This window comes from Piliocolobus tephrosceles, chromosome 5 (assembly GCF_002776525.5).
Source record: "Piliocolobus tephrosceles isolate RC106 chromosome 5, ASM277652v3, whole genome shotgun sequence".
In the NCBI taxonomy this organism is placed as follows: domain Eukaryota; kingdom Metazoa; phylum Chordata; class Mammalia; order Primates; family Cercopithecidae; genus Piliocolobus; species Piliocolobus tephrosceles.
The window spans coordinates 128,736,376-128,808,464 of record NC_045438.1 but is presented as its reverse complement, the minus strand read 5'-3'; the positions used below and the strand labels follow the sequence as shown (position 1 = coordinate 128,808,464).

Here is a 72,089-nt window from a genome sequence, read left to right as displayed (position 1 = left end):
AATAATCACACAAAGAAGGGTAATAGTTATAAATAGTTCACGTCACATGGCCATGTTTTGTTGACAGATGAAGTATGGAAAAATTTTCAGATTACAGAAGTAGTTTAATTTTGGAATTACACATAAGGGATAATAGACTTGAGGTAATATAGAATTGGGACAAGGGTAATCAAGATAAACTCTGTTTCATTAGTGAGAAGATTACCCACTTCCCTTTTCTAGTTCTAGTTACCTCTCCAGGAAGGAGAACCAAATTTTACAGCTTTACAAAGAGATTGTTTCCCCGCTTGAAGTTTGGTAGATTGGAACAGTCCCTACTAGCCACATCAAGCCATGAAACACTGATCCTAAGAAAGTAATCAGAGATTTTGCTTTTGACATGGGGATGTCTTCAGTTCGCACCACCGGGACTCCCCTCCATCTTCTGCATCTTGCTCTGGCGTCAGAAGACTGACCTGCAGGATGACCCTCCCCATCTGGTTCTGCTGGGGCCTGTCCAGTGGGGAGCCCTGGCAGGAGACCAGAGAGAGGGAGAAGAGTGTGTGAGGGCACCAGGCCCTTGGCAGCTGCCTTGGGGCAGGTGTGTTCCTCAACTGCAGTTACAGCTTCTGTGAGTGATCCTCCCCATGTAGTTCTCTCTTCCTCATGCTTCTTTAGGCCTAGGAGTGGGACACCCTCCAGCACTCCCCTCAAGACACACCCAAACCCACACCACTAGCTCCAGAATACCACACTTTCTCTCAAGGTTTCCTTGCACCCAGCCCAGACCTTTATAAATATTACTTTACTAAACTCCCAACTTGAGTGTGGTCCTGACAGCACATTGACTGGTACCAAAGCCAAGATCAATTAAAAAATAAGAAGAGTCAGACCAATCTGTGCCTATGATTAAATTTATTTAAATATTGCTTCCAAGTGGTAATTTAGTAGACAGTTAATATGGAAATAGCATTTTGCAAAACTTTTTATTAAAGAGTATTTTATGGAAAAATTATAAACTCAACTTTGTGAGTGTGAGTAAACTTATTCCATGCGTGGTCTGTTTTAAATCCTTTCTAGGACAAGGTCAAATACAGGCATGGTGCACAGTGAGCCTGGGGGCTTGCTGTCATGACTCTAGAAAACATCTGGACAACTGACTCTTGGCCTGCATCAACAGCTCTGAGTGTTAGAAAGTTGCATTGGACCAAGAGGTACTATGGGGGTGGTGTCCTACCTGTGCAGAGCCCCTCAGCAATTACACTGTGTACTTGAGCATCGCAAGCAAGACAAGACATGCCTAGCCCAGGGAAGGAGTTCTGCAGCACATACATAGGTTACAGGAGTACAAAGACTGGCCCGGCCTGACATGGTATAAGATGGGGCCATAGAAGGAAATGACTTGGGCTTTCAGAAGGCCTGAGAGGCCTCTGACTCCTGGTTAAGTCTTGTGGGCCAGGGAGCCCACAGACCTCTCAAGATGGAAGGGGAGTATAGTCCAGTGGTTATGAGCATGGGCTCTGTGGCCAGGATGCCTGGGGTTAGATCCTGTCTCCAGCACTTACCAGCTGTGTGACCTTAGCAAGTTGTGGCCCCCTGTGCCTCAGTTTCTTTGTAATTAGAAGGGGACAATAGTATCAACTTTCTACGGGTACATGAAGGTCAGGTAAGTCAGTGTTTAGGCTCAGAGCTACGTTGGAATGCTTAGTGTTGTCACCTACTGCTGTGGTGGGAATGTTTGTGTTTCCTCAAATTTCGCATGTTGAAATGAAATCCCCAGTTCAGTGGCAGAGGGGAGGCATCTGGGAAAGGACTGAGCCACGAAGCCTCCTCTCTTATGAATGGAATTAGCATTTTATAAAAGAGGATGGAGATGCCCTTTTGCTTTTCCTTCATTTGAGCTCTGAGGAACAGGCACTCAGACACCGGATCTAGTGGCAGCTTGATCTTGGGCATCTTAGCCTTCACAATTGTGAGCCATAACCTTCTATTGTTAATAAATTACCCATGAGGGTTTTTTTTGTTGGTTTGTTTGTTTTTAAATAGCAGCCTGAATGCACCAAGGTGTTTATTGGAGCTCGCTGCTGACCTTGTTGCTGTATCCTGGCCACTGGCTTCTTTCTGTATTCTCTAAGTACGTACATCTGGGCCTGGCCTTTCAGTCGCTCCATCCTACCTCTGACATGGGTCTGTCTGCTATCAGTCTTTCGGGCTTTCATTAACATCCCTGTTGGGTACCACCAGGCCCCTTAGTGACAACCCTATAACACAGTCAGCACCTAGGGAGGGCCAGGTGGCCTCTAGGGGAAGAACTCTGCAATTTCATGCCTGAGAGTTATAAAAATGGACATTTCCTATATGGGAATCAGAAACCAGAGAGAATATAAGAAGTAAGAGAGGTCTCGAACCAATAGAGAGGGTAAAACTGTTCTCCATCTCTGAGGAGTGAAAGAGCAGGGATAAATAACAATTTGTTTCTCTCAATAACATTTTGCACATTCCCATCTCATGTTGCTAATCAATCAAGGATAATTTCCTAGAGCTGCAGTTCAGCTTTCTTCATGAAGACAGGCAGGGGACTTAGAAAACTAGGAGCGGAACAAGTAAGCCTAGGGAGAAGCTAGGTAAAGACACAAAGGCAACACCTGAACAAAGGCTATATGATAGCTCCTTGGAGAAAGAAAGATAAACAGGAGGAGGGGCTTCCATTGGAGAATTAAGGAAGGAGAGATACATGACTGAATGGTGAGTGGTATACCATCTCGGTCATGAATGTGACAGTTTGACAGTAACTAAAATGTTTGCTCCAACTCTCATCACAGATCTTAGGCCTGATAAAACCTTCCATTCCATTTCTAAAACAGATTACAGTCACTTCCCCCTAAATGCATTTAATTCTCCTTTGTTTCCCAGGATTTGAAACGTCATATGTATGCATGCTTCTCCACATGTTGTTACTAATGCAGAACTTTTCTCTTTTTCAGACACAAGGAGGGCTCTTAGAAACGTGTGAGGAGACTGGCGATCAGGCAAGGATATCAAAGGTGAGGTCAAACCCAGGATCACAGGTGTGCAATTGTTCAGCTGGCTTGGCACAGTCGGCCACCATTGGGATCACTCTTCCTAAGAGTCGACCCCTAGGTTGCCCAGCTCTCCCAGTTTTTGCTGTTCTTCCTCCCCCAGAGTGTGTATTCAGAAAGTGCCTGGCTGAGATGTGTTCTCCCTGTTCTGCCTCTGCATTACAAAAGAAGGAAGACCTCATAGTGCAGCTGGAGACTGTGCTCAGGAGATCCACAATGCTACCAACCTTCAGCTCAGTGTTTAGTACTGCCAGCCTCTTCCAGTGCTGTTTCACTCTTTCCCCAGCCACACCTTGTTTTTCTTCTACCTTTGACCTCTGGAGAAAGGAATGGGAGTGGGGGGGAGCAGGGAGTAGTTCTTGCCTGCTGTTTCCATGCTCATTTCAGGACGGCGAGGCTGCACTCCTATACAATAGCCACCATTTTCTGACTGGGTCTAAGGTTCATTGTTCACCTTTAGGGCAAATGTTTTCTTCAGCTCCTGATGTATGGTGCATGATCAATAAACGTTGAGGAACAATGATGAGCAACAGGTATTAGGTTGCTACAAAAGTAATTGTGGCTTTTTGCCACTTTCAATGACAAGAACTGCAATTAATTCTGCACCAACCTAATATATGCAAGAAAAGAAAAGTCACTGGGTTCTCTATTTTAACAGAATGTACAGGGTGCAGTTGTGGAAAGGAACGAAACTTGACCTAACTAGGCGCTGGCAACATACCTTCTTATGCTTCCGAAACAAAGGGTCAAAGGGTGGAGTACGGTGATAACATCTGCACCTCTGCCTGCTCCTGCCCTTAATTCTAGCTCCCATTTCAGGAAGAGAATGTGGGGCTGAGAAAAGTTATCTATTGCTCAACTGGACCTCTCCAATCTCTGTGAGACTTAACCTCCTGTGAGTACACCGCATTGTCATCTGCTCGTTATGCTAAAGTCTCTGTCATGCCTGCCTTGAGTTACATTTCGAAAGGTCCGCTGCTGTGACCTTAGCCATGTGACTTGGTGAGGTAGTTAAGGGGTCCTGCCTGTGGCAGACACCAGGCTGATGCCCTACCCCACAGTTCCTGAGCTTTCCAGAGTTCAAGGCAGTTGCATCGATAGCTCCAGCACATGGAACTCTTCCCACCTGCACCGAGGGTGTTCTCAGAGGCACAGGAGCTTGCTGGGCAAACTGCGAGGGGGTGAGTGTTGTTGGGAAGGACGCTCCAGCCACAGCCATCTATCAACAAGGCACAGGAGTCAGTGAATATGTGGTCCATGGGAACTATTCTGAGTCCTGGTTCACACAGTTTCCTGGGAGCCCCAGAAGGACTGTGCCTCAGTTGTTTGTGCACATGAGTCTTGCCCATAAGTGCCCTGTTTCACTGCCTTTTCTTTCTTCCTATCTCTCTTACCCTACACTTCACTTGGAATTTTGGGGTTTACTTGCCAATTAAATTAGCTGTACCCAAGTACTGGTCTAGGGTCTGCTTTTGGAGAAAAATCTAAACGAAGATAGTTGGAAAAGAAGAAAAAGTCTACAGTGGCTCTCACCTCTTCTTTCTTAGCTTGAATTTACTCTCCTACCCACTGAAAGTTAGCTTCTGGCCCTGTCACCCTGAATTCCCCATACTGTCAAATCCAGTGATTTTGCCCAAACATGCTTGAGCTCTAGGTAGCAGTTCACCAACCATTGCCTCCTTGGAGCACACTTCTCTTTGCTCCCAGGACAATTTTTCTCCTAGATTTTCCCATTCCATTAAGCTTTCTGCCATTCAGAGATGCCTTTTTTCACTTCTCCCTTAAGTGTCCCATGTGCCCCAAAGCTCCACCTGAGCCCCCTTCTATTCACACTCCCCACACTCGCTAGGCAGCCTCAACTTTAGTGGCTTCCATGATAACAAATGCCTGTGATACACCAATCTGTCTTCTACCCAGGCTTCTGTTTTGAGCTCCCCCTTCTATGTTCAACTGCCTACTAGGTTGAGACCCTGAACACTCCGTGGATCCTTCCCCAAGCATGCCCCTTAAAGTTTCTGTAGTAGAACACCTTTTCCCAAGAAATTTGGCAGGGAAGAATAGAAGAGAGGCAAGAAAATGAGGTGGTGAGGTTGAGAACAGTTATGGACTGTTCCATAAGAACAGTAAGGGGCTGGGCATGGTGGCTCACACCTATAATTCCAGCACTTTGGGAGGCCAAGGTGGGTAGATCACCTGAGGTCAAGAGTTTGAGACCAGCCTGGCCAACATGGTAAAACCCTATCCCTACTAAAAACTTAGCTGGGCATGGTGGCAGGTGCCTGAAGTCCCAGCTACTCAGGAGGCTGAGGCATAAAAATAACTTGAACCCGGGAGGCAGAGGTTGCAGTGAGCTGAGACAGCGCCATTGCACTCCAGCCCCAGCAACAGAGCGAGACTTTGCCTCAAAACAAAACAACGGTAAGAAGGCAGAAAGGCAGAGACACACAAGAAGCCAAGTTTCTGAGAAGGTAGAGGGGAAAGACTTTAAGGAAGGAGGAAGACAGGTTCAGATTCAGAAGTACTTAACAGTATCAGAGAAGCAGGTGATAGAGTTCTTACCCGATGACTTTCATTTATTCCCTGAACTGGGAGGCAAAATCATTTGCTGTAGCAAAATAGAAGATTTGAGGGTAAGAGGTAAAATTTTGGAAGGGGGCATCAGTGAGGATGCAAGCATGGAAAGTTCAACAGAAACTGGTTTAAAAAGCAGTAAGATTTATTGACTGGTACTCTTGAAAGTCTAAAGGCAGACCAGGGTGTAGGCACAGTTTTATCCAGAGGTTCAAGATATCAGGACTCTAGCTCCCGTGATCATCTTGCCCCTGTTCTGCCTTATGAGCTCTAGCAGTAAGACATTACACCCACGTTGCAACACCCAGAGAGTCTCCTCTGGGGCTCCAGAAGAAGAGAGGGGAAGTATATTTCTCAGAAGCCCTTATGGTCATCTCCTCTTGTCTCATCAGCCCATCTGGGTGGTGTGCTCATCTGTGATGCACCCATCAGGTGATCACAGAAATGGGAGAGCTGATTTGCTGAAGCCCATCAGTGCCTACTCCTGGAGATGGAATGAGGTCAAGCCCACCCAAACAGCATGATTGAGAATGGGAGAGGTACACTTCCTCGAGGGAAAATCTGGGTGCTATTGGGAAGAAAAGGGGAGAATGAATACTGGGAAGTCGACCAATAAATGTCCATCCATAGTTAGTTTCTGAGGAAATGGTGAGAAGCAGCTGTTGAAAGATTTGTTAAGGTGCGATAATGCTGAAGTGGAGGTTCTGACGAGTGTGCAGGAGAGAGATTTGTAGTGGCTCCCACCCTCCTTGCTCTATGATTGTCCCAGCAGCCTGAGTAGGGGGGTTGTAGGAATGGAGAAGGTAAACGATTTGATTGATCCAAAGATGGAGGTTTGCCAGGTGTATGGTATATAAGGAGAACTGAGCACAGGGTGTGTTGAGGGTAATAGAGTGCTTGAAGTGATGGATGGGGGAAGAATGGAATTTGGAAGAGAGTCGATAGATTAGGATAAAAGGGACTGTGTTCAAGGACTGAACTTTCTGATGAACTCAGAAGGCTGGCTTGAGCGGAGGGAGAAAGGATGAATGCATACACATAAGACAGCCAGTGAGATACTGCGAGCTAGGGAGCGTGTGAGTGAGAGAAAACACGTGAGAAAGGGTAAGATGTTTCCATTTAACATTCAGAGGGAGTCAGTGACGGCAAGGGCTTCCTGGGTTCTATTTTCTAAATGAAGACATCATGACACATGTAGCAAGTTACCATGGGCTTGATAGCAACACAACAGGTGTCTTCAAGCCTAAACCAGCCTCAGAAATCGGAGCCATATCCCCGCTGTTTCTCCTGCCTGGGTGTCATTCCCACAAACATCAGTCCAGCTGGGTTCCTTGGGACAAAGAGGCTGGAGGCTACTGGCAATCCCTTTGCCTTCAAAATGGAGTCCTTAGGACTCTGAGACCTCATCTCACTTTTCCTTTGTCTAAGGGCTCTGCAAAAAGGTTTGGTTGTTATCTTGTCTTTTTCTTCCAAAGATGTGTCAGGCCACTTAGGTTCTTGGAACAGAAAAGAATGGAAAGGGAAGATGCTAGGGACAGGTATGTTCTAACCACTTTTTATTATATTGTAATCAGATTCTTATTCTGGGTTAAGGAGATACACATGATTGAATGGGTCTAAATTTGGAGGCTTAGCCAGGTATACATTCTGTAAGGAGAAAGGCAATGTCTTACCCTTACCTACTCTGAGTTTTCTTGCTCACGCTCTCTCTAGCTGGCTGTCAGGTGCATGGACTCATGCTTCCCCACTTCCCAGAAGCCAAACTTCTGAGTTCATGTGAACATCTAGTCCCTGAACCCATTCCATTTTATCTTAATCCATTGACTCCTTTCCAGATTCCCTTCTTCCTCCATCCATCACTTTAAGCACTCTATTACCCTCAACTCAAATCGTGCCCAGAATTTCTATACAATGAGCAGGCAAAGAAGTTGGAGAAGGAATCTACAGGCCTAGGCTGAATGATTGGCTTGACTACTAACATACTCCGTGAATTGAATTCAGTGATCTAAATCACCAGAGCTGCAGTTTATACATACATACAATGAGTATAACAGTCTCTATACCAGGGATTAGCAAACTTTTTCTGTGAAGGGCCCAGAGAGAAAATATCTTAGGCTTGGCAAGCCATCTGGCCTCTGTTGCAACTACTGATTCTGTGGTTGGAGTGAGAAAGCAGCCAAAGACAATCCCTAACCAAATGAGCATGGCTGTGTTCCCATAAAACTGTACTTGCAAAAATAGATGGCAGGAAGGATTTGACCCCCTGAAGCAAGGAGCTGTGGGGAGGATCATGTAGCCTGTGTTCATGGAGTCCTTTTGCCATAGCTTTGGTCACTAATGAGAGTAATCACCCCTGTGCCCTAAGCTGACCTCTCACCTACGTATTTGAGAGGACCAGTAGATGTTTCAAAGATGATAATAATGCCAGTAAATACAACAGATACTAGCTAGGGAGCATGTGAGTGAGAGAAAACAACTGAGAAAGGGTAAGATGTTGCCATTTAATTTTCAGAGGTAGTCAGTGATGGCAAGGACTTCCTGGGTTCTATTTTCTAAATGTGTTTTCCTTGCTCATCTTCCAGCCTCTCACCTTCACACGATGTTAGTGGCCATGACCTACTCTGCCAAGTGGAAGACCCTTAGCCCTGCTTCCACCTTCCAGAGTTAGTTGCTACCCCAGTGCTGCTGTGCACCACTGGGTGGTGGCATCTTGAACTGCCAAAAATCATACAAATTACACCATATTCATAGCAAATGGAGTTGAAAGTCTCATTTGTGTTGTTAACATCTAACAAAGCTACAAAGAACAAGCATAAATGAGGTCAAATGTAATAGGGAGAGCTGTTTAAGCTTGGGGTGGAATAGCAGTAAGGCTGATGTATTAGACTACATAATGCTAGATACTATAATTGATAAACTTTTATCCTTAGGCCACTAAAAGTTGATTTTTTAAAATTTACATCACAGTTCTATGCACCTTGGGGGAAGAAAGAGTCACTGCTCCATGCAATCATTCAAAGACCCAATTTTCTTCCATCACATGATTCTACCATCTTTTAGGAATTGTCTTTTTTATTTTGCATTTAACCAGAGCAGGAAAAGGATGAGAGGAGACAAGACAGAGAGCATTGTGTGGGGGATATTTTATAGGCCAGGCCTGGAGATGACAGCATCACTTCCATCTATGTTTTGTTGGCCAACTGAGCCATGTGGCCATACTTAACTGCAAAAGAGTTTGGGAAATGTGGTCTAACTGCAGACCTAGATAAAGAAGAAACATTTATTGAACATGTGGGCAGACTGCCACAACTGGGGACAAACTGAGCGACAGGCATGCCCTACTCAGAATTACTTTTCCCAGTTGACCATAGAGGCTATGTTACTGTTGGAAAAATACAAAACAAACACCCTGTGGATAGCATCTTCTTAGAAGAGGCACTGACAACACTCTGGGCTATCTTTTCATGGATGTTTGTATTATAAACGGTATTGGAAGATGGAAATAGTGTCTCCCGTTGGAGCACCGGGCAGTTTGACGTCCAGGATAATAAAGATATTATCTCTCTGTGGGAAAAAGTTTAGACAAGTTTGCTTACAAACCTTGTTTAGATTGAAGTTTCCTAAGTTTGAGGTTTCTTAAGTGTGACCCCAAACTGTAATATGCTCAACATCCATCTGCGCCCAGCCCTTGCCCACAATCCTTGGTAGGCAAGAAGAACCAACACACACACAAAACCTGTGCTGCCTGCTGCGCTACCAGTCACAAAATCCTCTTCTTTTACCTAGACATTCTGTCTTCTGAAAGTGGCCATGAAACAGTGCCAGGCTAACCTGTTAGCTTGCAAGTAAAGCCTCAGACCCACTACAGTTTGAGAGTTACCAGTTCAAGTTTATTATGGTCGGCATTTAGTAAATGTCTCCAGCTAGCCAACCATTTTTAGCTTTCCAGGATCCCAAGTAGCAGGCTTAAACTGATATTTCATCTTTGGTTAAATGAAGTAAGTGATAACAGTGTAAATTATGAAGCCCCCAGGCACGTGCAACATAATATCAAGGCCTCCACATTGTACAACTCCAGGTGCTCTGTTCATATCACAGTCTATGAATATGAAATGAAGCTGCTCTATTACAAGATTTCATCGTTATCTAACACCCTCAGTAGTAAAACACACTATTACTTTAGGTATAACTGAGAAATAAAGAAGCTTCCAATTAAACTATGACAAAATGCTCTTATGTTATTTTGATTTTTTTATTATATATTGAAAGAGCTCTTTTATGCTTTTTATTTTATTTTATTTTTTTTAGAGACAGGGTCTCAGCTCTGTCACCCAGGCCGGAGTGCAGTGGCGCAATAATGGCTCATTGCAGCTTTGACCTCCAGGGCTCAAGCAATCCTCCTGCCCTAACTTCCAGAGTAGCTAGGACTACAGGCATGTGCTATCATGCCTGGATATTTTTTAAAAAAACTATTTGTAGAGAATAGGTCTTACTATGTCACCCAGGCTGATCTTGAATTACTAGGCTCAAATGATCCTCCTACCTCAGCCTCCCAAAGTGCTGGGATTATAGGCATGAGCCACCTTGGCCAGCTTTTTATGCCTATTTAGACAGATTTATCATATATCAATCATGCACACACATAACAGAAATACCTATTTTTACTCAAAATTATACTGGGGAGTCTAGCCAGCACAATAAGGCAAGAAAAACAAATAAAAGTCATATGACTTAGAAAGGAATAAATAAAACTAGTTGCAGACAATATTATTATTTACATAGGAAGTCCTAAAAAATATAAAAGGTACTGTTGAGCTTATCCTGGTTGCAGAATACAAGGTGAATGAACAAAAGTCAATTTTATTCCTGCATACTATATATATAATTGTTCTGCAATGAACAATTATAAATTTAAATTTAAAGAGAAATGCCATGTATACTAGCACCAAAAAAACTCACACGATATTTAGATATAAATCAAAATATGTGCCAGGCTTATGCTAAAAATTATTAAAACGTCAGTGAGAGAAATCAAAGACCTAAATAAATGGACATACTGTCTTCATAGAATGGAAGACTCAATATTGTTAAGATGTCAGTTCTCAAAGGAACACTTATACACTGTTGGTGGGAGTGAAACTTAGTTGAACCATTGTGGAAGACAGTGTGGTGATTCTTCAGAGACCTAAAGACAGAAATGCCATTCAACCCAGCAGTCTCATTATGGAGTATATACCCAAAGGAATATAAATTGTTCTATTTTCAAGATCTGTGCACATGTATGTTCATTGTTGGACTATTCACAATAGCAAAGACATGGAATCAACCCAAATGCCTATCAACGATAGACTGGGTAAAGAAAATATGGTACAAATACTCCATGGAATACTATGCAACCCCCAAAAAGAATGAGATCATGTCCTTTGCAGGGACATGGATGGGGCTGGAGGCTATTATCCTTAGCAAACTAATGCAGGAACAGAAAACCAAATATCACATGTTCTCACTTATAAATAGGAGCTAAATGATGAAAACACATGGACACATAGAGGGGAATGACACACATTGGAGCCTCTCAGAGGGTGGAGGGTGGGAGGAGGGGGAAGATCAAGAAAAATAGCTAGTGGATACTAGACTTAATACCTGGGTGATGAAATAATCTGTACGACAAACCCCCATGACACGTTTACATAGGTAACAAACCTGTACACCCTGCACATGTACACCTGAAGTTAAAAAAGCAAACAAAAAACCAAACCCTCCCAACCTCAAAAAACGCCCAAAACAAACCAATTTGGGGAGAATCGGCATCTTTTTACAAGTTTAATATAATCCCCAGATCCTAGAAAGGTTTTTGTAGAAACGGAAAAGCTGATTCTAAAATTTATAAGGAAAAGCAGTGACAGGAATAGTCAAAACAATTTTGAGAAATGAGAAAGTTGGAGGACTTATACCACTTGATTTCCAAGTTTGCTATGAAGCCATGGTAATGAAGACAACGTGAAACTGGCAAAAGGACAGAGAAATAGATCAGAGGAACAGAATAGAATAAACCCAAACTTACATGGTCAACTGATTTTCAATAAAGGTTGAATTCAACAGAGAAAGAATAGTCTTTTGAACAAATGGTAATGAAATAACAAATGTTAACCCATCCCTTGTACCATATGCACAAATGAACTTGAAATGGATTATTGACCCAACTGTAAAAGTCTAAAAATCATAAAATTTCTACAAGAAAATATAGGAGATGATATTTGCGACCTTGGGCTTGGCAAAGATTTCTAACATAGAACATAAAAAACATGAGCCATAGAAGAAACTTGACAAGTTGTACTTTAAACATTTAACTATTTTGCTCTTTGAAAAATACCATAAAAATTAAAAAACAGATTGAGAGAATATTTGCAAAACATATACCTGATCAGGAATACCCAGAATATATAAAGAACTCTCATAACTAATAGAAACACAAGCAATCCAATTATGAATGATTTGAAGAGCTATTTCAAAGACATGGGTACCAAATAAGCCCACGAAAAGATGCCCAACATAATTTGTCAATGGGAAAATGCAAATTAAAGCCACAATAAGAGACCACTACAAACTAGACAATGACAGTTTTTAAAAGCTGATCATACTAAGTGCTGGTGATGTAGAGTAACTGGAACTTTCATTTATTGCTGGTGGGAATGTAAAATGGTATGGACTCATTGGAGAACAGTTCAGCAGTTTCTTAAAAAGCTAAATCTACATTTACCATGTGACCCAGTAATCCTTTCGCTAAGTGTATACCCATGAGAAATGAAACTGTATATTCATACAAAAACCTATACAGGAGTCCCTTCTTATCCATGGTCTTGCTTCCCATGGTTTCAGTTACCTACAGTTAACCATAGTCTGAAAATAAATGGAAAATGCCAGAAATAATTCATAAGTTTTAAGTTTCATGCAGTTGACTAGCATGATGAAATCTCTTGCTGTCCTGCTCAGTCCTGCCTGGGATGTGAATCATCCCCTCATCCAATGTATTCACACTGTCTGTGCTACCTCCTCATTAGTTACATAGTAGTCATCTTCATTATCAGATCAAAAAACAATAGCATATGGCATAGGATTTGATACTATCTGTGGTTTTGGGCATCCACTGGGAATCTCGGAATGTACCCCCTGTGAAAAAAGTGGGACTACTGTACGCAAACATTTACAGCTTTATTCATAATTGCCCAAAACTGGAAACAATTCAAATATTGTTCTACTATGAATGGATAAACAAGTCATGGCATATTGGCACAATGGAATACTACTCAACAATAAAAAGGAATGAACTTGTCATAAATGCAGAAGTATTATGCTAAGTGAAAGAAGCCAGATTTAAAATGCAGCATGATTTTACAGAAAAGGCAAAACAGTAGAGATAGAAAACAGATCAGTGGTTGCCAGAGGCTGGTAGTATGGGTATGAGATTGACTATAAAGGGCATTAGAAAACTTAAAAAAATACTCTTCATTTCAGTGATACACAACTTCATACATTTTTAATAATTTGTAGAACTTTGTACCTAAGAAGTATATCTCCCCCTACTCCCCCAAACGCCCTTCCAAAAGAGTCATCTCTTGCTGGCTGTATCTCTTGACTTGAAGGTCACCCTTCTCAAGGTAGTCTGCTGTACTTGTCTGTCTTCTTACCAGTTCAGGTTTAGAGATAACAGCTCAGCTGACTCTAATATTGTGTTCTTATGCTGTTCATGATTTTCTTATATTCTGCCCACATTTGTCAGTAGTCCCATACATAAAACCATCATAAGTTTTACTAAGTTCAGCGTGCCATCTGTTTCCTAACTGGGACCCTGAAGACACAAGGCACAGGTCAGTTGAGTCAGTCCCTTTTAGGGCTTCCTGAAAGCTCTGCCCACCATTTTTTACTCATAGTTAGAAGTTAGTCAGATGGCCATCCTGAATAAGGGAGGTGGAGATAATGCAGGTGGTATATTATTGTTGTTGGCTTTTTTGGGGACTGGCAATTAGTAATTATGAAGGAATACTGGATGCTAGATAGGCAACTAGATGTCTGTGTCACAGAGGGAAAGACAAAGACAGCCTATGAGGGAAGAAACAATATTAATGTGTAACTAAGTAGACTGAGGAGAAAGGGAATATACATCAATGATCATTGAACTCTCAACAACACTCAACATTTTAAAGGTCACTGGCAAATCCATAGGCCCCTGCCTTTGAAGTTCCCCACCTTAAGGCCTTTTTAAGTGTGCTTTTCTCTCTTGTACAGGCCCATGAATCCAATTAATATAACTTTCACCCTGAAAGACAAACTATATGCACAACTGTTTAACTTAATATTCTTTCTGTACAAAGAATGTGAATTTTCAATGCAACAAAATCTTATTTAACAACAAAAAAGCATGACATAGTTGTTAAGAAGCCAAAGCCAAAGTGCCCAGAGCCAAAGTGCCCAAGCTGTGTGTTCTTAAGCATGTTGGTCAGCCTCTTTGTGTTTGTTTACTCATGCATAGAGCAGGTGTGGTGGCATGAAAATGCATCTGGCAGACCTTCCGGTACAGAGCACATACCTAGCCGAGGGTCCCAGTTGCTGCAGTTTGGAATCCATCATAGCATGTGTGCCAGGGCCACATCTCTTTTGGGCTGCTCCCCACTAATGACTGAAAATGGCAGGGATACTAAGGTACATCTATTCCCAAGAGATGCGGGACTCCTTCCTTAACCAACTGTGGCTCAAAGACTCTCCAAAGGCTCTGCTGAACATTTCTGAAACTGCTGTGTAGTCTAAGAAATTTCTACCCAATCTTTTCTCCCTTTCTCCTTCACTCAATCTTGGGTTATAATGATTCTCCCAGCCTTTGCCCTCTTTCCCCCATTTCTTTTTCAAAGGCATTTCCCTTAACATACTTGCACATTTTTTCTGGTCTTGTCACCTTTGTCTTGGAGGACCCAGACTAACACAGTGGAGACAGTAGTACCTACACCTCAGAGTTGAGAAGATGAGTTAATTCATTTAATATGGTAATAGTCATACTTGAGAAATAGTAATAACTCAGTCCATTTTGGTTATTATTAAGGATAGACCCCATCTTACATTTCTAGTATTATAGAAATGCTGTAGTATTATAGCAGATTAGATAATCCAAAAATCTTTCATTATAAAATACCATGAAAGTATGATTAAATATAGAAAATAGTCTTCTAAATGCATAGCTGAGCTTACAAGAATATAAATCCTAGGAGCAAAAATGAATAGAGAATTGAAAACCGGAAGTATTCTTCAGTTCACATTGTGGCTGTCCTTAGGTTTGTCTTCCTCAGAGACCATGATGGAGGCTTTGCACATAAATCCAAAAACTATCAAAGAATGATTATATTTTCAGAAGAAGGGTAGCAACTAAAAACAAGATCAACCCTTTAGCAAAGAGGGATATCAAGGAAGCTTGTCTGTTTTTACTTGTATTTGAATAAAGGGATAGGATTCCCCCAGACACCTGCTCTCCCTGAAGGCAGAGTTTCACATTTATATTTCTTATGTGGCTGAGAATTCCCAAGCTGGTAATATCTGTAGCAAAGTGAATGTAGGTCCTCTCTGGAGGGACAAAACCTTATCTATCAAAGGGTGGAGTGTGGGAGGAGAGAGAAGATCAGGAAAAAATGATTAATAGGTACTAGGCCTCATACCTGGGTGAAATCATCTGTGCAAAAGATCCCGTGACACAAGTTTACCTATGTAACAAATCTGCCTATGTACCCCTTAACTTAAAAGTTTAAAAAATGCTTAAAATTACTACCTTTTAAATTTGAGACTCTAATCTCACTTTTAATATTGACAACTCTCACTCATGGTGAATTCTTATGTGTTTTGTGATCTTGGATTTTGAGTTCAACTTTAGCAGGGCTGTACTGAAGGGAAGTCAGAAACCTTGGAAATTACAAGCCCAGTGACATGAATGTGAGGGAGAAAAGGGGGAAGTGGGGCAAAGAAAGATGTGAAGCAATGTGATATGATGCATTACTGCACTAGCCACTGGTTCTTGAGAAGCCATGAAGGAACACAGCTGGTCACATAGAAGGTATATTTTCTTAGCACACAGTACCTTTCTGGAAAGTTTTAAAATAGAAACACCACCTCTGTTTAGAAGGGAGAAAAGAAGGAATTTCTCTGCCCAGCTCCTTCCTGTTTCTCATTTCCCATTGCTCAAATTTCACACCATGGAGACCTAACTTGTAATTATTACACTATTCATCCTTTGATGTCACTCAGGAAACCAGATCCTATGTCCATAAGTGGAGGAGCAACTTGTTGCAGACAGGCATGGCATGTGAGATGTGAGGTCTGTGCAATCTCAGGCCCCCAGCCAGTCTCGGAAGCTGAGTAGAGGCAGCAGTGCACCTGTTTACTCCAGTGAGTTATCGCAAATAGGAGGAATTTTGAGAACAAGGGAGGCAGTTTGGCTCTGAGAAACTACACAAGGTTTGTGTCTGATGTGAAATGAGAAATAGAGCCATTGAAATTAAGGAAAAATTCCCAGTGGAAAGATTAATCAGATGAAGACAGAATTGGGAACTGGAGGAGAAGTGATTTCTCTGTGCTACATTTTGGGTAAGGAAACATTAAAAAATGAGAGGCATGAGAGATAGAGTGAAAAGGTTCAATTTATACTCAGTACAAATTTCAGAAGGTGAGATTAGAGAGAATCAGCAAGAGACTACATCGGTAAAGAATATGAATCCTTAGATTCAGTTTTTATGTGAGAATTTTTTTTAAGTCCAAGGGCAGCTTTTGTGTACAAAGATTAAAAATCAAACCCAGATAAATAAAAGTTTTGTTTACTAAAATTATAAATGTAAACAGTTTTCCCTAAACCTCTAAATTTATCTTATAAATTTTATTATACTGTTTTAAACCCAGTAAGTTTTATATAAAATAATTAATTTCAGGGAGCCTTATTAAATTAGACTGATTACTTAAGGGAATTTGATTTTGATTAATGTTAAGTAAACTTGAATTGGACAGACTAGTTTTCTGTAAGCACTTTAACATTTATAAACTTAATATATTCCATTTTGTTTAAGAAATTAGAAGTCTAACCTCAACAAACTCATGACCTAACAAACAAATCCTTCCCTCATTATTAAGCAGCTACAGTTCTTTTAACTATCCTAACACTCTTTATAAGTTAAGTCACTTCCTCTTATACCATCCAACCTCAAATCAAATGCATGTGTAATTTGGAATGACAGGTCAATTTGTCATTTACTTTAATATGCCACATTCGATTATATTTTACCAGCATTTTAGATACCCAACACTCAGATTATCTTGACTGTAACATAATGTCATAGGTTTGATGCACTTCATAATTTCTATATTTCTGGGGTTACAAGACACTTAGCCCACTAAACTTCAGTGTTATTTTAGGTTACTGAGACAATTCATGATATGATTGTCACCCAAGGCAAGTTGGAGTTGCAATTGGACAGAGACATAGAGACTTATGGCACAGGGATACCAGACTTGGAACTGCCTGTGTCAATGTGGCTTCATGCATCACAGACTTATGTACTGAGTTCAGTTTTACTAATCTCTAGATTGTTAGGGACTAGGTAGGGTTGGTACCTACTGTTTTAGCTATACACCATCACTCAATACTTTTTGTAATCTTTCAGTTTGATTACTTGATTCTAATCATCTGAATTCTATAATCTCCAACCAAATTTCAGCTGATTTTGTTCACTCATGTCATCACTACCTGACTAAACAATGTATTTTTCATGGCTACCAAGAGTCTGGTATTGGCAGACTATGCTTCTCTCTTAACTAGCTCTATGGTCACAACACCACTGAATGGTATAAATAAAAGTAGATACACATTAGACACATTGAAGTGGAATCAGAAGCAATGGCTACCAAGATGTGGAAGTGGCCCAGTCAAAGCAAAAGCAGACCAGTGAAGAGCAAAGATCGTGGCAAAAGTTTCTTGGATTGCTCAAAGCATTTTTCTTGTTTACTTTCTGGAGGGCTGAAGAATGATATCATCTGTTTATTATGAGTGTTTTGAGAAAGTTAGCCAAAGCTTTATCACAAAAATACTCAGGAAGACTGCTAGGGAGTCTTACACTATGACAATGCTTATTCCTCTTAAACAAGGGCAATTTCATGAGATTCGATGGAAAATTAGGCATCCACCTTACAGTTATGATTTGGCTCCTTCTGACTACTTTTTGTTTCCTCATCTTACAAAATCTTTAAAGGGCACGCATTTTTCTTCACCTAATAATGTAAAAAAGGTTGCACTGACATGGTTAAATTCCCAGGATCCTCAGTTCTTTATGGATGGACTAAATGGCTGGTATCATTGCTTTCAAAAGTGTCTTGAACTGATAGCGTTTATGTTGAGGAAAAAAATGTTTTATTTTTATCTTTTAATTCCAGTTTCCATGAACTTTTTGAGGTCCCCTAGTATCTTTTAAGTGCTGAGGGAAGGTAAGAATGAACCTACAATTTTATACCCAGTCAAACTATCATTCAGGACTGAGGGAAAAAGTCATTTTCACAAAGACAAAGACTAAATTCCATAACAGACTGTTTCTGGGGAAAAAAAAAAACTACATAAATTCCACTCTATAAAAACACTTGCTATTTGCTATCTAAAATGCAGGAATGAAATAGACTTGCATAACATGATATACTTTACAGTTTCAGTATCCAAATTCAATATCCAAACCTAGGAACCAGAAAGTTCAGATGGTGAGGAAAACATAACTAAAGGAAGAAAAATTAAACCCACAAAAAAAAGTGAGATTCTCAAGAAGGTGAGCAAGGAAAATGATTAACATATGGGTAAAGCTGAATGACCATTGTTTAAAATAATACAAATAATCATTGTTTTAGGAGGTGTACAAAGAAGTAGAGATAATATATATACTAATTAATATATGAAGTGGAATTGGTAATTGAAATGAAAAGTTCAAGGTTTTGGCAATAGGCAGGAGGAGATTAGAAATATACTAATCATAGCAGGCACTGTTGATACCGGTTTCTACAGTATCCTTTCTGCCAACCCAAGTTCATTTGCAACTGTGGTAGACAGTTTAACAGGCTGACAGCTCCTGCTCAAGCACACGTCTCTCTCCTATGCCCAATGTCTTTCTCCTGAACCATAGAAACGTGCTCTGCCTTAAGCACCTGTAACCCAGAAATTTAGGGATGACGTTCAACCAATAGAGGACTCAGATAAATGTCCTGACCTCCTCATCCCCTGGTGGGAAAATTGTCAGACACATTCCATTTGCTTATTCAGAGGGTTTGAGCACTTCATTCACAACAGCTACCTGCTCATGAGGGCTTCCTATATTGGCTTCTCTCTCTTCCCCATCTCACTGCCCCATTCATTCACTTGTGCTTCCTGATTTTACTTCCAAATGCCTGTACCCAAGTTCTTGTCTCAAGGGCAGCTTCTGGAAGAATCTGAGTAAGATACCGATTAGCTTTAGAATTTAAAGCATGCTTGGTACAATTTTAAGAGTAATCACTAAAATGATACAGACAGAATGTGAAAATTCCAAGTATAAGGGAAAAAAGGAAATTGAAAACCTTAAGTCAATAAAGATAAAAGAGGTGGAAGGGGAAGAGAAAGTTAAGAAAATCTGAGTAAATATTGTATTTCTTAGAATCTAAGAAATCTAGGATGACATCAGTTGTAAAATGTACTTAAATTTTACATGCTACTAAGAAATAAAAGCTGCTAACTACAACATGAATGGTAAGAAACACTTTAATTTCAAAGATATTACAACATGGGGAAAATGTCTTTTAGCAGCACCAGAAAGATTCTAGAAATATATAAGTATACAATAATCATTACATAAAGGGGCTAAGTCATTTGAAAGATCAGATTGTCCAATTGGATATTTTTAAAATTAGCTCTATGCCATCATTAAGAGATACTTCAAACATGAAAGAACATAAAGGTCACACGTAGAAGAATGGAAAAAAGATAATATCAGGCAAATATTAACCGAAAAGCTGGTGTAGGTATCTCAAAATACCTCCAGAAATGCTTTTTGGCTTTAAGGAGAGCTTCTCCATATTTGTAAAATTTCAGTTCCTAAGGAAGATGTGACATTTCTAAATATTATATGCCTAAAACAGCCTAAAAACATAGAAAGCAAAAAGTTGAGAGAAGTACAAGGAAAAGGTCAACTCCAAAACAATCTAACATTGACAGATCAATAAAAAATTAATAAATGTTTGGCAGATGTTAACATAATGACTGACATAATGAACATATAATGAACCCTATATCACAAATTAAAAAAATATAAAATTTACTCTTACACACATGGAACATTTATGAAAATTAGCCACATATTAAGACATAAAGCAAACCTTACAAATACTGAAAGAATCAATATCACACAGATTGTATTATCTGATCACAGTATAATTAACTTAGAAAGCAGTAACCAAAAAATTATAAAAATACATTTGGAAATTTTCAAACATGTAGTTTTTGGGTCAAAGACAATATTGTAAGAGATATAAAGAAGCATTTCAACTAAATAATAAAAATCTAGATTTCAAAATTCATGGGGCACAGTTAAAGCTACCTTTAGAGAAATTTACAGCCTCATATGCTCAAAGAAGTCTGAAAATTTGTGAGTTTATCATCCAACTCAAGAAATTAGAAAAAGAACAGAGTCCACAGTAATTAAATGGAGGACAATAGAGATCAGCAATTAATTGTAATATATTGCGTGTTGGACTCAGTTTTTTTTTTTTTTTTTTTTTTTTTTTACTCTCCTATAATAGAATTATACATCCACATCCTCTATGTACAATGGAAAGATACTGTAAAGTTTCTGGGCAGAATATAGTTCCCTGCCCCACTGAAAAAGGGTTTCATTATCAAGGCCAAGTCTTCCCACTTGGCCTCTGCTGGCCTCAGGACCACCAAAACTCAGCATTTAAATAGCAAGCATTGATTTCTTACTGCAGGGTATATGAGTCAGCTGGGATAGGCTAAAATCTGGGTTTCAGCCTTCAAGTTGCAGGTTGTGTTCAGGTCCTTAAACCTGGAGCACGCTCTTCCTTTAGTGAATGGCAGGCAAGCAACAGATTAAACTAGGCCGGGCACGGTGGTTCATGCCTGTAAATCCCAGTACTTTGAGGGGCCGATGCAGGCGGATCACCTGAGATCAGGAGTTTGAGACCAGCCTGGTCAAAATGACAAAACTCCATCTCTACTAAAAAAAATACAAAAACAGTTGGTGTAGTGGCATATGCCTGTAATCCCAGGTACTAGGGAGGCTGAGGCAGTAGAATCGCTTGAACCTGGGAGGCGGAGGTTGCATTGAGCACAGATTGTCCCACTGCACTTCAGCCTGTGTGACAGCAAGACTCCATCTCAAATAATAATAATAACACAAAAAAGATTAAACGAAACTGCGCTAACATATTTGAGTCTCCTGCTCCTATCAAATTTACCCACATTGCATTGGCTAAAGCAGAGTTTTGGTGGTCCCCAGGCCAGCAGAGGCCAAGTGGGGAGCCTTGGCCAGACTGTAAGGAAGCACCAAAATCTCCTCTCCTCCAAAAACTGGTATCAAGGCCAAGTGCAAACATTCATCCCGCCTGGCAGGACCACGCACCCTCCACTCATGTGGGAGCCTCAATTTCCGTGGCCTCTTGGCAGTAATAAGACATTTCTCCCCTCCTGCTGGAGGGTGGGGGTCAGGAAGCCTACGGAGAGAGTTGGGCCTTTCGCCACCACCCAGCCATAATGAGGCTACCCTCCACTCCTATGGTGTCAGTGGAGGCTATTTGGAGAACACTCATGAGAAACTTCTACCCCTCCCTTAACCAGGGAGGCCTACTTGGGAGCTGGAACTTTCACCTCTGCCCAGCAGTAACAAGGAGTTCTCTCTCTCTCAGGTGTTAATAAAGGCCAAGTGGGAAACCTGGACTTCCAGCCCCACCTGTCAATGGAACCCCCTTTCCCCTATCAGTGCAGTGTCAGAGGAAGCCAGTTAGAACAGAAAGTTTAAATAAGATCAGACTCTCATGACATGATACCCCACATTTCCAAGGTTCAATCACAAATCACTCATCATACCAACCACAAAGATCTCAAACTGAGTGAAAAGAGGTAATAAGTGCTCATACCAATATGACAGAGACATTAGAATGATCTGACAAATAGTTTAAGATAGTCATCATAAAAATCAGTGAAAAACACCAGACTTTAAAAGATAGGCAAAAGACTTGAATAGACATTTCGCCAAAGAAGAGATACAAATGGCCTGTAAGCACCCAAAGAGATGATCAGCATCACTAAACATTAGGGAAATGAAAATTAAAACCACAATGAGATACTACCTTATACCCATTAGGATGGCTACTGCCAAAAAAAAAAAAAAAAAAAAAAAAACAGCATTGGTGAGGATGTGGAGAAATTGGAATCTTCATGCACTGTTGGTGGGAGTATAAAGTAGTACTACTACTGTGAAAGCCAGTAGGGTGGTTCCTCAAAAAGTTGAAGATATAATTACCATATGATGTAGCAATTCCACTTTCACCTAAAAACTGAAAGCAGGATCTAAGAGAGATATCTGTACACCCATATTCACAGAAGCATTATTCACAATAACTAAAATGTGGATGCAACCCAAACAGCCATCAACAGATGAAAAAGCAAAATGTGGCATATCATATAATGGAATATTATTCTTCCTCCAAAGAGAAGGAAATTCTAACACATGCTACAATGTGCATGAACATTTAGGACATTTTGCTACAGACACAAAAATATCAAATTCTATGTAATTCCATGTATGAGGTAGAGTAGTCAAAACTAGGGAGACAAAGTAGAATGGTGGTTGCCAAGGGCTGGGAGGAGAGAGAATGGGATGTTATTGTTTAATGGGAATAGACAGTTTGAATTTGAAAAGAGATGGATAGTGATGAAGTTGTGTAACAATATGAATGTACTTAATACCACTGAACTATATGCACTTAATGATTAAGATGATAAATTTTACACTATGGGTATTTTAGTACAATAAAAAATAGAAAAGGCTGGGCACAGTGGCTCATGCCTGTAATTTCAGCACTTTAGGGGGCCGAGGTGGGTGGATCACCTGAGGTCAGGAGTTTGAGACCAGCTTGACCAACATGGCGAATTCCCATCTCTACTAAAAATACAAAAATTAGTGGGGCATGGTGGCGTGCACCTGTAATCCCAGCTACTCAGGAGGCCGAGGCAGGAGAATCGCTTGAACCCGGGAGGCAGAGGTTGCAGTGAGCCAAGATCGCGCCACTGCACTCCAATCTGGGCAACAGAGTGAGACTCTGTCTCAAAAAAAATAAAAGAAAAAAAAATCAAGGTACAATTATGACCATATTTGAAACAAATAAAGTCTCAAAGACATAGAAGATATGAGAATCGACAATTTTAGAAGTAAAAATACAATTAGTTAAATTTTTTTTTAAAACTTTCTTCTGGGTCTTTGTAGTCAGAAAAAAACCCTTAAGGGATGTTACTGAATATTGCTTCTAGAATGTGAAGTCTGAATTATTTCTTGCAAAATTGAAGAAATAATCAGTGAACTTTAAGATGGAATATAAGAAATTATGCAGTGTGAACAGAAAGTAGACCAAAAATAATTAACAGAACCTCAGGGATTTGTGGAAGTATATATATAAAATATAACATTTACATCACTGGTGTCCCAAATAGAGAGGAGAAGGAAGGTGAGTCTGATAATGTTCTTGAAGACATAGTGGCTAAAAACTCCCCGCATTTGGCAAAATACATAAAACTACAGATTCAAGCAGCTAAGAGAACTCCAAATAGGGGAAACCCAAAGAAATCAACACCAAGTCGTACATACTCTAACTTCTAAAAACTATAGAGGAAAAAAAAAACCCAAAAAACCCTTGAAAACAGCAGGAGAAATGATACATTAACTATGAGAAAAACAACTTCTATGGCAATTATTTCCCATGAGAAACTCTGGAGGCCAGAAGGAAATGGCACATTTTTCAAGTATGAAAGAAGAGAACTGTCTGGCACAATATTTTTCAAGTAGGAAAGAAAAGAATTGTCAGCCAAGAATTCTACATTCAGTCAATATATTCTTCAAGAATGAAGGGTAAATCAAGACATTCTCAGAAGGTAATGAAATAGTATTCAACAAAGCCTATACATTTTCTATGCTGAAAACAAACACTGATTAAAGAAATCAAAGAAATGAATTGAGATACACTGTTCATGCATTAGAAGATGTCAATAGTTATTATATAAATTTGCCCCAGGTTTAAACGAATTTCTATCAAAGTTTTTCCAAAATTTAGACAGGAAAGCAAAGTAATTGGTATGATTTGATTTTATATAAAAAAAGAAATGGAAGGAATCTGTCTATCCAACTTTAAGACCTTACATAGTTTTAGTAATCAAGTCTGTGATATTGGCAGAGATAAGGAGATAAATGATATATCTCAATGGATGCCATTCTATGAAATTCTCAACTAACAAGGAATACAAGGCAACTGCTTAATCCAACAAAGTGTATCTTCCAAAAACCTATAGGAAGTAACATACTTCATAATGAGTATTCTTTTAAAATCAGGAACAAGGATGCCCATTACCACCATTACTATTTAACCCTGAACTGGCAATCCTAGGCAGTACAATAAGAAAAAATAAAATAACATTGGAAAGATAAAAGCAAAGTTTTCACTAATTGTATATGTTATGACTGTCCTCATTAAAAAACTCAAGAGAAGCTAAAGAAATAGATTTTTACATGCAAAAATTAATGGTTACTTGTAGAAAAAATTCTTCAATCCCTGATTTCTCCACTGGTAAGTAGCCAGCCTTCCCTTTTAGAGATAAGGGTATAAAACCTTTCTAATTGGCCATGGGAAGTCCATTCTTCTAATCAAGTTATCTGTTCTCCACAAAATTTCACAGAAACCCTCTACCAATGATGCAGTTCCAAAATTCTTTAAGACATTTTCTGCTCTCTACAAATTGCTTCTACTGACTGTTGCTGCTCTTATTACATTTGTTTTGGCCAAGTCTGGCCACTGCATCTTTCCTTCTTACAATTAGACTTAGGCTATGGTGTATCTTACTGAAAGCTTTAGAGTAATAGAAGATGGTCACAAAGCAGAAAGGGAAAAATTTGATATTGGATACTGTATATCATTGCTTCTAGAATCTGAAGTCTGTGTGCATTCACAAGAGGTCTCCTCTAGGTTCTGGCCAAACCATCTGCTTCTCAGTTCTGAGCGCCCCTATCTCCTTCTACAGAAGGAGGGCCCACTTTCCTTCTATCCCTCGCCTTTTTTTTTCTCCCCTCAAACAGATGCCTTTTTTTATTAACAGCTCAGGTTTTAATCCTAAGCCTTCATATAGTTGCTTGCATGGCTGACCTACCCAATACATAGACAACCCAATACAACTACTCTAAAAGAATAGCATTCAGTATTGGTTCATCCCCTTCTCCTTTTATGCCCTTGGATGACTGACAGCAGTATACACTCTACATCATTTGGTCATGGCTCTGTCCTTCAGACAAAGCAATCAAAATAGATAAAACTTCATAATCTAAAGTTTTTTTGTTTTCTACAATGACCCTTTACTTGGTGCTTATATCTGGGAATGAGTTTTGGCTTTAATCTGTGATTTTTTTTTTTTTAGGATTCTGCTATCAGCATTAGATAAAAACAGGCCAGAAGGTTCTTTATGTGACTGTCCTCTGTATATATATTCCAAGAATTACCGGCAGGGAATCAGAAGCAAACTGGTCAAGAACGAACAATTCAGAGGCAGATAAAGTTACTCATAAACATTTATCTAAATCACACTGATATGGTTTGGCTCTGTGTCTCCACCCAAATCCCATCTTGAATTGTACTCCCATAATTTCCACATGTTGTGGGAGGGACCTGGTGGGAGATGATTTGAATCATGGGGGCAGTTTCCCATACTGTTCTCATGGTAGTGACTAAGTCTCATGAGATCTGATGGTTTTATCAGAGGTTTCCACTTCTGCATCTTCCTCATTTTCTCTTGTTGCTGCCATGTAAGAAGTGCCTTTCACCTCCTGCCATGATTCTGAGGCCTCTCCAGTCATGTGGAACTGTAAGTCCAATTAAACTTCTTTTCCTTCCCCATCTTGGGTATGTCTTCATCAGCAGCATGAAAATGGGCTAATACTGGACATTGGTACCAGTAGAGGGGCACTGCTGAAAAGATACCTGAAAATGTGGAAGCAGCTTTGGAACTGGGCAAGAGGCAGAGGTTGGAACAGTTTGTAGGGCTCAGAAGACAGGAAAATATGGGAAAGTTTGGAACTTAGAGACTTGTTGAATGGCTTTGACTAAAATCCTGATAGTGATATGGACAACGATGTCCAGGCTGAGGTGGTCTCAGATGGAGATGAGGAACTTGTTGGGAACTGGAGCAAAGGTGATTCTTGTTATGTTTTAGCAAAGAGACTGGAGGCATTTTGCCTCTGCCCTAGAGATTTGCGGAACTTTGAACTTGAGAGAGATGATTTAGGGTATCTGGTAGAAGAAATTTCTAAGCAGCAAAACATTCAAAATGTAATGTGGGTGCTGTTAAAAGCATTCAGTTTTAAAAGGGAAACAGCATCAAAATTTGGAAAATTTTCAGCCTGACAATTTGATAGAAAAGAAAATCTCATTTTCTGAGGAGAAATTCAAGCTAGCTGCAGATATTTGCATAAGTAATGAGGAGCCTAGAGTGAATCCCCAAGACAATGAGGAAACCATCTCCAGGGCATGTCAGAAACCTTTGCTGCAGACTCTTCCATTCATGGACTTGGAGGTCTAGGAGGAAAAAATGGTATTGTGGGCAGGCCTAGGGTCCCCGTGTTATGTGCAGTCTAGGGACTTGGTGCCCTGTATCCCAGCCACCCCAGCTGTGGCTGAAAGGGGACAATGTAGAGCTCAGGCCATGACTTCAGAGGATGCAATCCCCAAGCCTTGGTGGCTTCCATGTGATGTTGAGCCTGCAGGTGCACAGAAGCGAAGAACTGGAGTTTGGGAACCTCCTCCTAGATTTCAGAAGATGTGTGGAAACACCTGGGTGCCCAGGCAGAAGTTTGCTGCAGGGGCAGGGCTCTCATGCAGAACCTCTGCTAGGGGAGTGCAGAAGGGAAATTTGGAGTTGGAGCCCCCATATAGAGGCCCTACTGGGGCACTGCCTAGTGGAGCTGTGAGAAGAGGGCCAGCATCCTCCAGATGCTAGAATGGTAGATCTGCCTACAGCTTGCACCATGCACCTGGAGAAGCCGCAGACACTTAGCAACAGCCCATGAAAGCAGCAAGGAGGCAGGCTATACTGTGCAAAGCCACAGGGGCATAGCTGCCCAAGACCATGGGAACCCACCTTCCTGCATCAGTGTGATCTGAATGTGAGACCTGGAGTCAAAGGAGATTATTTTAGAGCTCTAAAATTTGACTGCCCTGCTGGATTTCAGACTTTCATGGGCCCTATAACCCCTTTGTTTTGGCCAATTTCTCCCATTTGGAACAGCTGTATTTACCCAATACCTGTACCCCCATTGTATCTAGGAAGTAACTAGCTTGCTTTTGATTTTACAGGCTCATAGGTAGAAGGGACTTGCCTTGTCTCAGATGAGACTTTGGACTATGAACTTTTGGGTTAATGATGAAATGAGTTAAGACTTTGGGGAACTGTTGGGAAATCATGATTGATTGTGAAATGTGAGGACATGAGATTTGGAGGGTCTGGGGCAGAATGATGTAGTTTGGCTCTGTGTCCCCACCCAAATATCATCTTGAATTGTATTCCCACCTGCTCACATTTAGACATACCTCTGTCATGAAAGGTGAGAAAACTAGTGAGCTGCTCATTCTTTCCACCTTCCTTCTCCCCTTTCCCCATCTGACTCACTGTATCAAACTTTAACAAAGTGAAAAGGATAGTTTTTTTGTGTGTCCTTCAACTAAAACGACTACTGTGCTTTTCCACAGATTCTGTAAGAAACAAAAAATATTTATGATTATGATTATTTGGCTTTTATTGATAGCCAATTCCATATGGGGTGATTGAACCCTTAGTGGAAGGAAGTGTGATGCTTTATAGCCTGTGACACCAGGGTACTGTGCCAGACATTGAGATTACGTGGACTTTCTTAATTTTCCAACTTCTTTTGCTGTTCTGGGGTGATCTCAGTGCCTATGATTTATCAGATTTCCCTCTCCTTTTGGGATGTGTTTCTTTTGGGATGAAGTATATCCTTCATTTTTAACACACAAGGTTAGTGGGTTGTAAACTTTCTGAATCTTTGTAAATCAGAAGACATCAGTGGCTGCTGTGAGAATGTGTCCCTCAGAATTTCCACTGCAGGGAGTATAATTGACCCACAGACTCTGATGCTGCCTCTGAAATCCATCAGCACATCCACACTGGGGCTTCTGAGAGGCTACTCCCAGCCAAAGACTGAGCAGGAAGACAATACTCCCCAGGGGCTTGAGAGCCCCCCACAGACTTTTCTAACTCTAATGCCCACCTGCCCTGTCTTCCTTCACTCTCTCCTTTACAGGGGTCATGATCATTGTTGCTGTCTGACAGCTTGCTGAGCCTATTCTGGCCTCGTGTCTTTACAGGTGTTTGCTGTAATAAATTTCTTGCACACATAATCCTCTCTTGTAATGTTTCTCCAAGGACCTACCCTAGTACATCATCTTTATACTTCCTTACACTTGATTTGATATTTTTATCCCAGGGATTCTATATCTAGCCATTTCTTTCAGATTTTTGAGGGCATTGTTCCACTGTCATTTAGCTTCCAGAATTGGATGAGGTCTTAAGTCTTTTTGATTCTTGTTCCTTTGTGGAAAATTTTTTTGCATCTCTGAAAGCTTTTAAAATTCTCTTTATCTTTGAGGTACAGAAATGTCACCAGTATATTTCTAAGTGTGTGTCATCTTAGAAGTTCAATACTTGATGGGCTCTTTTGAAGACGTATTCTTAGTGATTATCTTAATATCTCCTTTCCTCTTGTTCCACTCTGTTTTTCCATTCTGTTCCTCTTTGACTTCTATTATAACTGCCTCAGTTTTAAACTCCATGTTTAAAACTCCAGAACAACCTGTATTGGCAAAACAGTTGCATTTTGTTTTTTGTGGTAGTTAGTGGTAGAAATATGAGCAGGGCAGAGCAGGCTGTAGAACCAGAGCAAGATTTCCTGGGAGAAGCCCCGAGAGAGCCACAGGAAAGCAGATCCAGGCCAGGTGCGTGTGGCTGTGAATTCTCACCAGGTGAGGCTGTGTGCTTAGAAAATTGCTGATGCCCTTTGTGGTCGTGGGTCATTTGTTTTGGTACCAATTGTCTTTATTCTCTGGACTACAGTGATGAGAATATGCAGTTGTGTAATGGGGAAAATTCACTGTATTCAAAAGTCACCCTGGCTGCCCCTTTTCCAGGACCCAGTGAGCCCAGAGTCTGGAGCAGAGCAGGCCACCTGTGATGGCAAAGGAGAGATGCACACCCAGAAGAGCCAGCTCAGAAAACGCAGGCCTCAGAGAGAATGTGCCAGTCGACCCCTGTTTATTGGGATGCTAGAGGCAAAGCCAGTATGTATATGTAGCCCAGGGTTATTTTAGTATTAAATTTGCACATATCACTGGGATCTCCTGAGCTCCATTCTCACTCATAGCCTCTCATTCCACTCACAGGACGGGAAAGGATCACTGGACCAGGAGCTATGAAATGAGTTTTAATCCAGGAGCTTAGGCAACTTGTTTACCTTCAAGGCTCTTAGACGTCTCATTTGTCTGCCCAAGGGGTGGACCTGGTGTTTCCCTCTTCCTGTGAAGTGCAGGATTTCCCAGGGCTGCTTTCTTCCTGTCCCCACTTTGAGTATCTTGGTCCTGGCCCTCCTCTGTCACCTCCATTGCACTAACAGCCTCCCTGCCAAACATCCAATGTCATCCCCCTCCACAATTCACGGTAGCATACATACTTCTCCAGTCACCCCTTTCTCCACGTCACAACCCTGCTGAGAATCACTTTGCCACAGAATCATGATTTCTGGAAAGATACTTGCAGTGAATGGTCTGACAGAAAAATAGACATTTGAAATCGACAGAACTTGGGAGAACACAGGGTACTGCCTAAAGGATGAGGTCCAGACCCTTGAGCATGACCACTAGTGTCCTTTGAAATCCCTGACCCCAACAACTTAGTCTTCCTAGCATCATCAGAACCCTCAGTTCCAGCCACACTGGCCTGCCCATTATTTACCAAACATTCCAGACCCATCCGTACCTAAGGCTCCAGCTCGAAGCATTTCCTTAGTTGTAAAATCCCTCCTGCAACTGGCAGCCAACCCCCAGCCCAGCTCAAACCCAGTTCCAGTTTTGAGCCCCTTATAAGGGTAAGGCCCTGTGGGGTAAACAGAAGTGAACATGACCACCAGTGAACTAGCTGTGAGTCAGTGTGAGTGACAGAGACAAGGGCACTGTAATGACAGGCACAACAATAGAGGAACAAAGTCTATGTAGACAGAGGAGACAGCAATGAATTCTGATTGGTAGACGAACTGGGGCAGGGAGGAGATGGTCTAGAAAATATCAAAGGTGATAGCGTTTGAGCTGACATGTTGAAGCCTTCATGGTAAAATCCAGGCATAGGGATTAAGTTTGGCCTGTGGCCAAGAATGTACACGGTATTTTGGGGAGGGTTATGTTTCCCATACATAGTGGAGCATTGGTGTATAGCAGGAGACAAATTGGAGGACTGAGGAGTCAGACTGCAGTGGGTCTTACTTAAATGCCCTGCAATAATGTGGAATTTCTCCTGAATAAGCCTCTGAAGTCTATGAACAGGGAGACACTGTGACCACTAGATCTGAGTTTGATAAGGTGGAAGGCAAATTAAAAGTGAGGAAGCTAGGAGCCTGTCCACATTAGAGATGAACCAGTCTTTCTATTTCCAAGACCAGGACTAGGCAGCCCGTTGAGGGCAGGATGAGTAGTTGGTGATCTGTGCAAGTTTTTGGCCACAGGGAGTCTGGGATACTGAGAATCCAGGTGGCAAATGTGGTACTCTGCCCAGAGAAGGAATCCAGAGCTCCACTTCTGCTCCTCTGACAGACAAAGAGAATGGAAGTCATTCTGATGTGAAGGAAAGGAAGTTCTCTCATTGTCTAAGAGAGGAAAAGCCTGTTTGTAGGATGTGAAGGGGTCAGGGATGGGGAAAGCAAAAGAAATACTGTGGGACTGGTCAAGGAAACTACCCAGTAAAGGCTGAGCAGAGGACCCAGCAGCCCCAAGACCCTCTTGAGATAGAAAGCATGGGCATGCGGGGAAAGCACGCTCCCCGGCTCCCTGGGCCATCTTAGTGACAGCCAGGCACATGGAGACAGTCAAAGGGCTCCTTCTGACATGCTTCCTTCCTTCGCCTCCAGGACGCTGGTTCATCTAGGTGTCCTTCTATCCTTCTGGTGACTCTGTCTCAATGTCCTTGCTGGTTTTCCTACCCCTCTGGATTCTAAACATCAAGATGTCCCCAGGGCTCCATTCTTATACCTCTTTTATTTATGCCCACTCCTTAGAAAATCTCATGTGGCAGTGTGGCTTCAGACATTATTGGTAATCTGATGACCCTACTTTTTTTTTTTTTTTTTTTTCCTTTCTTTTCTTTTTTCTTTTGGCAACAAGCTTTGCTCTTGTTGCCCAGGCTGGAGCGTAGCTGGAGTTGCTCTCTACAACCTCCGCCTCCCGGGTTCAAGCAATTCTCCTGCCTCAGCCTCCTGAGTAGCTGGGATTATAGGCGCCTGCCACCATGCCCAGCTATGTTTTTGTATTTTTAGTACAGATGGGGTTTCACCATGTTGGCCAGGCTGGTCTTGAACTCCTGATCTCAGGTGATCCACCCATCTCAGCCTCCCAAACTGCTGGGATTATAGGTGTGAGCCACTGCACCCCATGTTTATGTATGTTAAACTGCCTACTTAATAGCTTACTTGGCTAAGAGACATCTCAAATGTGTCTAGGAAACAGCTTCTAATTTCCTTGTCACTCTCTGCCAACCTACTCCTTTCTTCATAATCCCCCATCTCTTATGATGGCAACACTCTTCACTTTGGAGTCACTCTGGATTCTGTCTCAAGATTCTCTGTGACGCATGCCCGGTTTTTTCATAGATTCTGTGGGTTCAACCTACAGTCCCCGTGTCCTGCACTTGAGCCCTTCTCATCACTGCCACCCTCCTTGCATGAATCTCCATTTCTCCCCAGGATTTCTGCAACAGCACCTGTGTTGGAGGCTCTCTCCTCCAGTGATCACATCACTCCTGCTGAAATATTCCCTCTCCAATGGCTTCCCATTATGCTTAGAATTCAAATACAGCTCACGAGGCCCTATGTGCACCTGTTTCTGGCTTTCCACTTCCTACCACTCCTCCTCTCTGTTAGTTCACACAGCCACACTGTCTTCCCACCCTAGGGCTTCCCTTCCTGGAGTTTTTTTTGTTTGTTTGTTTTTGCTTTTGTTTTGTTTTGTTTTTTTTTGAAATGGAGTCTCATTCTGTCGCCCAGGCTGGAGTGCAGTGGTGTGATCTTGGTTCACTGCAAGCTCCGCCTCCCAGGTTCATGCCATCCTCCAGCCTCAGACTCTCCAGTAGCTGGGGCTACAGGCGCCCACCACCACGCCTGGCTAATTTTTTGTATTTTTAGTAGAGATGGGGTTTCACCGTGTTAGCCAGGATGGTCTCGATCTCCTGACCTCGTGATCCACCCGCCTCAGCCTCCCAAAGTGCTGGGATTACAGGCTGCCCAGCCCGTGGAGTTTTCTTATTCAAGATATTCTCCTGGCTCACTTTTTTACTTCATTCAGGTCAAAGAGTCCTTCCCGGACCCCTCTTCTTACTCTGCTTTGTTTTCATAGCCCTTATGACATTTTATTGTATTTTTTTTTTTTACTATATATTGTTTATATGAAAATTTTCTACTGCCTATAGAACACAGGCCCCAGGAGAAATTTTATTCCTCACTAATGTATCCTTAGCATCTAAGAAGAGTGTCTGGGGTCCATGGCAGGTATTTAAATAATATTTAAGTAATGGATGAAAAGCATGGGTTGCATTTAAACTGGGACTTGACAAGGTGGAAAGATCAAGGGCATTGGGGATATTAGGAAGTTGTTAAGAATACAGCTGGCCATGGATTCATAGGAAAATATGAAGGTAGAGAGGTGAGGAGGCTGAGTAAGCTGGGAGCTGGGAGCTGGGTGGTGTTAGGGCGGGTCAAGGAATCATTGAGTGGGTGCAGAAGGAATAGGAGACAGGAACTTGTAGTAAAAGGGATGCTGGAGTTGGATATTCTACAGAAAAGAAGTATGAGTCAATTGAGTGATTATGAATTTTCTCAGAATGGTGACTACATTTTCCTCATCTATCTATCTTCTGTGGTCAGTACTGAGTTTGGCACATACCACTCAATAATTCATTGGTGAGCTGGGTGCTGTGGCTCATGCTCACAATCTCAGCACTTTGGGAGGCTGAAGGCAGGTGGATTGCTTGAGCCCAGGAATTTGAGACCAGCCTGGGCAATATTGCAAGACCCTGTCTCTGCAAATGAAAAAATTAGGTGTGTTGGTGCATGCCCATGGTCCCAGCTACTAGGGAAGCTGAGGTGGAGGATCACTTAAGCCATGGTGATCAGGCTTCAGGGAGCTGCAATCATGCCATTGCACTCCAGCCTGGGCAACAGAGTAAGACCTTGTCTCAAAAAAATATTAGTCCATTGGTAAGTGAAGAAACCCTGTTTCCAGACTCTGGGGACACAGTTTTATTCTGGTTCCTTGTATTTCCCAAATGCTGCTATGAGAATATGTTATTTATATGCCCTGTTCCTGTCACAGTCAATGCTTCCCCTCCATTCATTGCCACAGGGGACGCCTCCCTTCCTCTTACAGGATCCTGGGCAATGTGAATCAGGCCACGTGAGGGAGATAGAAAAACTTGCCTGGTGTTGCCCAAAAACTGGTGGCAGAATCAAGACACGGCCACTTCATTGGTTATAATAGCAGGTTCAACTACATTTCCTCAAATTCTCAATTTCTGACACTAAGATTTTAGACCTATTCTAAATGTCTCTGCAGGATTTTTGAATTTGCACTTTCCAGTTTCTGATATTTCTTTTCAACTAAATAGCTTCCTCCTTCATTGTTCCTACAGTTTTGCATAGAAGATCCAGATTAACCCTCTAGGTATCTCCCAATAACCTTGATATTCTCTGTTCGGTTCTATTCAGCAAGCTCTTATTGCATGCCTACTCTGTCCTAGGGCCTGTGCTGGGTGCATGAAGTCCGCAACTTAGCAATGTTTAACACAGGGACCGTGATGCAAGTGGAGAATTGAAAGCCAGGCCTTCTGCTCTGTGGACCCGAGCCATTGCCTCCTCTTAGGTCAGCTCAAGTCCTGCCTCTGCAGAAGCCATTCCACTGCCTGCTTTTCTATGTTCTTTCCCAGGAAATGGGTGGAAAAGACAAGCCCAGCCTCTCAGAAAAACAGAGTGAAATCTTCAGCCAACAAGAGAAAATAAACATAATCCCTGGCAATCTTGCAAAATTCATGACCAAAAATAGACCCAAAGCAAAACAAACACATCCCTTTACTCTTTCACTCCTGACAATTAAAGGGAGACCAAATCAGTCTATTTCAACAATTTTGATTCCATATTACACGAAAGATAGAAAGTCATGTCCACCAAGTGACCTGAAAAATATGGACACTTGCTACTTTTTCACAGAGTTTTCACTGTATTCTTTTTGTTCCTGTCTCTCTCTCCCTTCTGCCCACTCTTCCTTCCCCTCCCATCCTCTTCCCTCAGTGATGTTCCAGGCTGAACATAGCATACAGCAAGTGGATGATGTCCAAGGCAATTCCCAGGTCTAGAAATCCATCAAGAAGGCAGGATCCTGAATCATCTGCCCTTTTCTCAAAGTGAGAAACAGAGCAGTGAGACTTGGCTCTCTAGTTGTTTTTCTCCTACCCAGCCTCAAACCTGGCCATGTCTCAGAATTAGGCACTGGAAAAGAGAAGAAGCAAAACTCACTTTGGTGGAACTTCATACAAAGTTTCAATAGACATATTGCTCTTCTGACCCTAGGTTTGAAAAAAGTGGATAGAAGTTGGTGTATAGAAATAAGTAGAATTAGAAGTAGGGATAATTTTCTCCAATAGAAATATTTCATCAGTCTTTGGACTGTAGAGCAGAAACCTTTTGTCTTCATAGAACACTGAATATGTAAGAAAGCCAATTGATGACAACTGCTGATAGTGAGGGGAGACGGTAGGGGCGGGGGAGGGGGATGATGTCCTGGTAATAGTAATAGCCAATACCCTTGACAATGACACTAGTAGCTTAGACACTAGAGAACATCTGGTGATGGTGGCCTTTTCAGCATAGATAACAGTGTCCCCAGTATCTTACATGGGCTTTGGGATCTCATTAAGCAAGGAGCTGTAATATTTATAGATGAATGCCAAAAGAACATTATCATTCCAGTGAGTGAACATATAGTTGATAAAAAAAAAAAAAATCATGGCATACATTACAGTCACCCAGATGACTGGCATTGTCAACTGACATTGACAATTTCTAAAATTACTAGGGAGGAATATGACGGGACTGAAGGCCACTCAAAATAGACAGTGAAAGATCCAGAGGAATGCCATGTTTGTACACTATTGCCATCCTATGTTTATACCAAGATGACGAACAGAGCCAGGAAGCACGGATGTACTGTTTTGGATGAGGGCCACAGAGGCTGACATGTGAGCACTGCTTGCAGGTTACAAAATCTTATTCCCATGTAAGGAACTATGTTCATGTGCATGGCAGTGGAAGACTGGGAGCAAAGAGATAGTCACTGAGAGACCAAGCAGAGAATGGGATGTTTCTGTCTTTTATAGAAGCTGTGCAGTGGGTGGTGGGGAAGAGGGGTGTTGATCCTGTGAGATGATTTCCAAAGGTTCCCACTAGGTGGAAGTGTTGGTTAGTACATGAGTCAGCAAAGGTTTCTCAATGAACCTTTTTTTTTTTTTTTTTTTTAAAGGGCTGAATGGGAAATGCCACTTTCACAGATAAGAAGATGGGGATGGGGAGTAAGGGGTAGGGTTGGTGGTCAGGGAGGCAGTAACTTGGTTCGAGATCACCAAGGAAGAGCACCGTCCCATTCTCCCTTGCCTCAGACTTCTAAGGACAATGCAATGAGTTCAGATTCTGCTTCCAGTTATTTTTAACTTCTAATCTCGACTTCTACCACTGAAAACAAGAAGTGCCAGTCTGAGGCCTATTAGTTGTTTTGATGGAATAGATAGGTTAAGGGTCTTAGATGGTAGACCCTGTGGCTCCCCATTGCCTGTGGGATAAAGTTGAAATGCCATAACATGGCTTGTGAGACATTTTTCATGCTGCAGAATTTCCTTATTTTTACTAGTCTGTTACTTGAAGCTCCTTAAATTCTTCCATGGTGCTTTTTGGGTTCTGAAAACCTATGCCTTTAATAGGCATTGTTTCTTTGGGAAGCATCACCCGACCTATTTATGGAGCTTTGATCACCGTTGACTTCGTGGCATTCCTTTACATAATCTATACTGTGAGGGATTTAGGTCAGAGGTTGTACGATGGCCAGGGACCCAGAACCGCCACACATCTTCTCTACTAAATCAGTCAGGACTCTGTTGCTTGTGACAGAAATCCAATTAAGTCTACCCTAGACAAGAAGGAAATGTTTCTGGCCTCAGGGAGGGCATGGGTACAGCTGGGAAAGACTGGATGAGTGACAATTATGTTTTCTCGAACATTCTCACCGATTTTTCTATTGCTTTGAATGTCAAATTCATTCTTTCTTGTGAAAGACTGACTCTCTGGTGGGAGATGGGGTCCTGGCTGCTTTATGCTCATCTCTTACCAGCCTCACTACAGGAAAGGTAAAGGCTGTTTCCAACCAGAATTCAGGTTAACAACAAGGACTGACACTGGCAAAAGATGAACATATGCTCAAAGCAGGGCCAATCATTACTGTTGTTCCGATTGGCTTATCTTGGGTCATGTGCCCACCCTATAGACTCTGATTGACAACCTTACTCAAACTGCATGATTTAAGTCAGAGAGCAGAGTTTTTCAAAAGGAAAGTGTTCTTACCAAAAGAAAAAGTTTTTCTTTTCACTGGGTAAGGAATAGTGGATGTCTAGTCCCCTGCTCCCCAAGAGACATTTATAAAATTGAAGTCAGAACTCAGTGTCTCTGTTACTTGGCAGATCAGTGTCTTAGTCCATCTTGTATTGCCATAACAAAATACTATGGATTAGGTAACTAGGAAAAGAAACTCATTTCTTATGGCTCTAGAGGCTGGGAAGTCCAAGATTGAGGGTTTGCATTTGGTGAGGGTCTCCTTGTTACATACCATGCCAGAAGGCATCACATGGAAAGAGGAAGAAAAGGGGGCAAAACTCACCATTTTGTCAGAAACTAACTCTGATAATGGAATTATTCATGAGGGCAGAGCCCTGAGGACCTAGTCACCTCTGTTTATACCCCATCTCCCAACACTGTTGCATTGGTGATTAAGTTTCCAACACATGAACTTTGAGGGACATTCAAACCACAGCAGTCAGTGACATGTAACCTTCAACACAGAGCTCTGAATTAAACACAAGGCTGGGGTTTGAGGTTTTGGCATGGCTTGCTATCTACCCTCCACTCTCAAAGGCCATGGATTAGAAACCAAGATACTTAGCTAAACAGAGCTGAGCTTCAAACTGCAAGCAGGAAGGAATTTGGTGAAGACACTCAAATAATAAAGATCATGAAAAACTTCCTAGAGCTCTCATTCCAGTTGACAGAATGAGTATACCGAATCAGGGACCCCCTTATGGACCTAGCCTTGCATCAACTAGTAAATGAGACCCAACCAACATCTCAGCAATATCTCTAGGTGTAACAGGTCTTCCTTGTGTGTTGAGTGGAGATTAAGGAGATGGTTGGTTGGTGGGAGTGGAGGCAGTGTTTCCTCATCAACATTTACCTGCTTTGTGTTTTATCAGAACCGTGAGTTCAGGTTTATTGTCCTCACTCAAGGCTATAGTCAACCAGGAATGAGACCTCCTCCTTCACTTGGGCAAGTTTCTCCCTTCAAGGTAAACACTTAAGGGTGCTTCCTAGTACGACTGACTTTTATAAATTCCTGAGCCCAGAGAAATGGGCAGTTCTTCTGTTCGCTCTAGTCTAGAAGCTTCTGAAATAGATAAACCAACACATTTGGCCCAAGTTCATAGTCAGATATTGACCCCTCAATTTTATTTCTTAACTCAAATTGTTGCCTGCCATGGATAAACCTGTTTCGCTAGAACAGTGGGCACCTAAAGTAGCAAACATAGAATGCTCAATGTGAAAAATGTCCCAAACAAACCATATGAATCTTCTCCCTTTATTAAATTCTCTCAGATATTTAAGCACCAGTAATGAACCCTTTATTTGTTGCCATGAAGAAAATAAAATCTCCCTTCCCTTGGGAAAATGAAAATCCTAGATAAATTAAAGGCCAAAAGTCACTGTAATTTTATTTTGCTCAACCTCAGCGAGGGACAGTCTCACTGTGTTGAGTCTGCTTACTCCCCTAGCCCCAGCCCCATTCCTCATCTTTCTCAGATCATTTCCTGCACCTCTCTGCCCAGGAAGCTGGTGACTGCAAAATACATCACTGGAGCCCCCTTCCTAGCTGGCTTATCAGGTTCAGCCAATGAGAGACAGTGAGAGGAGATTGACAGGTGGGAAAAGAAGATGAGCTATTTCTTCCAGCTTTCTTCCTGCTTTGGGCCACATTTCTGGCAGTGGCTCTGTACTTGAATAAGCATAGATCTGTTCAGCAGCCCCTATTCCCCAGTTCTAGCACTGATGAACTAAGATAGCACTATTTCTTCTTCTTATGATTCAAGGGATTACCAGGTTCCTACTGATGCTAGCCTTGGGCGCCTCAACAACCTGGTTGATTCTCTTAATCCTGCCCACACCTCTGAAAATCCTTCCATTAAGTCCTTTTCCCTTGAGCCATTTGAGTTGCATTCTCTTTCCTGCCATGAGCTTGACTTTATACTCCCTAAGTACCTGGCACCAGGCAGCGTTGGAAGAGTGGGCCCTTCTCCAATGGCGGCATCCTGGGATGTCTTCCACTGGAGGGGATGGAAATTATTTTAGCACTTTCACTGTTAAATTCCAACCCTGAGTCTCTTCTGTTCTACTATTCCTAAGGGTAGTCTTCCAAATAAATGGTAGATCGAACCTATGGATGTCATAGCACCAGTTCTAGACCTATACCATCTAGGTACAACCATAGCATTTCCTAAACAAGTATAATGTTTCCAGAACACAGCATATATTACTGTCTCTAGCCTCACATTGCTGTTGCCAGCTACAGACACTAACACAGATGCAGTGCGATCTGGGGGAATTGAGGTAGACAAAGCAAAAGAGAAAATCTGGGCTTCAGTTTCATAGGATGCCAGTTGTGGTCTTTAATAATGCTGTTCACCAATATTGACCTTCTTCACTCCAGGCACATATTTTTAAAAAAAACCCTATTTCCTGGTTCCTGGTTGGTTGGGATCACATAACTCATTAAGTCCAAAATGATGAGCAGAAATGACTGGAAACAATGTCTATTTAGGACTGAGGATTTGGTTTTTGGTGGGAGGTTCTCCAGAGTGTTCTTTATGGGCGTTATGACCTGGCAAGTTCAAAATGGTAGATGCTTCACCAGCCTGAGTGATAATGAGCAGAATACTCAGGTCAACCCCTTACAGACACGAAGTATGAGAAAGAAAGAAACCTTTGAGCCGTCAAAATTTGGGAGTTGTGTTACTATAGTACAATCTAGCTTATCCTGATATAAAATATTTTTCAACATAGCAGATGTCCAGTAACCTCATTGACCTTTACCATTTGCTTCTCTTAAGCCTTTCAGAAGTCCAACTTGAATAACTACAGAAGCCAACTGTGATTCTGTGAAATATATATTAGCTCTTTTTCTCAGTTTTCAGACATATACATACACATCTATAGTTTCTAAAATCCTTGGAATCTCCAGAGTTTCTGAAGTGTCTTTGGTATACTAATGAGATGACCGATGGCTGAGTCACTTAAGTAGCTTCAAGGTTGGGAACTGGTCACTGGAAAGATCATGACAAGATTAGAGGGCTGGAACTTTTAGCTCCATCCCCAGCCTCCTGAGAGGGAAACGTGACTGAAGGTTGAGTTGATCACCAATGGACAATGATGTAATAAATCATGCCTTTATAAAGCAGCTTCCATAACAACCCAGAAGGTCCAAGGTCAGGGAGCTTCTGGATACCTAAACTCAACACACGGGGGTGCCTGGAAGATGTTGCCCAGAGAGGACATGGACGCTCTTCCCACATGCCTCGCCTTTGTGTCTCTTCCATCTGACTGTTCACCTGTACCCTGTGTAATCTCCTTTATAATAAATGGGCAAATGTAAACGTTTCCCTGAGTTCTATGAACCACTCTAAAAAATTAATCAAGTCCAAGGAGGGGCTTGTGAGAACTCCTGCTACATAGCCAGTTGGTCAGAAGTGTAGGAGGCAACCTACTTGCAGCTGATACCTGAAGTGGGGGGCAGTCTTGTGGGACTGAGCCCTCAGCCTGTGGTATCTGATGCTATCTCCAGATAGATAACATCAGAATTGAATTAAAGGATACCCAGCCTGTGTCTGCTGGATAATTGACTAGTTTTGTGTGAGGAGAAATCCCCACACATTGTAGTGACCTGTACTATTCTGTGTTGATTGTTGAGTAAAGGAATAGGAAGAACACCTTTGACTATTTCTGGTATCTTAGACTGCCCCTAGTTCATGCTTCAGAAACCCAGTGAAATACATCAGGACCTCTGCTCCACATGCTGCAAAATTTCGTCTTACTTTAGCCTTTGGATTCCCTAGGCCTTGGTTGATTTTACTACTCCAAAGGAAGCATAAAAATCCTTTTCTCTACTATATTGCCTGCAACATCAGAACTATAGCTCCCCAGGAGAAGCAAAAAATTCGTGAGCAGCATTTTGAGAATATATATATTTTTTGAGAGGAGGGAGGAGGAGTTGTGATAGCCAAAAGGCATTACGTCCACCAAAGATTAAAGGGCTTCTTTTGAATTACACTTGCTCTGGCCCAGATGAGAGCCCTGCCCCTCTCTATTTGGAATGAGGTTACCATGCAAGGCCTCATCGTAGGTGTAGCCACTTCCAGTCTAATGTCCCGGAGTGAGACACTCCCCTGACCCTAAAACTTCCAATACAGGCTAAGATCTAAACTCAATTTATGATCTTAGACGAGCTATACATCAAAGACCTCAACTTTCCAATATAGTGCTTAACTCCCAAATTCTACACATGTACTCACTTGATCTGCCATGATTATAGTTAATAGCTTTCGGTGGTATTTCCATGGGATTCCAGAATGTCAGTCATCCCTTCAGTTCACAATGATCCCTGGAGGAGGATAAGGAACAGGAACTGAATGAAAAGCAATTACTGCTGATTGTTAAGTGGAATAGGACCTCCCTGCTCTGGTATTACTCTTTGCAAAAGCTGGGTAGGAGGTATCAGAGGACATGACAGCCAGCTTTCAAGATGGCCCTCAATGATCCCCACTTATTGGTATTCAGGCTCTTGTGTAGTCCCCTCTTGCTTTGTACCAGGGTTGGTCTGTGTGAGCAATATGCAGCAGAAGTGATGGCACTCCACTTGTGAAATTAGGTTATAAAAGACACTGCAGCTTCAGTTTCGGGTTCTCTCTCCCTCTGGGATCACTGGCCTGCCAACAACCATGTGAGTGAGCTTGGGACAGATCCTTCAGGCCTGGATGCTTGAGGTCCCAGTCAACAGTATGACTGCAGCCTCCAGAGCCTGGACCAAATTAAGCTATTCCTGAAGTTTGGATCCTTAGAAACTAAAAACTTTTTAAATGGACACAATTGTACATATTTATGGGGTACATAGTGATGTTTGTTGTTTTAACCTGTTAAATGTTGAAGTATTTTCTTTCATAGCAATAACTAAAAGGCCAATGGCTCTTTGAATCCTGGGACCTTCCCAAGCTTCTGGTGGCTTTATTGTACTGGAGCTTGAACCAATATTCAGCCTCTTGGCTATGCATTTGGGATTGAGAGGTATGGCCTTGGGGACTAGTAAGCACGGTCCACTTTTTTTAGGTGCAGGAGGTCAAGAGAATAGGAAGAAAATGGGCATGTAAACAGATCTATGATAGAGGAAGGGGGTTTGAGATTTTCATTTTTACATATACCTATACTAATACTGATCTTTTCTGTATAGTTTTTGTTGTTGCTTCAGCTGGGCCTTGCCCGTCGTACAGACAATGCCTCACTCTGTCACTCCCAAAGGTACCTACGTACATGCACAGATACAGAATGGGAATTTTTGCTTTGTAATTTGGAGAAGCAATTTTGGTTGGGGTGCAAAACTCAAGAAGAAAGTGTAACAAAGGTAGTCTGAGGTCTAAGTCCTGTCCAGCCTCAACAGAGAGCCAGCAGTCAGACCTGCTCTTCAGGAGACACTGATACACAGAGCAAGGCTCTCGAGCCTCTGGGCCCAGGAGAACTGTTCTGGAGTTGGAGAGGAGGATTTTCTTCTTCCCCTTTCTGCTAGAATCCAGGAATTTGGGTATCTCTAGGATGGAAAACCTAGTATACATGCCCTGGGTGCATACCTTAGGAGGTGGCATGCCCTACCCCACCCCCCACCGTAAGTCCCCAGAAACAAAGCAGCTGAGACCCACCCCAAGTTAAATTCCCCCTTCTCGAAGTACCTGGAGTGTTTTTTTCCTGACTGGACCTTTGTTGACACAGACCCCATTGCCCAGGAAATCAGAGGAGGAGGAAAATGAAGCTAATAAACATGAGACTCTAGAATAAAGTAACATAGAACTGAGATAACTTTTACGTCTTACCAGGAGCACATACTGTCCATATAGTTCTGGGCTTCCAGCCACCTGTCCCGAGTCTCCAACCTGGTCTGCTCCAAGCTGTAGGCATATGTCTGAAAGATTAGCCCTCTCATTGCATGGCGGAGTATAGGAGCCAGAATTGGGAGATGGTTTCAGAAAAGCAGCACTTCAGGCAGAAAGTGCTGCACACTTGCAAGAATGCCTTGCCCTGCCTGTTTCAGTATTTCTACAAGCAATGTCCCAGGTGAGGATTTCCTTTAAGGTAGGCCAAACCTATGTTATGGAAAGAATACAGACTCACCTTGAGTATTTTTTCCTGGGAGGTTTGAAGCATAAAGAAAAATAAGAATTTATAATACATGAAGCAAACAATTATTGGCTCCAGGAAAAATCAAACGAAGCAATGGTTGGTTTCAGTGCAACTCAATTACCTTTACATTTTGGCAAACAGCCCCTATAGGAAGCCTATAATTTTCTTTTTAAAAAGATTTTTTTTCTTCATATTAATTTTCTAAAATCTGAAGTTGAAAATGAGATACCAATACTAAAACCCACTGATGGTTCCTTGGTATATTTGATTGGATGATACTGATTTTGTTGGGTTTCTAATGTGGCCATATTGCACACGAGGAGAATCACGTCTGTGCTGGCTGTAGGGAGGAGTTGGCCTCACCCCTCCCTGGGAGTGGGAACGTCTTCTTTTGCAGGTAAGATGTGATGCACTGAAGTGAAGGGAAATAACTGAGGTTGTTTCACTAACAATTTTCTATAAGCAAAATCTCCTGGAAGCAAACAAAAAGTTCTTGAGCGTTACCTTATGACATTCCATTGCATATGAACTTCTCAATAAAAAAAAGTTTCTTCAGTTTCTTTTTAATTTCCATGTGGGGAAAAATACACATGGCTATGATAATAAACATACAAATCCCAAAATGTATGCATTATAGTCAATAATGTTTTTTTAAAATAATATTTTAACTTTTATTTTAGGTTCTTGGGTCCATGGGCATGTTATATAGGTAAACTTGTCACTTGGGGGTTTTGTGTACAGATTATTTCAGCACCTGGATGCTAAGCATAGTATCTGACAGTTGTTTTTTCTTAACCACTCTCCTCCTACCCTCCCCTTTCTGATAGGCCTAGTATCTGTTGTTCCCCTGTATGTTTCCATATGTTATGATTTAGCTCTCACGAGAAGATGAGGTATTTGGTTTTCTGTTCCTGTGTCAGCTTGCTAAGGATAATGGACTCTAGCTCCATCCAGGTTCCTGCAAGGGACACAGTCTCATTCTTTTATGGCTACATAATATTCTATGGTATTAAACTATGACTGATAGGCATTTAGGTTGATTCCATGTCTTTGCTATAGTGAATTTTACTGCAATGAACATACGTGTGCATGTATCTTTATAGTAGAACAATTTATATTCCTTTGAGTACACACCCAGTAATGGAATTTCTGGGTCAAGTGGTAGTTCTGTCTTTAGTTCTTTGAGGAACCAGCACACCACTTTCCACAATGGTTGAATGAATTGACACTCCCAACAGCAGTGTATAAGCAGTCCGTTTTCTCTGCAACCTCACCAGCATCTGTTATTTTTTGACTTTTTAATAATAGCCATGCTGAAGGCTGGGTGCAGTGGCTCACACCTGTAATCCCAGCACTTTGAGAGGCTGAGGCAGGTGGATCACCTGAGGTCAGGAGTTCAAGACCAGCCTGGCCAACATGGTGAAGCCCCATCTCTACTAAAAAGACAAAAATTAGCTGGGCATGGTGGCACACGCCTGTAATCCCAACCACTTGGGAGGCTGAGGCGGGAGAATTGTTTGAATCCAGAGGCAGAGGCTGCTGTGAGCTGAGATCGTGCCACTGCACTCCAGCCTGGGCGATAGAGACCCTGTCCCAAAAAATAAAAAATAAAAAATAAAAATAAAAAACCATTTTGACGGTGTGAGATGGTAAGATAGCATTTCATTGTGGTTTTGATTTGCATTTCTCTAATGATCAGTGATACGGAGTTTTTCATATGCTTGTTGGCTTCATGTGTGTCTTGAGAAGTGTTCTTTCCTTTGCTCACTTATTCATGGATTGTTTGCTTTTTGTGTGTATGTTTCAGTTCCTTGTATTTTCTGGATATTAGGTCTTTGTCAGATGTATACTTTGCAGATATTTTCTCCCATTCTGTACGTTGCCTGTTTACTCTGTTGATAGTTTCTTTTGCCATGCAGAGGTTCTTTAGTTTAATTAGGACCCACTTGTCAATTTTTGCTTTTGTTGTAATTGCTTTTGGCATTTTTGTCATGAAATCTTTGCCCATTCTTATGTCCAAAGTGGTATTTCCTAGGTTCTCACAGAGTTTTTATAGTTTTATGTTTCACATTTAGGTCTGTAATCCATCTTGAGTTGATGTTTATATATGGTATGAGGAAGGAGGTTCAGTTTCAATTTTCTGCATGTGGCCAGCCAGTTATTCCAGCACCATTTATTGAATAGGGAGTCCTTTCACCATTGCTTGTTTTTGTCAGTTTTGTCAAAGATCTGATGGTTGTAGGTGTGTGGCCATGTTTCTGGGCTCTATATTCCATTACATTGATCTACGTGTCCATTTTTACACCAATATCATGCTGTTTTGGTTACTGCAGCCCTTTGGCATAGTTTGAAGTCAGATAGCATGATACTTTCAGCCTTGTCCTTTTTGCTTAGGACTGCCTTGACTATTCAGGCTCCTTTTGGTTCCATATGAATTTTAGGTTTTTCTAGTTCTGTCAAGAATGTCATTGGTAGATTGATAATAGTATCAAATCTTTAAATTGCTTTGGGCAGTATGGCCATTTCAACAATATGGATTCTTACTGTCCCTGAGCATGAAATGTTCTTCCATTTAGGTCTCTGATTTCTTTGAACAGTGTTTCGTGGTTCTCATTGTAGAGATCTTTCACCTCCCTGGCTAGCTATATTCCTAGGTATTTTATTCTCCTTGTAGCAGTCATGAAAAGGATTTCATTCCTGATTTGGCTCTTGGCTTGGGTGCTGTTAGGGTAACTGAATGCTACTGATTTCTGTACATTGATGTTGTATTCCAAAACTTTAAAGTTGTTTATGTGCTCAAGGAGCTTTTGGGCTGAGACTGTGGGGTTTTCTAGATACAGAATATCATCTGCATATGGGGATAGTTTGACGTCCTCTCTTCCTATTACATTTGGATGCCTTTTATCTTGCCTGATTGCCCTGGCCAGGGCTTCCAATATTTTATATACTTGCAAATGTTGAGATAAATGTCAATATACTTCAGCCTTGTACTATGTGTGTATATGCAAAATTTTGTATGTGTTTATTTTGCTCATTATTAAAAGCCTATGACTTCATGATTATATGGTTTGGAGGACTTAACTCTTATTTGTGGATTTTATATATGTCTTTTCAAATTTTTGCCAAAAGTTCTGCTGTTATTGTTTAAGGAGATTAGTCAGGACATTGAAATATTAAAATGTTTTTAGAAATTGAGAAAAATGTACAAGAGTAAAGTCATAAAAATACTCTATTTTTGGAGACACTCTTGCTCTGTCACTCGGGCTGGAGTACAGTGGTGCTATCTTGGCTCACTGCAACCTCCACCTCCTGCATTTAAGCAATTATTCTGCCTCAGCCTCCCAAGTAGCTGGCATTACAGGCATGCACGGCCACGCCTGGCTAATGAGCCACCATGCCTGGCCTAAAAATACTTTTTAAATCATGCACTGGAGATGCTTGGAATATTAGGGTAACACAAAACTGATTTTCCATCTGACAATGACTTAAGCACTGAATATTAGCACTAAACTTTTAAGAACACTTATTATATTGAATAAAAAAAGAAATATCAATTTAATTAGCTGTTTAGCCACTTCAGTTTTACCTTTTAGGACTCAGCTTCCTCACCTATAAATTGAAAATCTTAAATAAGATTTCTAAGGCCAGAAGGAAAGAAGGGTCTGTTTTTCAAAAATTCTTTAATGTCTGAGAAAACCCAGGTTCTCAAAGTCAATCATGTAACTGCTTTATCTTTACTAGCTATAGGTCAGGTCACTAGTTCTCAAAGTTGGCTGAACACTGAAATCACCTGGGGAGTCTTAAGCCAGAATCCAGGAGTGAGATCTGGACATTAGCCAGAAGGTTTAATTGGCTTTGGGTGTGACCTGTACATTGGGAGTTTCAGGAGTGCTCCAGGTGATTCAAATGTGTAGCAAAATTTGAGAACCACAAGTCTAGGTCATGTATTAAAATCATCTAGGTTGCTTCTTAAAAGTGTAGCTGCTTTCTTCCTCTCAACCTTCCTCTGCCGTGTTCACACCTTGCTGGCTCCAGCCTCTGTGGCACATTCCAGCCCTCTAGCCTGTGACCAACAGAGAAAAAAAAAATTACATGTTTTCTTTCCCCATAGATACCTTGAGGTGAACAAAAAAATTAAATTTTAGCCATGAGGGAAATCGTGCATATCCAGGCCAGTCACTGTGGCAACCAGATCAGTGCCAAATTCTGGGAAGTGATCAGTGATGAACATGGCATCGACCCCACCAGCACCTACCATGGGGACAGCGATCTGCAGCTGGACTGCATCTCCGTGCACTATGATGAAGCCACAGGTGTAAAGTATGTTCCTCGTGCCATCCTGGTGGATCTAGAACCTGGGACCATGGCCTCTGTTTGCTTAGGTCCTTTTGGCCAGATCTTTAGATGAGACAACTTTGTTTCTGGGCAGTCTGGGGCTGGCAACAACTGGGCCAAAGGCCACTACACAGAAGGGGCTTAGCTGGTTGATTCCATCCTGGATGTGGTACTGTAGTGGGAAATCAGAACTAGAGAGATAGATAGGGTTACAGGAGGATTTATTAGGGTGTACAATGGCTCAGAGGACTTGCATCCAGAAAGTGTGAGCCCCGAGCAAAGACAGACAGACCCTTTTAAGTGTCTTGAGGTGAGAAAAATGTGAAGCAGGAAGTGGACTTACAGAAGCAAGAACAAAAGTAGTTAATCATGTGACAGGTCTTATATCTTAGAAAAGGTAAACATGTTTTGCAGCTCTTGCTTGTCTGCCTTGTGACCTTGCAGCTGCTCAGTAAGAAAAACAGGAACTTACAGAACTTACAAAATAAGCAAAGCAGAGATATGGTTAATGTTCCAGAGAGAGAGGCAGTTAATATTCTTTAACTTCAACTTTGGTTGGTGAGGGGTTGTGGGCGGGTGGGGGGGCTGGTTACCAAAAGCCTGTTTCAGCCTAACTTTAAACAGCAATTTTAGGTTATCATAATAATTTTCTTTTCTTTTGTCCCCCTCTTTGGTGCCTTTTATAGATGGATTTTAATAGAAGGCACCACTATCATTTGTTTCTTCCTGGGTTGGCACATATTTTTCCTTGGGTAGAGGCTGATATTTAGTTAAGGCCATTATTTGGGTGGTAGTATGTCTGGCCACAGTTGCTTCTACAGTTCACTGTATATTCCTGAATAGAAGAGGCCGAAGACAAGGAAGTACTAAGCATCTGCCAAGGATAAGTATAAACCCTCCTATATTAAGGTTTTAAATCCATTGAAAGATGAAAACCATCCTCTGAAAAGGGAGTCTGGAGACCAACCTTTCCAGGTTTGAACTGGAACATGAGCTAATTTCTGCATCCTAGCAGTGATTTCCATGACAGATTGTCCATTATCATCAATTTCTAGACAGCAATTTGTTAAGTTAAACTTCCCACATACTCCTCCTTCTGAGGCCAGGAGGTAGTTTAGTGCTAACCTATTTTGATAAAGGGCATTTCTCATCTGTGTGGCTTGCACGGCCAGCAAATTCAAGGCCCTTGACGTTTCATTGGTTGTAACTTCAAGAACAGCCTGTAACCATATGATACAATTTATCACATAAATGGAGGTATGGTACCCCCATGTTTCATCCTCTGCCCAGGTGGCTGGACCATGGTACTTCATTCTCTCAGGAGGCCATTCATTATTTTTTCTGTCTCCTATATCTATACCCTTTATGTTTGTGTCCTTTTTTGTTGTTATGCTTTTCTTAGCTTTTTAAAAAAAATATGGCTCCATGGGCATATAATGTGGCAAAGGCATAGAGTCAGTAAAAATATTGACCACTTTTCCTTTGGCTGACAGCAGGACCCTTGTTAGAGCCATCAGTTATGCATTTTGAGCTGAAGTCCTGGTGGGTAGAGGCTGTGCCTCTACCATGGAATCCCATGTCAGTACTGTATACCCAGCTCAACAGACCCCGTCTGAGACAAATCTGCTTCCATCCATGAAGTACTCAGCATCTGGGCCACCAAGGAGGTGGTCTTTTAAGTCCCTTCAGCTGGAGAACACCTCATCTACTATGTCCACACAGTAATACTGAGGTAGCGGGTATTTTGGTCTATGGGCAGCAGAGTAGCTAGGTTTAGTGTATTTACAGTCGCTATAATGATGTGAGGATTTTCACATAAGAGTCCTTGATATCTAGTCATTCTTGGGTTTGATGATAGCTAATGATGTTCTCTGATCCATTAAGGTGGTAACTGTGTGTGCCACCTGAATAATCAATTTTTGTCCTAGGGCCAATTTGTTAGCCTCTTGTGACACCAGAGCCGTGGTGACTAACGCTTTGAAACAAGGAGGCCACCCTAGTGCCAACAGGTCTAGTTGTTTAGATAAGTATGCCACAGGTCGATGCCACGACCCCATAATTTGAGTTAGGACCCCTATAGCCATTCCTTTCCATTCACGGACATACAGAAAGAAGCCCTTGGTTTGATCTGGCAGTCCTAACCTTGGGGACTGAAACCAGGCCTTTTTGATTTTCCTAAAGGGTTTTTTGGTCAGCCTCCCAAAGGAGGGGCTCCCTTTTTCCCCTCTTTGCGGCTTCATATAGGGGTTTTGCCATAAGTGAGAAGTTTGGAATCCAAATGCGGCAAAAACCTGCTGCTCTTAAAAACTTATTTGACGCCGGGTGGTTGGGGTGAGAAGTGCCCACACAGCCCCGTTTTCGTTCACTGTCAAGTTCACATTTCCCATGACATTTCAAAACCTAGATATTTGACTCCTTCTGAACAGATCTGTGCCTTTTTCTTAGATACTTTATATTCTGCTTTCCACAAAAGGCGGAGGAGCTTCTTAGTGCCCTGTAGGCAGTCCACTCAAGTAGGGGCTGCAAGTAGATTGTCTATGCACTGCAGCAGGATGCATTTGTCATTAGTTGGGTCAAAAGTTCTGAGATGTGATGCCAGCACTTCTTCAAAGATTGGAGGGGAATTCTTGAACCCCTGTGGGAGCCTTGTCCAAGTGTGCTGTGTTTCATCCCCATGAAATGCAAAGATAGGCTGGCTTATTGGTGCCAGCTAGAGACAAAAGAATGTATTTTTTAGGTCTAAGCAAACAAGCCAGGTTGCACTAGCTGGTGTTTGTCCCATTAAGGTGTATGGGTTGGGCACCACTGGGTGGATTGTCTCCATAACCCAGTTTATAGCACACAAATTCTGCACTGGCTTGTATTTACCAGACGTACCAGCAATAAAGGAATGTTCCAAGGTGACCTGCATTTAACTATGATTCCATGCTTGAAAAGCTGGTCTATATGCTTTTGAACACATCAGATGGCTTCTATGAAAATTGGGTATTGGCGAACTCATACTGGGGAGGCTTCCAGTTTTAGCTCTACTAGGACTAGTGCCTGATTTACAGCCAGCCCTGGTGGGTTGTCCTTTGCCCACACTCCAGGTATTTTAGTAATTAGCCCATATATTTCAAGAGGTTCTGGCAGTCTTGGCTTAGGTGGTACTTCTGCATAGAGTCTCCACTCCTTGGCCTTTGGGAGTGTGAGCTTTAACACCATAGCCTTTGGCTGACTGAAGTTCAAGGATATGTTTCCTTGTGGCCCGAAGGAAATTTGTGCCTGTAGTTTTTGGAGTAAGTCTGTTTCTAGCAAGGGGACTGAGCAGTGTGGGAGGTACAGAAAACTTACGCTGACTTCCCATCCTCCAATAATGCACCTCCTGGACAGACAGAAAGGCCTCTTTTTCAGATTCTGGTTGCCCCAATAATAGTTGTATAATTCTTGGATAGTGGCCCTAGAGGTCGGGTCACTACCGAGTATTCAGCTCCTGTATCTACCATAAAGTCCAACCATCGGTCCCTGCCTCTATTAAGACCATAGGCTCCTGGGGACTGAAGAGATGGAGCCTGGTCTGCCTCAGTCCTCACAGCCTGCAGCCTTTGCTAGGCTGATCAGGTGAGTGTCTGGTTTTAGAACATAATGGCTGGCAGCTGATGGCTCTAGCCAAATTCCCTGGTCACAGCTATTTCCTTTATCTTTCTGTGGACATTCATCCTTCCAGTGTCCTTTTTGCATAGTGCACATTGATCCCTTTCCAGCCTAATCTGGCCTTCAAATCTTGGTCTAGCCCGACCTCTTTCACGACCACGACTGCGTCCCCTCATTATGCCAGTCTCTTTCAACCAGGGCTGCCACCAACAGCTCAGCCTTTTTCTTAATCCTCTACTCAGATTCCTTCTTTTCTTCTTGCTCACAGTTGACATACACCTTGGTAGCCACCTCTATAAGCTCAATAGCATTTATGCCTGTGAAACCTTCCCATTTTTGAAGCTTTTGCTTAATGTCACCTTGTGCCTGGCCAACAAATGAGATACTCACCATGTGCTGATTTTCAATAGCCTCCAGATCAAATAGAGTATAGAGCCAGTATGCCTCACAGAGCCTCTTATAGAACTGACTTTGGCTTTCATTAGCCTTTTGTAAGGCCTCTGAAATCTTTCCTATTGTCATGGCCTTCTTCCCACCTGCTTTTATTCCATTTAAGAGTGCTTCTCGGTACCCTTGCAGGTGTTGGAGCTCCCCTGCCTCATTTGGGTCCCAGTTAGGATCTGTCTCTGGGAACAACTCCTGGGCATAACGCCGGACATCATTTATGCCACCTGGCACATTGTTCTCTAACCACCGGAGAGCTGCTTGTGTCACTCTCCAGTGCTCTTCTGTATTAAGCAGTGTCAGAAGGGGCTGCTGGCAGTCTGGCCAGGTGGGGTTATGAGTCAGCAAAATGGGCCTCATCAAGTCTGAGAGCCTGTGGCATCTCCATATGGGAGGAAGTATGTTGTTGCCAATTTAGATGGTTTGACATAGAGAAGGGCTGGTAGATGAAAATCCGCTGCCCTCCCCCAACCTGGCCTTGTTCATTGTAAGTTTGTGCTCAAGTCTCACAGAGGGGCATTTGTAAGACTCGTGTGCTGCCAGACTGGAGGTGGCTTGCTATATCACCTTGTTTTCCCTCTTTAGCTTTCACAGGCAGGGATTCAGGCTCTCCCCTGTGGGGTGATGCTGGAGACATGCTTTCCTCTGAGCCCGATTCCTCAAGGGCCATTTGCTCTGTACCCTGTCCTAGCCCTGACAAGGGCAGGTGTATTGGAACATAACAGGAGGAACCTCTTTCCTCTGGAGGTGCTTGTAGGACTGGCTTTTCCTGGCTCTCCTGTTATTTTTTCTTTTCTTCTGAGGTCCCTGGCATAATTAGCTTTTCTGTCACCTTAAGCTCATCCTCGGCCTCTAAGGCTTTACAATAGTTTGCCAAACAAGGCTATAGCCATTTGGGGCGAGTCTGGATCATATTTAATCAGGAGTCAATGTATGTAAATTGATCTGGATGCCAAGGCTATCCTCGACTCCACTTACCACCCGAAATACATGGCCAACTGCTTCCCTATCTATTGTTCCTTCAGCTGGCCACCTGCATTAAAAGAAGGCCATTCTAATTCAGAGAGTTCTCAACCACAGGGGGGTCACTTTAACTCCATAATCTTCTCCAAAACCTTTCTTAAAATTCGTTAACATGCACTCCAATGGAGTAGGTTTCGACAATTTCCTCCCATTCCTCCCTTTATGATGCGTAATCACTCAGCCTTTTGTGTCATACTGACCAGACCTATTCCTATTATGGGAGTTTCAGGCACCACTTAGCTAGGAGAATACATTATTCCTGTTACGACTGCTGCAGTCATAAGGCAGCTCCCATCAGCCATATGCAGATCTGCCTAGGCCTGCTCAGTCACACACTTGCTTCGGAGCACAGTCAACACTAAGATCTGTGCCTCCCCACATCACACCCCGCAATGGTCCCTCCTGGAACTGTCTCTTTCACACACTTTCACACACCTCCTCACTCCCAGTACCTGTTCCTTAATTGGGGTGGCGAGCCACTCTCACCACCTTCAGTTTTTGTTTCCTTTCCTAAGCCAACTTAGCAAGCCTCTCTCATGTCCTGTGTAAGTGGGGGTGTAAGCTTCATCCGAATTGTTGAGCCATCCTCTCCACCCTCAGCCAATCTGGATCAAACTAGTAGTTAAACCCTGGGAGGCAATCAGTCTCCCCTTCTGTGTTTATGGGAGGGGTCCCGTCTTGGGGCCCCAAACCTTACTGTGGTTCTGAAGAATGCACACTGCTCCTGGAATCATCCTGCAGCCCCTTTTCTGGTTCTGTTGCACTATCAGGGAAGGGCACCAGGACATGGGAGAGTTGATCTCCTCTCCGGGCTGAAGTTTTCCCGTTGTTGCCTAGGGTCTTGGGTCTGCCCCAGCCCGGGCTCCAATCCCACTGGCAAAGGAGACAAAATCTGCCATCTCCAATCCCAGATGAACCCCCAGAAAATGTACTGGGAAATCAGGACTGGAGAGACCAATAGGGTTACAGGAGGATTAAGGTATACACTGGCTCAGTGGACTCGCATCCAGAAAGTCTGAACCCTGAACAGAGAGGGACACGCCCTTTTAAGCATCTTGATGCGGGGAAAAAGGTGAAGCAGAAAGTGGGTTTACAGAAGCCCAGACAAAAGCAGTTAATCATGTGACAGGTCTTACATCTTAGAAAACATGTTTGTAGCTCACGCTTATCTGTCTTGTTACCTTGTGCTACACAGCAAGAAAAACAGGAACTTACAGAACTTACAAAATATGCAGAGCAGAGACATGGTTAATGTTTCACAGTGAAGCAGTTAATATTCTTTCTTAACTTCAACTTTGGGGATTGCGGGGGCGGGGTAGCGGTGTGGTTACCAAAAGCCTATTTCAGCTTAAACAGCAATTTTAGGTAATCATAATAATTTTCTTTTCTTTCTCTATTTCAGTATGGAAGGAGGCAGAGAACTGTGACTGCCTGCAGGTCTTCTAGGTGACCCACTCACTGAGCGGGGGCCCAGGCTCTGGAATGGACACTCATCAGCAAGATCTGAGAAGAGTACCCTGATTGCATTGTGAATATCTTCAGTGTTGTGCCTTCACCCAAAAGGACACCGTGGTTGAACCCTACAATATCACACTCTGTCCAGTCGAGAGAAAATTCACACAGCACATTTTACATTGACAACAAAGCCCTCTATAACATCTGCTCCTGCACTCTGAAGCGGACCACACCAACCTACAGAGATATGATCCCCCTTGTCTCAGCCACCATGAACAGTGTCACCACTTGCCTCTGCTTCCCTGGCCAGCTCAATGCTGACCTCTGCAAGTTGGCAGTCAACATGGTCCCTTTCCCACATCTCCATACTTTATGCCTGGCTCTTCCCCTCTCACCAGCCATGGAAGCCAGTAGTATCGAGCTCTCTCAATGCCTGAATTCAGCCAGCAGATCTTCAATGGCAAGAACATGATGACTGCCTGTGAACTCCGCCATGGATGATAGTTTCCCATGGCTGCTGTCTTCAGTGGTCAGATGTCCATGAAGGAGGTCAATGAGAAAATGCTTAATATGCAAAAAAGAACAGCAGCTACATTGTGGAATGAATCTCCAACAACGTGAAGAACATAGTACGTGACATCCCATCTTGTAGCCTGAAAACTTTGGCTGTTTCTATTGGGAACTACATGGCCATCCAGGAGCTCTTCAAGCACATCTCAGATTAGAGGAAGGGGATCAGGTGGGGACAAGAGACCATCCTTGTTCCCTAAGCCTCCAGAAATGTCCTAATCCCCACCTTTTCTTACCCCTGAAAAGGAATTAACATCCCTGACTATGTAGTGGTGTATACTGCCACATCAGCATTTGAGTCAATCCCCAGAGGAGAGGGGAACCCTCCTCCATCTTTTCTGCAACATCTCATGTCTTCCTTCTGCTGCTGCTTCCCCCATCCCTACGCTTGATTTTGTTCTGTCCTACATTTGAGATTTATGTGTTAAACTTGTTTTTTCATATTGAAAAGATGACATTGTCCCAATAGCCAAAAATAAATGGAATTTCTTTAAAACAAAAGATAGGTGCAGCTATCCTGTCAGAGACTCAGATTCAGATTCAATGGGTGTGGAATGGAGTCCCCAAATCCACCTTTTAAACAAGTTCCTCCAGCTCTTGGGGCAGGGGATCTCAGAACCACAATTTGAGAAGCATTGTTTGGATGTCAATCTTTGGGCATTCATTTAAGTCTGGTTTTACTTAACTTGCACCATAAGGAACAGATTCTCTAGATTAGGATCCAGCATTGGGAAACTAGGAGGGTGAAGTGCATAAGGAGGCATAAGGAGCCAAGAGGCCCTTCCTTCCAAATACCATGGATTGAGATTTGCTTGAGAAATCAGGGCACTTTTAGACAACAGGTTTAGGAGAAAGAATCCTTCCAAACACATGAAATCCCCTGTAAAAGAGACACTCAGGTCTGAACCGTTTAGACATGACCACGGGAGAGCAGGGTCAGACCAGAGTATTTAGGGCTCTAGCTTCCTGTTTCTCGATAACCCTGGGTTCTTACATTGGAATATAAATATCGTCTTGCTGTAAAGTCTCTAGTGCAGTGTCCTTGACTCATATCAGGATACTCAGTGGGTTATGTCCTCCTGCTGCTCTGGTCCAATATAATCACCCAGTGCCCTTCTGTGTCATCCAGGGCACCCATTCCATCCAGGGCATCTAAATAATGGTAGAGAGGGCCAAAGGTCTGTGGTTGCGTGTAGCAGACACTGCTGGTACCCTGCCCAGGCTCTGTCAGCCCCTTCCATTTCAGGGCATGCTGGCCTGACTCTCGTTCACCAGCATCTGCTTCTTAGCCTGAGGACTTCCTCTATCCTCCAACAGTGGATTCACACATACACTAGGAGTCCTCAACTATTGACTGATGGGAGTTTGTGTTGGCTCCCTTGCCTCGTGTGTGGAATAACTCTGAGGCTTGTTTCCTACTGTGGCTCCCCGAATCCTTCAACAGGATTAAGCTCCAGGAGCTACAGTGGTGAGTAAGGTAGCCTTTGTTGACTGCTTCCTTTGTCTCACTCCCCAATCAGTTTCCTGGGATCACATCCAAAATAAACTACGTGCACTCAGATCTTAGTCTGAGTTCCTTCACAAAAAGATGCTAAAACAAAAACACTGGGATTGCTAGCTTCTTGTAACTAATCCCTGGTGTTTATAAATCAACTACTTCTGAATATTTAAATGTGATGCTCTTGGATAGAAATACACATCTTTCATTACAGAGAAAGTTCTGGTGCTGAGATACCTGAACTAAACATCTTTAATTGTCAATAATACTCAAAGGGGTTCTTGATCTTTAGGCTTTATAAAGAGAATGGTTGTTACAAATTGCAAATAATTTATGATATGGATACTCAATCATTTTTGGAACAAGTAGGCATGGATAAATTTAAAGTGGCTGGTAGGCTATTATATTAAGCTAAGTTTACACACCTTACAAGCTACAGATGCATGGCATGAACTTTGTATCATCAATTGCTGCATCCCTTACTGGACTCTTTTCTCCTTTCTGGTCTACATTATTTGTTGACCTTCCTCTGGGGCCATGCTGTTCCACAGCCTATAGAGACCTGTTTTAGATCCTCTCTATTGCAGTAAAGAAAACAGGTATAAGGTAAACTTGGCATATCCAAGTGATTACACACACAAATATATATTTAACACTCAGCTGCTTTTATGATTCTAGTCATATATAATGTGGTAACCACACACCTCTGATTTGGAGCACAACCATTTCCTTTTGATCCACTTTGTGAAAAGAATGGCAGCCCCCAGTAATGTAGCTCTTATTTTCAGATAAAAAGACAGCTTCCCAGCTACAATTTATAAATCTTACCTGTTGTGCAGGATATTAGGGAACATTTGCTGGTTGAACAAATGTTCAACCTCTGGGAGGTTCAGTCAGAAGCCGATATGACTCTGGTATCACATAACATGTGTGGACAACCCACAGGTGGGGTCTTTGGAGATATTCATTGTATTTCCTGTCTTATCTCACAACTAATTGAAAGGGACACCAGGGACATCTCAGTCGAGATCAAGCTATAAACTTTATTGTTGGGGGTGGTGACCCGAAAAATGTGACTTGGGTCTAAACCATGATCAAATTGCCAAACATCCTCCCTCCCCTCCTACAACCCTGCAAGTCTAACATTATACCCTTAGAGGGGAGATCTGGCCTACAGAGCAGAAGCACATGCCCAGGATCACTGGGTGAGATATACAGCCAGAGCATTTGAGGGACCCTGGTTCAGCTGATTAGTTCTACCCATGGTCAAGGCTATCATAGGATGTGGATGCTGCTTGTAAAGAAGAGAGTGAGGGAAAGCCATTCTGCCTAAGAGCACTGACATGTGTACCTATCCACCAGAGAAGCATGGCCTGTGAATGTCAGATTCCAACCTACTGCATTAAGCATTACTCTCCTAAGGAGGAGTGAGGGTGCTACAGGGTGGTAGATGTTCCTGAGCTCTCCTATTCCCACATGGAGGGGGAAAAGAGGTCCCTTCTGTGGACCATTTCTGTAGTTCTTCTGTGCTCATCACCCCTTGGAAACAAGTCCTCTGGTTGGATGGACTTACTAAATCTCATTCAAATCTTCCCAATTCTCTGCTATGCCATTTCCCTGTTCAGCCCACCACAATGCTGAAATTACCACTAGAGATTTATCTTAGTCAACTTTAGCTGGCATAACAAAATACTATAGGCTGGGTAGCTTAAATGATGGACATTTATGTCTCAGTTCTGGAGGCTGGGAAGTCCAAAGTCAAGGTGCTAGTAGATTGTCTTCCTGGTGAGGTCCCTATTCCTAACTTACAAAATTCTTTTTTCCTCATATGGGTGGAAGAGACTAGTCTCTTTTGTTCTAAGGATAATAATCTCATCACGGGTTCCACCCTCATGACCTCATCTAAATCCAATTATCTCCAAATACCATCACATTGGGGATTAGGGCTTCAACATAAATTGGGGAGTGGAGGATGCAAACATGCAGTCCATAACAAACCTCCTGTGCACGTTTTCTCCTCTACATCCTTCTGTGTCCAAGAGGCTGACCTTTACAGATTGCATCACCTGGGCTACTGTGCCATCAGTCTTCTGGTTGAGTTAGGCCAGTGGGAGGCAAGGGCAGGAAATCAGATGTTAGAAGGACATGGCAGTTGGGGTATCCCTCCCTCTTCCTTCTGGGAATGGTTTTGGCAGTGTCATTCCTCAAGAGCCACAGCTTGTTAGGTAGCCACTTTCCTGGCTCCAGTTCCCACCAAGCCCTGGTACACAGCTGTGCTACCTTGACCCTCTGGTCTTGGTGTGGTAAAGGCTCTGCTCTTGCCACTTCCTGGGTGCTACTGTCCCCTTTGTGGTTGGCTTGATCTGCCTACACTTAGAGAAGTAGCTCTTCCCTAAAACTTTCTTCAAGTGAACCCCATAAGTGTGCTGTTTCCTGTGAGAACCCTCATCCACCCTCTATCTCCTTCACACAGCAGCACAGAGTCACTTTTCTGAAATGCAAATCTGACATCACACCTCTGATTCACACACATCAGTGTGACTAACTGCCCTCAGGTTAAAATCCAACTCATGCCAGGCCCTGCATAATCTGCTTATTCTCACATTTCCTCTTGTCATTCTCCCCTTTGTTCTTTTCTGTCCAGCCAGACTAAACTTTAGGGTTGACCAAAACCTCCTCGAGGTTGTTGCTGCAACCTCAAGCTGCATACTGCTTTCTGCCTGAGATACCCCTTCCTTTTATCTTCCACCCTTAATTCCCCATCATGCCAACTTTTTACCTGGATAGATCATATTTGTACCTTAGGCCTCAGCTGTGGTGGTGGTGGGGTCACCTGTCCTCCCATTAGCAGTCTGGATTAGGGACCTTCCTTTACTTCCCATAATACCCATTTTGTTTGCCTGCATATCCCAACAAACAGATTTCCCGGCCTTGAGAGTACTCGTGTACCATTCCCATCCCCAGTCTTTGGAGCAATACCTGGCAGAATAGGAACAAAGGAGTAAGATGGTCATCAAGTAATTACTACATCATTCATTTTCCTGTTTCATGCAGAAATTACCTCCTGCTCAGCCTTTAACTAAGAATTTATATAACTAAGAACCTTATAGAAGAAATATGATACATGAATGTTCAGGCAGATTTGGATCCTATCAAAAAGAGATCCTTTAGGTCACAAGTCACCCCACTCTCAAAACTTCATGCTGGTAAAAGGCGCACATTTGTATTCTAACTGAACCCTGGGTGACTGAGAACCCATCCACATATATGCTCCTCTTTCTGCAAAGATAGCGACAATAGGACCAGTTCTGTCATTATGTGTAACAATCTCAGGTACATAGATTTAGAATATGAATTAGTTATGATTCTAGTTCATAAAGCATTCAATCATGAATAAACTGCCATTTAGCTATTTTTAATTATATAATACTTATAAAATACTTGTTCTGCTACTCCTCAAAAATCGAGATCTTGCTAACAGCTTACATATAACAATGCAGTTTTCATCCTATGCCCTTGACTCTTCCTACCTCAGGTAACTACTATTCTGAAACTTGTGGTTATCATTTTTCTGCTTTCCTTTTTATACAATTTTATGATGCCTATATGTATTCTCAGAGTATTTGAATTTTAGTTTTCTAAAGAGTGCGTCTTGTTATATACATGAAAATATATGTGACATTTATAACTTTTGGATTTTCTTTCACTTTATATTGCTAAAGCTCATATGTGTTGTTATATGCCAGTGTAATTATTTTACTCTCACGACTGAATAACCTACTGAGTAAATATACCGCAGTTTAGTCATCCTCCTTCAGGGGACAGGTATTTGGGTTTTTTCCAAAGCCATTGTGAACACTGGTGCTATAAAACAGCCTTGTCCATGTCTTCTATTGTGTATGTATCAGTCAGAATAGGTCATGGTATTCCATAGTAAAAAGCAACCCTCAAAATCTCAGCAGCTTAAATCTAGAAAGACTTATTTCTCACTTTTGCTGTATGTCCTTTGTATTCAACAGGAAAGAATGTATTATACGGAATCAAGGACCTAGGCTGACAGAACAGTCACTGTCTGAAAGGTTGACAGTAGCTGCCAGAGGGAAAAAGTTCTGAAGAATCTGGAATCAACATTTCAGTGCCCTGGCATGGAAGAAACGTGTCACTTCTACTCCCAACTCATTGATCACAACTAGACCTATGGCTCCGCCTAAGCAAAAGGGGCTAGGTTGTACATTTGACGAGAAGAGAGTAATCAGATATATTTGGAAAAGAATTTGGTGGCATGTCCTCAAACTGAATATTAATCTCCTGTGTGTGTGTGTGTGTGTATATATATGAAGTATTTCATCAGTTATGGTATTAATGTTATCTTCTCAAGTTATTGTTCGTAAGATAAAAAATCTTACAGAATCACAGATTTCCCAACTCTTGGCATTGTCAGACTTAAGTTTTTGCCAGTTGAATGGATATCAAAATGCAAGTCAAGATCACGAGATGGCGTTTTATTACCAATAAAAATCTCATTTTTTTTGGTTTTGTTTCACCTTCAGTAAAATGCCCATTTATGTCTTTTGTCCATTTGCTGCTTATTTGTAGGACTTCTTTGCATATTCTGAAATTTTTTTTTAGTATGTATTGCAAAAATATCAATTCATAATTTCTCTTAGCTTTTGATAGTTCATAAAGTGAATTTTAATGAAGTTTATTAATTTTCTTTCATAGTCAATATCTGTGTGTCTTAGGTTTTTCTTAACTCCCAGGCTCAAAAAATAAAGCTTCTTAAACCCTCAGTAGGAAACAGGTGAATTATTAATTCGTGTGACATTATTGGGTGTCGTGTGAGGTAGGCATTAAATTGTTTCTCGTAAGGTTAAAATAATCCAGCTATATGAGAAATTCCCTCACCCATGACATCTCACTTTCAGGGTCTGTTTCTGGGACTCCCTACTCTATTGCATTGGTCAATTTGTCTACCCCTGTCAAGATCAACCAGTTTAATATAGCATGATGGTTATTTTTTTGATACAGAAATGTACCCTTTCTATTCTTTTACTGGACAATATACTTGGAATATTTACTATTCTATATGAAGTTTGTGACAGTATTGAGTTCTACAAAAATTTAAACATTCAGCCTTTAATAAACATGCTGTAATTCTCCATTTTTGATATTTCAGAGTTGAGGCTTTTTTTTCCCCCCATAGAGGTCTTAGATTTTTTGTTGGATTTATTCTTACATCCCTGATATTCTGTACTTGTGTTCTAAACAGAATCTTGATTACGCTTTTAAATTATTTGCTTCTAGCATATGGATATACAACCAAATTTGAATATACTATTTGAATGCCATTCTTATAGCCATCTTAATGTGTATTTTTCCTTATAACTTGTCTGTAGATTGAGTTTCTTATGAGTTAATTTCTCCTTTCCAATCCTTATGCCTATATTTTTGTTTTATTATACTGACTAGGATCTTCAATACAACATTGAATTACAGTAAAAATTCTCTTGATTTGAAAAAGAATGCTTTTAATGTCTTATATAAGAATTTTTATCACAAATAGTTGTAGAGTATTATTACATTCTTTATCTTATACATTTTGAGATGATAGTTGTCAAGAAACGAAAAGTTTAAGATTTTACTCTACTTAGTAAGTTAGCCTGCCATAGTTTTATAGAGGTTGGCAGAAGACATGAGACTCATGGGTATGAGATAAAAGGACTATTGTGGCACAGCTGGCTACATCATGTTCATGTTCACACCACTTCCCTTTGCCCCTCATGCCCCATGAGAGCAATAAAGGGAAGGCTAGGTGGCTGCTGCACATGTAGTGGATTGTATCAGCGCCGAGCAATCCTGAATCTTTTAAAACGGGCTAAGAATTTAACCTGTCTAACATTTGCCCTGAAGTGAGACATCATATTTGTTATACTGAACTGTAAGAAATCTGCCATCTGCTTCAGAAGGAGACACTATCTTTGAAGGCTATTTTCTATACACAGTGATCCTTGAAAAGTTAGTTTGGAATAAATGCCACGGGAGCTTCTGCTCACAAGATGTGCAGAAACAAGAGATCTATGGAGAATTCTCTCAATATTTGGTTTTTCTATTAATCTGTGGATGTGGCAGATTATGTTTACGAGCTTTCTGATAGTAAAAGATCTTTGTATATCTCCAACAAGCACTTTTATATACTCTCGGATTTAATTTACTAACATTACAATTTTTGCATCTATGTTTATAAGGGTCATATGCCTACAATTTTGTTTTTGCGTAACGTTTTTCACTAGATTTGGCATCAGGACTGGTAAATACTGCCTCTTTCCTATGGTGTTATAAGATAGAATATGTTCCTTGACAATTTGGGAGAATTTGTCAGTAAAACCACACAGGTTTTTATTAGAGAGATTTTTTCAACTCCTTTTAATGGACATATGAGCTTTTAAATTTTTGTATCAGTTCTAAGTTGTCTTTTCCTAGGAATTAACCCTTTTTATCTAAATTTTCAGAATTGTCAGCATATAATTGATGGTATTTATGTATTGTATTTTGATCTTCTACTGTGTAACTATGTCCCCTATTTTATGTATGTTGTCTTTTTAAAAATTTTAATTTTTGTGGGTATATAGTAGGTATATGTATTTATGGGTTATATGAGCTGTTTAGTTACAGGCATACAATGCATAATCACACAGTAAATGGGATATCCATCACCTCAAGCATTTAACCTGTGTTACAATCAAGTTATACTTATTTTTAAGTGTACACAAATTGACCATAATCACCCTGTTGTTCTATCAAATACTGGACCTTATTCTATTTTTTAAATCCATGAATCATCCTCACTTCCCCATCCTATACTTCAACCTCTGGTAACCATCATTCTACTGTCTCTATGGATGAATTCAATTGTTTTAATATTTAGCTCCCATAAACAAATGAGAACATTAACACAATGACCCCTAATTCCAACCATGTTGCTGCAAATGACAGGATCTCATTTTGATGGCTGACTAGTACTCTACTGTGTATATGTACATTTTCTTTATCCACTTGTTTGTTGATGGACACTTAGGCTGGTTCCTAACCTTGGCTATTATGAACAGTGCTGCAATAAACATGGTAGTGCACATCTCTCTTCAATATACTGATTTCTTTTGGATATATATATCTAGCAGTGGTATTGCTGGATCGTATGGTAGCTGTAGTTTTAGTCTGGGAAACCTCCCAACTATTTTCCGTAGTGGTTGTACAAATCTAAATTTCCATCAACAGTGCCCGAGGGTTCCTTTCTCTCCACATCCTTGCCAGCATTTGTTACTGCCTGTCTTTGAAATAAAAGCCACTTTAACTACACAAAGCTACAATGAGATTATCTCATTGTAGTTTTGATTTGCATTTCTGATGATCAATGACATTGAGCACCTTTTCATATACCCATTTGCCATTTGTATGTCTTGAGAAATGTCTGTTCAGATCTTTTGCCCATTTTAAAAGTGGATTATTAGGGTTTTTCCCTTTTAGAGTTGTTTGAGCTCCTTATATATTCCGGCTGTTAATCCCTTGTTGGATGGATGGTTTATAAATGTTTTCTCCCATTCTGTGGGTTGTCTCCTGTTTCCCTTGCCATGCTCGAGTTTTAACTTGATATGGTCCCATTTGTCCATTTTTGCTTTGGTTGCCTGTGCTTGTGGGGTATTGCTCAAGAAATCTTTGCCCCATCCAATATCCTAGTTTCCCCCAAATGTTTGTTAGTTTTGGTTTGAGGTCTTAGAGTCTTTAATGTATTTTGATTTGGTTTTTGTATATGGCAAGAGATACAAATCTAGTTTCATTCTTCTGTGTATGGATATTCAGTTTTCCCAGCACTGTTTGCTGAAGAGACTGTCTTTTCCCCAATGTGTGTTCTTGGTACCTTTGTCAAATTGAGTTCACTGTAGATATATGGATTTGTTTCTGGATTCTCTATTCTGTTCCATTAGTCTATGTGTTTGTTTTTATGCCACTACCATGCCGTTTTGGTTACTATGGCTCTGTAGTATAATTTGAAGTCAGATAATGTGATTCTTTCCTCCAAGTTTGTTCTTTTTGCTCAGGGTGTCTTTGGCTATTCTGGGTCTCTTCTGGTTCCATATAAGTTTTAAGATTGTATTTTATATTTCTGTGAAGAACATTATTGGTATTTTGACAGGAATTGCGTTGAATCTGGAGATTGATTTGTGTATTATGAACATTTTAACAATATTAATTCTTCTAATCCACGAACATGAAATATATTTGTGTCCTCTTAAGTTTCTTGCATCAATGTTTTGTAGTTATAGATCTTTCATTCCCTTGGTTAAATTAATTCCTAGGCATTTATTTTTATTTGTAGCTATTGTAAATGGGATTACTTTGATTTTTTTTCAGATTACTTGCTACTGTCATAGAAATGGTAGTAATTTTTGATTTTGTATCTTGTAACTTTACTGAATTTATCTATCAATGCTAATAGTTTGATGGAGTCTTTAGGTTTTTCCAAATGTATCTTCAAACAAGAATAATCTGACTTCTTCCCTTTCAGTTTGCATGCCCTTCATTTCATTCTCTTGTCCAATTGTTCCAGCTAGGACTTCTAGTATTATGTTGAACAACAATGATGAAAATGGGCATCTTCATCATGTTTCGGATCTTAGAAGAAACACTTAAGTTTTTCCCCATTCAGTATGATACTAGCTGTGTGGGTCTCACGTATATAGGTTTTATTTATTATGTTGATGTATATTCCTTTTATACCCAGTTTCAAGAATTTATCAGGAAGACATGTTGAATTTTAATCAAATACTCTTCCAGCATTAATTGAAATGATTATGATTTTTGTCCTCCATTCTGTTGACATGATGTATCACATTTATTGGTATTTGTCGAACCATCCTTGCAACTCTGGAATAAATCCCACTTGGTCACGAGGAATGATCTTTTTGATGAGTTGAATTTGGTTTGGTAGTATTTTAAGGATTTTTGCATCAATGTTTATCAGGGATATTGACCCTTTTTTTTGGATGCATCTTTGGTTTTGGTGTCAGGGTAATTCTGGCCTCACAGAATGAGTCTGAAGACACTCTCTCTATTTTTGGGATAGTTTGAATAGGATTTGATTAGTTCTTTTAAATGTTTGGTAAAATTCAGCAGTGAAGCCATCAGGTTTCAAGCTTTCCTTTGTTGGAAGACTATGACAGCTTTAATCTCATTTGTTATTGGTCTGTTCAGGTTTTGGATTTCTGGATGATTCAATCTTTGTAGGTTATATGTTTAGAAATTTATCCATTTCTTCTAAGTTTACTATAGATGCTTATAGTAGCCTCTAAAGAGGCTTTGAATTTCTGCACTCTCAGTTGTGATGTCTTTATTTTCACCTGATTTTATTTGGGTCGTCTTTTTAACTTAGTCTGACTAAAGGTTTGTCAATTTTGTTTCTTTCCACAACACCAACTTTGTTTCATTGTTCTTTTATATTGTTTTGTTTCAATTTCATTTATTTCAGCTCTCATCCCTATTTCTTCTAATTTTGGGTTTGGTTTGCTCTTGCTTTTCTCATTAAGATGCAACTTTAAGTTTATTTGAAGTTTTTTTTTTTTTTGATGTATGCATTTATCGCTATAAACTTTCTTAGTGCTGCTTTCACTGTCTCATAGGTTGATATGTCATTTCATTATTTGTTTTGAGAAACTTCAGTTTTCTTAATCTCTATCTACTCACTGGTTATCCAGAAGTATATTTAATTTCTATGTGTTTGTATACTTTTTAAAATTTCTTTATTTCTACTTTTATTCCATTGTGGTTAGAGAAATGTCTCAGTCTCACCCAAGGCCCATAGCATGTACTACTTGGTTATGGCTGATTATTCAGGGCCTATGGGCTCTTTACTCAGCACACAATTAATCCTGCCAGGATTGGGCCCTTCTTTTTAAGGCAGTGGGTGGTTTTCTGGCCCAGGGTATGTCTAGTAATGTCATCTGGGAGCTAGGGCCTAGAATGGTGGGGGCCTCATGACTCTACCTTGTGCCCTATCCTACTGTGGCTGAGCTGTATTCAGGTTGCAAGATGAAATACGCTTTACTCTTCCATCTCCTCTCAAGCGAAAGAAGTCTCTTTTGGAGCTATGAGCTATGCTGTCTGGGGTTGGGAGACAGGGTGACAGAAACACTTTCTTAGCTGCCTGGACTGGTATCTCACTAGGTCACATGCTCCCGAAGTCCACTGGTTCTGAGCCCAACACAGCACTAGGAATTGCCTAGGGGTTGCAGTCTTGTGATAGGATAGAAGATAGGAAGAAGTGTTTGCTCCTTAAAATGCAAGGCCATCAACAGAAGGCTACATAAATCATGATCAAGTGAATATGACACTGAAGACAACTAATAAAGCTCAAGTAACCAAATTTTCCCAAAATGAGGATCTATTAGTTGCCTGAAAATATTCATAATTGTTTTAAGGAAGCTTAGGGAGCTGCAAGAGAAAAGACAACTCAATAAAATGAGGAAAATACTTGAATAAAATGAGAAGTTCAATAAGTAGAAATCATTTTTAAAACCAAATAAAAATTCTGGAGCTGCTGGAGCATACAATGGATAAAATGAAATGCAAGAGGGAGCCTGAACAAAATTGATCAAGCAGAAGCAAGTGTCTGAATTTGAAGACTGGTAATATAAAATTATCCAGTCAGGAGAAAAAAAGTATACAGGATTTAAGGGACAACATGTAGAGAACCAATGTATGCATTAGGGGAGTTCAAAGGGGAGAAGAGAAGGCGGGCAAAAAGCTTTAATAAAATGGTTGAAAACTTCCCAAATGTGGAAAGGAATATGGTCATTCATACCTGTGAAGTTTGAAACATAACCCCAAAAGATTACATAGACATTATAGTTATCAAAAGTGAAAGACAAAAGTTTTGAAGTCAGCAAGAAAAAAAGTGAATCATCTCATACAAGGAAGATCTCATAAAGCTATCAGCAAATTTCTCAGAATACTTCCAGGCCAGGAGTGATATAATATATTCTAAGAGCTGAAAGAAAAGAAAAAAGAACTGTCAACCAAGACTACTACACCTGGCAAAGCCGTCCTTCAAAAACGGAGAGATAAGGACTCTTAAAAAAAATCTGAGGGAGTTTACAGTCAATTGATCTTTGATGTTATAGTCAGGTGTCAGGAATACACGATGGAAAATGAGTAGTATTTTAAATGATTTGGGAAAACAAGATTCACATTAAGAAGAATGTAAATAAACCATTTTCTCAAACCATAAAAAAACCCAAAATGAATTAAAGACCTACAAACTTGAAAATACTAGAGGAAAACAAGGGGAAAAGCTCAGTGACATTAGTCTGTAGAATAATTTTTTGGGAGGCCAAGACATCAAAAGCACAGACCATAAAAAGATAGACAAGTAGAACTGCATGAAACTTCTGAACAGCAAAGGAAACAGTAAAAAACAGCAGTACTGGTAGTTAAGAGGAAGTTTTCTAGAAAATTCCTTAGTTGGTGCCCTATTTTTCTGCAGTTTCTCATGAGCACAGGGCTTCTGAACTGCCCTGGTTTTAATCGTGAGGATGCCGCACATTTGTCATGAAACAGATGCTCTTATTTGTGCTCCTCTATTCTCCCACGGCAAGCACACATCGATGGTCCCTCCCTTCTGCCCTTTAGAGTTTCATCGCTTTTGATATTTTCCTGCGTTTTTAGGTAGTATTAATCTCATAGGAAGGAATGAACGCCAGTTAGTTTAGCCCCTTGGTAGACCCTGTTGGTTTCTCATATCTTCCTTCCAAATCTATATGAGAGGGCTAGATATTAGTCACTCAACTTCAGATGGGAGAAATTAAGGCTTGTGGGGTTCAGTAACCAGCCCAAAGGCCACAATGTCCTTCACACTCAGACTGTCCTACTTAAGTCTGAGTCAGTCCTCCCTTACATTCTGCCTGAAAAGGTCTTGAGCACCTCCTACTTTTCTACCCATCCCCCAAGATAAAGAAACAATGACTTGGCGGGGAACCATATTCCTATCAAGCGCCCTGACATGGCTATCAAGATGATATCCCTTTTCACACAGTTTTAACTACATTTCCCAAGAAGGATAAATGGAGTACAGAGTTACCACCATGAGGCTCTGCCCCAGATAGGTTTCCAATGAAATATGTGTATCAGTCCACGCCAGATAAGGAAGGATTAAGGAACTATTTGATGAATTCAAACTGATCTTGGTCTTCACTGCATGACCTCTCCTATCCATAGAGAATCCTCAAGCTAACCCTCCTTAATTGAGTATCTTACATCCTAATATTTTTCCATCTTCTCTCTTCCCTTTTCAAAATTTTGTCAGTCCCAAGTTCCATCTTTGTGATTTAAGGGAACATCTGTGCTGCCAGGAATAATAGATACTAGGTTAATAGTGTTCCCCTCTTCATCATAGGTACTTTATCAGGTGTTATCTGGTCAAAAGACTTTCAAAATTCCTTAAGAGTGGTAGAAATATTAAGAGGTAGATAGGTAGATAACTGAGAAGGTACACATTCAAATATTAATTTTTTTTTTTTTTTAATCTTGGATTGATTCTTAAATGCTACTAGCATGGAAGAGACAGCCTAAGAATTGGAGTTAGGAGGAAGGGCCTCTGGAGCCTTCAGCATGCCTGCAGGAACAAGTCTGAGCGCAGGCAAGAACTAGAGAGATGATGTGGCCTCCCCATTTCCAGACCTCAAGGCTGCTCAGTCCCATATTGCACAAACCTTCAGGCTTTTCAGGTCTGCCTATACTCCTTGAGAGGCTCCAGGAAGGAAGCAGGAGGAGGGCTTATAGATCTACACCACAGCTTTGAGCAGCTTACTCAGACTTTTTGGGTTGGCCATCAGCTGCATGGGGTGTCCAACCTCACAATGGCTTTCTCGGTAGTTCCCCAAATCCTCTGCATCTGACTAAAGTGGGAACAGAGAGGTAGGTGTTGGAAAGTCACTGAATGGGGTATCTCCTTTTATTGTCCTACCCCCACTGGCAGCTGTGTCAAAACTCCAGTCATTCCCAAAATGTGGCAGGAATCCAAATACCACTGAGTGTACACAGATGCTGTTCCTTCTACCTCAAGCTTATCTAAACAACACCTCCTAAATTCATTTCAGCTATCATCTGTGAAGTCTTCTAGTAATCTCTTTCTGACCAGCTTTCCAAGAGTGGGAGCTAACTATTCTTTCCTACTACAGGTATCTGTAAACTATAAGATGTAGAACACCTGTCCTATTGTATGGCCTTTGGTAACTGCTTCACTTTCTAAGCTTAAGTTCTTAAACACAAGGAATCTCTCTTCGTCTCTCAATCCCCAATGCCTAGCATGGCAGCATTCTCTAAGTGCATTCATAGGGTATTTCTCCAGGCGGCCTGTAGGTTACAACTCTTTCAGGGTTCCCTTTCCTCATTCCATCAGGCCTAAGGGTGATCACAGCTTCACCGTTGCTAATCAGTTCAGCACACCTCATCCTTGCTTTGTGTAAAGGGTTCCCTTATAAATAAATCTCCAATTCTCCTAGTATGTGGGAGCTATCTGTCAGTTGAAACTTTGACTAATACTTACCATAGTTGTAATATAGCTAACTTATAAAATATAGGTGTTATAGTTATAATAGTTTATATAATAGTTAAGTATACTTAAAATATAATTACACATAGATTTTTAATGTTTTATTCCTATAACATTTCTTCTGAAAAATAGTTAGGGGGCCTGTGATCAGATACAGCATATCACAGAAAGTAAGACGACAGAAGAAGCCACTTGGCCCGTTAAGGGTGTTAGGCTCCACACCCGGGGGCAACCATCCATTTCTGGTGGTAGGTAGCTACACATCAGGTCTGGTTCCAGAACCCATCAACCATGGGGTTGGCCCATCTGCATTCATGGTTTGACGGTACCCACCAGGATCTGGCCCAACTGTGGCAGAAGCCCCATTCAGGCTGTGTGTGGCAAGAGCATCAAACAGTAGCCGCGGCCCAGGGCACCCACCCTGAGTGCTCGGTGAGTGAGGGCACATGAGGGAGAGGAACAGGATCTGCTAACTGTGTGGGCTCCATGTAGGTGCCTTCCTCTGAGATCTCATCTGTGGGGAAACTGCAACCACCCAAAGAGTGCTTGTTAAATATTTAAACTTCATTTGCAAGAGAAGTAGGAAAGATGCAATTAGGTTTTATAGAAAAATATGCTTCTGAGGAGAGCGAGTTCCTTCTGTATCTGGGGAGACTATTCTCTCCCTTCCAAGTCCCTTCACCGGGCAGCATCTTCCAAGAGACTTAATTGCCCCTTAACCTGCATCTGCAGGTAGTCTGGGTAGGACACTGGCTTGAGATGTAACAAGATCTGACAGGAATGAGGCGGGGAGTGGAGAAGGAGTGGAGCACAGGGGCTGAGACTTGAAGAAATAGGCTCTTGCAGTTTGGGTGGATTATATACAATGGGAAATACTGGTTGGTATTCATTAGTGTTTTACAGTTCATGAAACACTTTCATATTCATTCTTATCAGACCTTCATCGGATCTGGGAAGTCAGATGAGCTGTTATAAATTAAGCATGCTGAGAGTTTTGAGAGCATTTCCCTGAAGTTACAGACTGCAACCCAAGTCTGATGACACATATTTCTGTGCTCTAGGTCATACCTCTGGTGGCCTGCCTCAGTCCTCCCAGCCCACCTTTACTCCAGCCACAGCTGTCATACCAGCTCCAGCACTGGCACCGCACATCTCACATTCTGCTGCCAAGGGCCTTCTCTCACTTGGCGCTTTTGCAGGCACAAGCAATGAGCAGTTAATGTCCAATGAGGTGACTTGACCAACTAGGAAAGGGAGCCAAGAAATAAATATTCCCCTCTTCTGACCCTTGAACAGACAATTCTGGGGTGGTGGTGGGACTGCTATAACTCCTGGAGAATCCCTGCAAAAGCATACTTCCCTTGTCCACGGTGGTAACAAGCTTACTACACCACACACACTTATTTTGGATGCCCCTCCTTCCTGATTTCACTTAATTTGTTTCCAAACTCAGTTTCATGGAATCACTCCTCAGACTGCATTGAACTCACACCAGCCCTCACGTCAGGCTTTCATGCGTGTCTTTCATGCGTAGACCACAGTTCCTTCTACCAGGTTAAGTGGCAGGGGTAGGAGAAGGACTGATACAGATGCTTTGCCAGTTACTACCTGTGTTCATTTCCAGTGGCTGCTAGAGTAAATTGCCACAAATTGAGTGGCTTAAAATAATTCATTCCATCAGTGTTGAGGCCAGAAGTCCAAGATTAAGGGATGGCCAGGGTCATGCTTCCTCAATGCTTTAGGGAGGATTCTTTCCTTGCCTCTTCCAGCTTCTGATGACTCCGGGTGTACCCCGGCTTGTTGTGGAATAACTCCAAGCTCTGCCTCCACCTTCACATGGTCTTTTGTGTGTAACATCTCAGTTTTATAAGGCTGCTTGTCATCAAATTTAGGGGCCATCCTAAATGCAGGATGATATCATCTAATTTTCAAAGATTCCATATCCAAAAGGTCACATTCACAGTGTTCTGAGGGTTAGGACTTTTACATACTTTTTTGGGTGGCTATTCAACTTATTATCTGTGCTATACTACTTCTTTGTACAAAATATGAAAATAGACAAGCACTTTGAGCTGAGAGTCTCAGGATCTGAAAACCTAGAATAAAAGGTAGGTGAAAAGAAGGCGTGAGCCCAAAGACAGTGCTAGAGGAAGACAAGACACCTGGAACAGGGTGGAGATGTGACCAAAATCAGAGGTTGAGAAGCAGCCTGGTATGCCCAAAGTGTGCATATCTCACCTGGAACCTGAGGCCAGGGCCTGCAAGTAGGAGCAAGGTACCAACAAACCGGCCCTTAAAGCTCTCAAGGGTACATAGATCCCATCCAGGTCACTCTGCACCTTCATGAAAGAGCAGGGTGCACAAACCTAGGAGTGTGGACTAGATTGCTGTGACTGGAAGCAGACCACTGCTAGGAGGCTGACAAGTTCAAGCCCAAAAGAAGAAACAGGTATCTTCCTCTGGACTAAATGGTGGCAGTGTATCAACAATATGGAAAAAGCTAAGCTCCTGGTTTTATT

The 72,089-nt window shown here is 41.5% G+C and overlaps 1 pseudogene; it reads left to right on the top strand.

The window, feature by feature from the left end:
- The first annotated feature begins 47,156 nt into the window (after window positions 1-47,156).
- On the top strand, window positions 47,157-54,624 carry LOC111543177 (annotated as a pseudogene).
- The last annotated feature ends 17,465 nt before the right edge of the window (window positions 54,625-72,089 follow it).